Source organism: Callospermophilus lateralis, chromosome 19, assembly GCF_048772815.1.
Source record: "Callospermophilus lateralis isolate mCalLat2 chromosome 19, mCalLat2.hap1, whole genome shotgun sequence".
In the NCBI taxonomy this organism is placed as follows: Eukaryota; Metazoa; Chordata; class Mammalia; order Rodentia; family Sciuridae; genus Callospermophilus; species Callospermophilus lateralis.
Window position 1 is genome coordinate 2,435,265 of NC_135323.1, and position 69,677 is coordinate 2,504,941.

Below are 69,677 nucleotides of genomic sequence, written 5' to 3' on the forward strand. Positions count from 1 at the left end.
GGTCCTTCCCTTCCTCTCTGAGGTTCACCAGTGTCTTCAGTGCCATGATGGAAACTGCCTTACCAGCTCGGGGCAGGGGAGCTCATCTCCGCCCAGGCTCCGTGTTCCCTGGGACCTGTTCCTGCCTGCCCTGGGCCTCCCTCTCCACCTGTGCATGGTGGGTACATCTGTCTGTGCCCGCTCCCTTCTCCACGCTCCCTTGCTCCTCTTGGTCCCTCTCACCGCCCCTCCTGCTCCACCCTTGGCACTCCCTGCCTTGCCCCTGCTGTGCCCTGTCACCAGGGTCCAGCACCGCCCTTCCTGCCTGCCCCGGGAGGCACATCTGCCTTTTCCCATCCAGCTGTGCCTGCCCACAGCTGCTTCTCCCAAGCAGCCGGGGCCAGTTCCTGCACTCCCGTGCCCCAGTCATCGGCTTATCCCCAGGCCAGGCGTTTGCAAGTCCAGGGTCACATTATCTTTCCAGCAAATCAGTCAGCAGCGGGTTATACCCATTGCACAGTTGAGATGACCAAGGCTTCAAGAGGAAACCCCATGGGGCCAGGGGCCTGGTTTGTCTGAAGCAGCTCGGCCTCTGGAGCACCACCTGGCCTAGAGCAGGGCCTCGCACTCACTGTGGAGTGAGCTGTTCTGTTACTTCATCTTGGTTATAGCTAGTGCTGGCTCCTCTTGACATGATGATAGAGGCACGGAATGTCGTTTGCTCCACTGCAGTCTCCAGTGCCGCCCTCTCTGCCTCCTCCCTTCCCTGTCCCACTCCTCTACTGATCTTTCCTCTTTTTATTTATAGTTTTTTTTTTCTCACTTCGTGCATTATAGATACACACAAAGGTGAAATTCGCCGTGGGGTAGTCGTATCTGTGTAGCAGAGTGTAATCAGATTCATTGTTAGGTGAATTATCAATATAAATTACCACTTAGAACAGTGTTTCCTCGCTGTGGGTCATTTTGCCTCCAGGGACATTTGGCAATGTCTGGAGACATTCTTGGTTGTCACAGTCAGGGAGACGGGTGCTACTGGTGTCTAATGGGTGGAGGCCAGAGATGCCACTGAACCTCCCGAGTGCACAGGATGCCCTACAACAGAACGTGGCCCAGTCCAGCCATCAGGACTGCCAGTGTAGAGAGCCCATGACTTAGAAGAAGAGAACCTGGACTCTAGGAAGAAGTGTGGGTCTTGGCGGAACGTGGAGTGCAAGGAGCACAGGGTGTCTCGCCCACCTCTGGGCGTGGGAAGGAAACCATGCACATACAGTGTCTCCAAATCCTACAAAGACCTTAGAAGGAAGAAGTGATTCCTCTTTTACATGTGGTCCTGGAGTTCAGAGAGGCTAAGGGAATTGCCCAACATCACACAGCTACCAAGAGGAGACTTGGGCTCAGAGCCAGGCCCACCTGACCGCCAGGCCCTGCACCTCCCCCGATCCAAGTGTGGTCCCTGGCGGCAACAGCATGTGTGGCCCCACACGGCACTTGAGTCGGAATTTATGTTTTGGCAAGACCCCAGGTGATTCGTGTTCACAGACCTTCCAGAGGCACCAGGGCCACAGCAGAGCCTCTGCCCTGTGCCTCTTTCCAAGATTCCTACTCAAAAACATCCCTGATTGACTGGCTGTCGTCGAGCAGCATTGCAGTTCACGAGGGGACATGTTAACAATGAGTCTTCAAAACAACCCCACCTGGGCTGGGATGTAGCTCAGTGGCAAAGCGTCTGCCTTGCATTCGCCAAGCCCTGGGTTCGACCCCCAGTTCCAAAAAAGACAAAAAAAAAAAAAACAACAACCAAAAACCCAAAACAACCCCACCTGACAGTCACTTCCCATTCTCCTTCCCCTTGGGCCCTGGTAACCGGTGACTGCCTTGAAACTGAGGCAGCATGGAGGTCCCCTGCAATCCCTGATTCCTGCCATCGCCCCGGGAGGACTTCAGACTTGTCACTCAGAGCCACAGACATGAGTTTACTAGAAGGGATGGGAAAGGGAAGAGGGGACACTGTCTGGGGGGAGAGTGGGCCCTGCCCTGCAGTTTTACTGGGAGTCCCAGGGAAGGTTCTAGACATAAAAGTGACTGCTTAGTGGAGCCCGGATCTGGAGCCCGGATCTGGAGCCCGGAGCAGGCAGCTGCACCACACTGTGGCTGTGCGCCCGCCACTGAATCCATGCTTCCACACGGCGATGCACATGCACATGAGCTTCCCAGTTAAACAGCACGATGCGCCAGGCCAGAACGACAGTGTGTGTGTGTCTGTCTGTCTGTCTTAAGGGAGGCATGAGTAAAGAGCTCAGCGATGGGGAAAGGGTGAGGAGAAGTAGAAAGGCCTGGTCAGAAGGGCTGATCCCATGAGAATTGCCCAGGACCTTAAAGCCACTGGGAGAAAGAGTCACTCCCAGGCTCACAGCCACTGCAGGAGAAAGAGGCCACCACGGTGTGTGACTTCTGGGGTAGCCCCTTAGCCAGAGAGTCATACTGACGCCTTCAGCGATGGGACAAAGTGGCATGATGTGCTCTTGGTGCAAAGCCCCAAGCAGGTCACAGTGTCCCCTGTGAAGAGCCCCAGGGAGCCCTCGGTGCTCCCGAGATCTCTTCCTCCCTCTCCTGGCCACATTCATGCCCGTCCCTTTAGTGCCAGCTTCTTTCACTGAGCACAGTGCATTCAAGTCTCTCCCACGTGGTGGGATGTGGGTTTTTTTTTTTTTTTTGTATCAGGGATTGAACCCAGGGATGCTTAACCATGGAGCCAGCCTGGCTTTGACCTTCGATCCTCCTGCCTCAGCCTCCGGAGCTGCTGGGATCACAGGTGTGCCTCCGCACCTGGCGTGCTCTCTGTTTTCTTTTCCTGGTGGACCTGCTGCCATCTGGAGCGCCCTGCACATTGTTTCCATTTGCTTATCATCTGTCTCTTGCACGAAGATGAAGCTGCGTGGGATGAGCGCCTTGGGGACCCACTGTGAGGCCTGGGCCGCTCTCTGCCCAGTGGAGGGCATGGTGGAGATGCCCGGCCAGCCGCTGGAGGTGCTGCTGCCCTGGTGCCTCGGGAAGAGGTGGCTTCAGAGGCTTTCACAGGCCGCCCGCTGAGAGGGGAGAAGAGGTTTCAACCATCTGCCGAGGTCTGGATCACAGTGTTCCCTCCTGAGATGAGCGGGAGGAGTCGCCCTGTGCTTTCTGTGACTGCGTCTGGAGAATAATAAATATTCCCAGCGGTCACAGTCCACTCTGCTTTCGGCCTTCCTGTTGACCCCAGGACCCTGGGGAGGCCACAGAAGCTGCTGGAAGAGTCTGAGTGCTCTGTGCCCCTCCAGCCTCTGCTCCACCCAGCACTTGTAGGACCCCCTCAGCCTGCTGGTAGTGGAGGGGGTGGACGCATCTCCTGTGGATACGGCCCAGCAGGAGTGCAGTACATCTGGGGGTGGGGGCTAACATTTGACCAGTGGCCCCTTTGGGTCTCCCATTTAATTCCTTCCTCCCTTCCTTAAATTTAAAAAAAAAATTTTTTTTTTGCAGTACTGCATTGAATGGTGCTCTACCATTGAGCCACATCCCTGGTCCCTTTTATATTTTTTGTTTTGAGACAGGGTCTCACTAAGTTGCTGAGGGTCTTGCTGAGTTGCTGAGGCTGGCTTTGAGCTTGTGATCCTCTTGCCTTGGCCTCCCAGCCCCTGGGATTACAGGTGCGGCCATCTCACCTGGCTTTCCCACCTGGTTTCAGTTCCTGTTTTATTTAGACTCTGTTTCCTTCCAGGTTGGACATGGTTACTGGTTTTGTTTTTGTTTCCCTAGCCACGCGAGGGGGCAGTGACACCAAGAGGAATGGATCATCTGCCTCTTGTTCTGCGTATTTTATTACTTTTTCCTCCCAATGACCCTATGAAAGGAGTGTTGTTGGTCCTCTTTTATGGACGAGGCACAGAGATGAAGTTATATGCCTAAGATTCTTGTCTTCCGTTCCCTTTCTTTTCTTTCTTAAAACATTTTAAAAAATCAATAATTTTTTATTTTCAGAGCAATTTTAGGTTCACAGTAAGGTAGAAAATGCAGAGATTCCTCGTGCACTCCCTGGCTCCCCAGCTTCCCCGCTACTGACATCCCAGGCCTACAGCCAACGAGCCATCTGGCACACGGCTGTCACTCAGGGTCCACAGTCTCCATGAGGGCTCTCTTGGTGCTGTGTCCAGAGCGTGGACTGGAGCACTGTGACAGGCACCCACCGTGAATGTCCCACAGAACATCGCGACTTCTCCCGAGACCTCCATGCTCCACCGGGTCCTGTCTGCCTTTCCCCAACCCTGGCCACCACCAACCCTTCTCCTGACTCCACGCTGGCCTCTCCCAGAAGGTCACACAGAGCAGTCACACACCCTTTTCAGGATGGCTTCTTTTCCCTGGTGACACACTGAGGTTTCTCGTGTGTCTTTTGGTGGCGTTACAGCTCACCCTTTCCAGCACTGAGTAGTATTCCATCGTCTGGATGCACCACAGTCTGCCCACTCCCCTCTGAAGGGGTTCTTCCTTGCTCTCAAGCCTCTGCAATTATGAGTAAATCTGCAGGTTTGTGTGGGGACATCGTTTCCAGTTCATTTGAGTAAATACCAGGGAGCACAATTGTTGGGCCCCAGGGTAAGAGCACAGTCAGTTTTATAAGAAGCCGCCCAACTGTCTGGCAAACTGTCTGCCGTTTTGCAACTCCCCCTCCCCCGCAACCCCGACCCCCCACTCCCACCCCAGCCATAAAGGAGCCCTTGCCACCTCTTCTCCTTGCCAGCTCCTGGTGCTTTCGGTGTTCGGGATGGGGGCCACTCTGATGGGCGTGTTCTTTAATTTGCATTTACCTAAAACATTCCCATCATGCAATGTAACATATCCATTGACTAGAACTGTGCAGAACAAATAGCTACAGAGCCAACCCCTACGTAATTGCCAACCAGTTCCAGCGGCCCCTGATCATTCCTACTCCCTCCTTCAGAAATAACCAGCACCCTTCTCTTTGTGGGCCTCAGTTGCGTTCTTGTCTTTATAACAGTGCTTCTAAGCATGAGCCCCCCAATCCAGTTCAGTGTTGCCTGTGTTGAACTTTAACATCCTGCCGTGTGTATCCTTTTCTGTTTGCATATTTTTTGCTCGATATTATGAAACTTGATATTATGTACCATGTCCAGCGAGTTTCATTGTTGTCATTGAAATATGACATTTCATGGCATGAACTTAAGAGGTGAATGTGATGCTTGGTTGATTCTATTTTAGCTACCCTGCCTGGCTCTTTCCAACATGTCAGCTTGAGGGGCCCACGAGGGGCAAGGACAGTACAGCTAATGTGTTCAGATAACTGCAACACCCCTTGGCGCCATGCAGTGACGCCTACAGGAGGTGACTTGTTTTTTTTTTTTTCTCTTTTTGTTACTGGGGATTGAACCCAGGGATGCTTCACCACTGAGCTGAGCCTTTTTAATATTTTATATTTTATTTAGAGATAGAGTCTCACTAAGTTTCTTAGGGCCACACTAAGTTGCTGAGGCTGGCTTTGAACTTGTGATCCTCCTGCCTCAGCCTCTGGAGCCGCTGGGGTAACAGGCGTGCACCACTGTGCCCAGCTAAGAAACTCTGTCCTGCCCCACCTGGGAGATGCCCTGGGGCGCAGCCTTTGAATGTCTCCGTTCCCCCCAGCAGATTCCTTGTCCTTATGAGGAATGAAGCTGGCTGCAGAGAGCTTCTGTGCTGCCTTCCCAGTGGCAACTTGAGATCTGTGTTGGTGTCGTTCTTGATGTCCAGTACCGTGGTGGCGTGATGCATGATGGCCGTGGATCCTGCTCATCGTGTGAAGGACAAGGAGGGCCGCGCTCATGGAGATCTTTCCTGTTTGCTTTGGAGGGTCCTCTGGGTGTCTAGCTGCACTGAGCAGGAACATGCTGTGGTCTGACGCGGCGGGCGGGGCGTACTCTGCAGGATGCAGAGAAGAACAGAGTCAGGAGATACACCAGGCTGCTTGAGGGGCCTTGGTATTGAGCAGAGGTGGGGCCGAATCTACCTGTGGGGCCTCAGGCAGCCGCTGGACATCAGCTTCCCTGTGGGGACGGGGAACCCAGGACAGGCTTTCTCAACGCCTCCCCCGTCAGCAACGGGACCCTGGGAGTGAGGGCTATTGCTGGAGGGTCACTCTCTTCCCTGTTTTTGTGATCTTTTGTTCTTTTTTCTCCCAGCAACTCGCATTTTTCTGCTTTCCAGAAGATGATGCACCTTCAGATCTCACAAATACACTTTGATTATGTGGCTCACCAGCGGCTCCTTTCATCTCGGGAACATTTTGCAAACCAGATCTGATTGACAGCGGAGCAGTTGAGGGCTTGTGGAAGTCCACGTCTCTCCAGGGTTGGCTTCCAGAGCTCTGTGTGGGGTGAGATGCTATCCCCACCCCAGACCCACCCAGCAGTGCCGCAGAGCCCTGGCGGTGACAACTGCCGTGCTCTTACATGTGTCATCTCAGTTCTCCCAGCAGCCTCCTGGAGGGGACGGCAAGATGGCTCCATTTTGCAGAGTCACTTGCCCAGGGAGGGATGCCAGGCAGCCTTGATCTCCAGATGCCCACCCCAAAGTCCCTTTTCCTCTTGCTGTTCCAGCCACACCAGGCTGTCAGGTGTCCTGCCAAGACCATGCCCTTCCTCAGGTGTTTGCTCTGGGAATGCCCATCCATTAATCCCCAATCTCCTTCCTTGGGACTGTCTTCCCCACTCCCTTGCAGGCTGAATTAGGGGAACTTGGTGCTCCCTCGGGCCGACGCTCACTTCTACCAACTCCATAAGGAACCTCCAGCTCCTCCCTCCTTGTTCACCAGCCCCGACTCAGCCCCTGGCCAGCCTCTGGCCAGCTTGGGTCCACAGTACAAGCTCAGTATACCTTGGCTGAAGGAGGGCCAGTCTTCAGTTTGACCTGCCATGATGGGCAAAGGTGCGACTTATGCAGTCGAAGGGCAGAAATAAAGAATGTCCACAGGCTTCTGCCCTTTTCAATGCTTTATTCACTCAAATCACCCAATACAATTCACTCTATAGGTTCTTAATCAAGAAAATGACAATCCTTAATGCTGGGCACCACAGTAGACGGAATCAATTCAGAGCAAACAATTCTAGGTTACTTCTAAGCACTGCAAACACACTTAATCATGACAGGCCCATGACAGACATTTCCTCTGCATGCTAGGCTCAGGTGCCCGATCTAAAGTCTCAGCCTTGGATTTTAAGTCCAGCAGATGCCCAGTCTCTCAGACCAAGGCGATCAGGTCAGGAACTGATGGAGGCTTCTCCTGGGGTGGAGCTGACGGTCAGCTGAGAAAAGGGTCGACGGAGAAGTCGCCATTCTCACCAGGGTCAAGACGTGGCTGTGGAGCTGTGGAGAGTGGTGAGGATGATGCAGAGAGCAGGCAGATGGTGAGAAGACTGGGATGCCAGCCCAGGTCCTCACCAGGCTCTCCGGCATGTGGGCATGGCGTCGGCTGGCTGAATGCCTGTTCATCTGCTCCACCGTTTATGCTAGATTTTGGAGTTTCTGCCCACCCTTTCAGTCCCTATCAGCTGTTACCTGGGTTCTCAGTGACATCTTTCATTCTGGGGTCAGGACTTCTGGTCTGGTGGTTTCCGCCCTGATCTCTCACCTCTGACTTTATCAGGCAAAGGCAAGTGATAGCTACTTCACTCTGAGTTTTATCAGCTTGTGGAAGTGACTTGCTTTTACCAGGCTGTGCCTGATGACCACATTGGAGGGCTCTGTAGGTGCCTGGGGGGACTGCAGTTTTGTTTCAAGATGGAGTTACTTAGGCTAAGGCCTTTCTTAGGTTAGGGCCATCCTTAGGCTTCGGTATAACTTTGGAAATCATTGCTCTTCTGTGGGGAGGTTTCAGCCACGGGTGGAAAGGATCGCTTGGGCCAGAACATTTTCGATTTCTTTTTTCCCAGGCGGGAAAATGTGTTCCCAGCAGCGCTGAGCTCTGTGAAGAAAGGGAGGCCCGACAGCTCACGCGGGGCCTGGGGAAACTCAGGGTGGGAACAGGCGGAAGGGACGGCGGGCCCCAGAGGATCACCAGCCCCGAGGCCCTGACTTGTCCTCGTGGATGCGGGGCTCACGTGGGGGCTGGATGAAGGAGGCTGGAGTGCGGGGGCTTGTTGGAGAGGAGGAACCCTGGGTGCTGCATGGTGGGGACCACAGACCTGGGCTTTGGAGACTTGGCACTGAGTCTCGACTCTTTCCCAGAGTTACCAGCTCTGTGACTTGGGTAAGTTATCGATGTCTCAGCCTCAGTTTCCTTCATCTATAAAATGGGGATAGCAGTGCCCATCTGCTAGGGTTGTTTTAGGGACCAAATGAGACAGTCCAGCTGGGTACCTGCATGGGCTGGTTGTCTGATAAACACCTTTTCCTCTTTTACGGTCCTCGACCACAGTTATGGGAAAGTTCCTGCAGAGTAGGTTCTGGCAAACCACACCCTCAAGCCAGATGAAGTTCATGGATGAATGCAACAGGTCTTATTGGGGTGCAGCCAGCCCACCCAGTTACCATTGCCCTGGCGCTGCTGTGCCACAGGGGTGCCGTGGCCTGGGAGGCCTCAACTGTCACTACCTGTCCCTTGAAAGAAGAGTTGGCCGCCCCCTTGTATGTGGAGGACACATATCCTCTCAGGTCTCTCTGCACTTCATTGATACCTGCAGAGAAGGGGACCCCGACTTCAGTGCTCAGGGCTCCTGGCTGGTGCCGCCAGCGCAGTTTGCTTTGCAAACACTTCTGCAGGTGAGACACTCGTGCCCAGCTCTCTTGAAACACGGATCCTCTACATCTTCCAGCTTCTGTGTTTGTTTCCATGTTTGATAGAGATTGAGCACTGAGGGATTTATTTATCCACTGACACACCGTTGAAGGTGTGCTGTGTACTTTGTGTGTACTCTGAACAAGGCTTTAAATTCTTAGGATTCTAACGCATTTACAGTTAATAGTCACATGTGACCAGTGGCTGTCCTTTTGGACGGCAGAGCTCTATCACATATGCTTGAAAAAATCTGCCCCTAAATCCCTCCTTTGTGATTTTTGCCAAAATCAAGATGTCTAGTTAATACTTTTCTCTAAATGGACTCACTTTGTTAAAAAGTAAACGGGGCTGGGGAGGTGGCTCAAGCGGTAGCACGCTCACCTGACATGCACGGGGCGCTGGGTTCTATCCTCAGCACCACATAAAAATAAAAAAATAAAGATGTTGTGTGCACCGAAAACTAAAAAATAAATATTAAAAAAATTCTCTCTCTCTAAAAAAAAAAAAAAATCCCCCAAACTTCTCTGTGCTTCTCCTGAAAGGAAACACTGCTCTTTCTTGTCACAACGAGACAAGGGAGGGACACCTGTTTCTAGCCTGGAAGTGTGAGCCTGGGGCCTGCTCCCTCTTGGTTACTGTTAGGGTTTAGATGTGAGGTGTCCCCAAAAGCCAATGCATGAGACAATGCGAGAATGTCCAGAGGTAAAATAATTGGATTATGAGAACTGTCACCTGATCAGTGGATGAAGCCACTGATGTGGATTAACTGGGTGGTAACTGTAGGCAGACAGAGTGTGGCTGCAGGAGGTGGGTCACTGGGGTGAATCTTCCGGGTTTATATTTTGTCCCTGGTGAGCAGAGCTCTCTCTGCTTCCTGGTTGCCACGTACTGAGCTCCTTTCCTCCACTGTGATGTTCCACCATGCTGTTCGGCCATACTGTTCGGCCATGATTTTCAACCATGCTGTTCCGCCATGATGTTCGGCCATGCTGTTCCGCCATGATGTTCCGCCATGCTGTTCTGCCATGATGTTCGGCCATGATGTTCCTCCATGATGTTCGGCCATGCTGTTCAGCTATGATGTTCCTCCATGATGTTCGGCCATGATGTTCCTCCATGCTGTTCCTCCATGATGTTCTGCCATGATGTTCCTCCATGATGTTCAGCCATGATGTTCAGCTATGATGTTCCTCCATGATGTTCAGCCATGATGTTCCTCCATGATGTTCCTCCATGATGTTCAGCCATGATGTTCGGCCATGATGTTCGGCCATGATGTTCCTCCATGCTGTTCCTCCATGATGTTCGGCCATGATGTTCCTCCATGATGTTCAGCTATGATGTTCCGCCATGCTGTTCGGCCATGCTGTTCAGCTATGCTGTTCGGCCATGCTGTTTGGCCATGATGTTCGGCCATGCTGTTCCTCCATGATGTTCGGCCATGCTGTTCCTCCATGATGTTTGGCCTCACAGGCCTCACAATAGTCCTATAAGAGCCCAGGGCTATGGAGGCAGCCGAACCTGGACTAAACTCTAAAACTCTGAGCCAAAATGAGTGTCTCCTTGTCTATGTTGTTATCAGGTATTTTTGTCACAGTGACAAAACTGATTAAAACTGTCAAGTGGAGAAAAGGCATTTATTCTGAACTCCAATTAAGCCTTCTCCCTTGGGGCCATCAGACTGACCAAGGAGAAATGGAGAGGAATTGGTTGTCCTGTGGGGTCCGATGAGGTATCTGGGTGCAACTCTGGGCTTTGGGGAGGTAACATGGCTTCTCCTCCTGCACCAGTTTCCCTCCCTACAAGCTGGGAAGGGGGACAGCACTTTCTTCCCGGGGTTGATGGAGTCCAGGCAGCGAGCTGGTTCAGAACAGGCCTGTCACACACTCGGCCAGCCTCAGCCATCAGGATCATGCCTTCGTGATGGGAGGGCGGGGAGAGGTGGGCATTCCTCCCCCTCTCCTGGGCTCACTGTCCCACTGACAGTATCAGGGGCAGCACAGGAGCCGTGAGTGTGTGGCCCCGTGGGCATGTCAGCTCACGGGACCCTGACCTTTGCATCCAGCTGGCCACGCGCATCGAGACCGTTTTACTACCGTGTTCACTGTGTGTTGCTGGGTGGAAGATTGTTTTCCAAGCCCGCCGACAGCAGCCCTCTGTCCTGGTTCCTGAGCTGCCCTGGAGTTTGAAAAGGTTAGGGAGGAGGGGGAGGAGGTGTGTGTGATGGAGAAGATGTCTCTCCAGGGGGAGGGCCTCTCGACACGCACGCTAAGTACTGCCAAGGGGGCAACCAGGTGGGTTTTGTAGAAACCCTCCCTGGTAGATCAGAGAGGGACTGTCAGTTATGACAACAGTGCCCCTGGAAGGGTACCCTGTGGTCCAGAATGGTCAGTCGGAGAGCCCCACTTCCTGGTGACAGAATTTCAGAAATGGCCATGAGATGTGGCCAAACTGCCAATCAGATTCTTCTCTGGGATCAGTCTATGGATTTGGGGGGAGGGAAGCTTTTGTTCTCCCAGGCTTTGTAGGTCAAGAGGAAGCAAGTCTGGGATCCTTGTCTGAGAAACAGATGCAGCTGAGCTGAGACTGGTAAAGACGGTGCCTTGATGATAGCTTTCCTGCCCCTGGATACAGCCATGCCTGGAGGCAGCTGCCCCACTGAACTCCCTAGCTCTGTGAGTCCTTTTTGGCTTAAAACACTTTGGGTTAAGCTTCTGTGTCTTGAAGCTGAATGATTCCTACCTGTGAAGGACCTGTCATGCACCAACCTCGTACGAGACACTGGACCCAGAATTCAGTGAGTGATGTCTGGGGGGTGTTGGGCAGGTCACTTCCTGTCTTGGAAGTTGGGGGTGCTCTTAGAGGAACAGGACTGTTGTGGGGCCTTGGAGAGCAGAACAGACAGAGCTCCTGGAAGGAGCCTGTTCCCATTCAACGTCAGATACTTCTGCCCGAGTAGGGAACTCTGGGATGAAGGTCTTCATGCAGGAGTTTCAGGGCAATCGCCTCCATTTTCCTCAGCAGAAAAGCCTGATGCTGAATTGCAGAATCAAAGGCTGTTCACTTCTTAACGCCCTTGACACACAGGGCCCAAGGGCTCTCCAGAAACAAGCTGACCGTATGAGCTGTGTAACAGAGAGCCACAAAGAGTGGCTTGAAGAACATCCATGTTCTTGTCTCACGGTTAGGTCTCAGATCCACTTGAGCTACTTTTCGCATGTGGTATAAAGTAAGGATTGAGGTTTACTTTTAGTTTTGCCCATGATTCTCAATCGAGCAATGAGATTTTAGTCAAAGAGCGCAGGATGGAAACCGCACGCAGGTCTCAGCTCTGAGCGTCGGCCTTTCGTGAGCGCCTGCTGCGCGTGCGACTGAGTGCTTACCTGCATTGATTCATGTGCTTCTCACAAGGACTCACGGGGGCGGAACCAGACAAACGTCATCTCAACATGATGCGGTCGATAAGTTAGAACCGGCCTTGGCTGATATGTAATGACCCATGAGATATTTTAGAAATCATCTGAGTGCGTCGTCTGTACCCCGTCTGTTCTTGTTCCAGTCACATTTTCGTGGCTGAGACCAACAGACCTGATGATAAAACACGAGGAGGGGAAGTTTACTTTGGCCGATGGTGTCTGTCCATGGCTGGCCGACTCCAGAGCTCTGAGCCCGAGGCAGGACATCACGGTGGAGGCTGTGGTGGAGGAGAGCGGTGCAGGACATGGTCACCAAGAAGCCGGGGGAGCTGGCTGCCAGAAACAGCACGCAAACCCCAAGTCACAGCCCAGGGACCACTCCCCCAGCCACACCCTGCCTCCTGCATTTACCACCCAAGTAATCCATGTAGATGGACCAACCCCCGGATCAGGACACACCCCTCACTATCTAATGACTCTGGAAGATACCAGCTTCAGTTGCTTCTGGGTGGCCGCCTCAGGAGAGGAAGGGGCTTTTGATGGGAGGGCATCCTGTGCCTTTGAATTTTAAAACTTGTATTTACAATTTGTGTTAGTGTTACCTATATAAAGACTAGACAAAGTTAGCGAAAAATAAAGAGAACCCTAGTTGTCTGCCTCCAAAGTCTAGTTCCTTATCTACCACGTGGTCCTGTTTTCATTCATGTATATTCACGTCTCTGCCACGTCCGTGGCCCCCTCTTCCTTGCTGGGCGCTCTCCCCTGTCAGCCGGAGGTCCTAAGAACCCCCTGGGGTTGTGGTGAGGACTGAGGCCCTGCTTATGAAGCACTCCAGCAGGGTCCTGGGCCCAGAGAAAGCTGTCATTGCTCGTATGGTTATTCTATTCATGGAAAAAACATTACAAAGAAACGGACCCAGACAGACTAGTAGAGGTGTCTCTGGTTGTGGGATAATAGTTGACTTTTATTTATTCCCCCCCCAAGATTAAAAAAAAAAGGTAACGCACTCTGTGTGTGTGTGTGTGTGTGTGCACACGCGCGCGATCATGTGATTTATAATGATTGTTTGTGCTCCTTCCCAGCTCATGATTCGGAGTCTCTGCCCTCCAGACCTCTGGGGGTTCTGCTGGGGCTGGAGGAGATGGCACGGCGGGAAGACTGGGCTGTGTCTAGACACTTTATTACCCACGTCTGCTGCAGAACCGGGCACTCCTTCCCATTGGAAGCGCTTCTGAACAAAGCCCAGGCTCTGGCGATGGTGCTGAGTTGATGGAGGTGCCTCAGCTGTCCCCGGGAGCTCTTGGTGGGGGTCATGGATGAGCAGGAGGCTGCACCTGCATGGGGTAGGGCTGGGGAGTCTCCGTACCTCCCCTCAGCTCTGCTGCGAACCCACAACTGCTCTAAAACAAAGAAAAGTCATTAAAACACAAAACAAAACCCACTGCACTGCAGGGCCAGGTGCAAGAGTGGACGTGGTGGAGGAGGGTTCAGGGGGAGGACATCCACAGGCATCATGGTGCCCATCCTTCAGGTGGGAGACGATGCTCAGAGACACCTCAAGCCTTCGAGTGGGTGGGGGCCTGGGGGGCCGCCCAGTGGGAGAGCGCGCGCCTGGCATGCTCCAGGCCTGGGCTCTGCCCGCAGCACGGCACAACCCACCGGCCTCTCGGGAGAGCCGGGGCTGCTCACAGCTGGCTGGTGGCTGGGCCTCCCCGGAGCTGCTTTTGCCTTGGTGACTGGGGCCATGGGGAAGCTGGGCTGATCCGCTTTGGGGACATTGGTGTCCAGTTTCCTTCCCGACATCGTGCGTGTAGATGTTGCTCTGGAGAGTTGCTCTGGAGGACCAGGTCCTGAAGCTCCTCCCAGGACGCCCTATTGTCTTTCCCATTTGTTCCCCTCTGCCCCAACCTTCTTATCTGGCCTGTGCTTGATTTCTCTCTGTATTGTGCAGCAGAGTGGAGACCAGACTCCACTCTTAGGGATCCAATAAACAGGCTCAAATTCCTGCTCCTTGGTGACCCTGCACACATCCCTCCTCTTGGTTCCTCTATTCTCCTTTACCATAATAAAATTCCCGAGGCAGCCTGATTTTATAAAGTAGAGAGGTTGATGACCTCAGGGTTCTGGCGGGGTGGGGGGGGTCCAGGGATGGAGGCTGCCTTAGTTCAGCTCTGGTGAGGGCCCTCTTGGCTGTGTCACAACGTGGCGGGTGGCAATGGCGGGAGCGTATGTGGAAAAAGCAATTTCATCCTCACACAGGAAGCCAGAGAGCTGGATGGGGCCCGGCCACCTCCTGGGGAACAGACTCAGGGTCTCACGAGAACCTTAATTTCTTGGTAGGGCTTCCCCCCATGATTCCAGGACCTCCCTCTAGGCCCAGCCCCTTAAAAATCCCACCACCCCACCCTGGCCACACCAGGGAGCAAGCTGCCAGCCCACGGGCCGTGGTGGACCAGCACCAGCCACAGTGCCTCCGAGTCTCCTCACCCCTACGTGCGCATGGTCCAGAGTCTGAGGCTGGTCGGGTTCATGGAGGGTAAAATCGTGGCCTAAGAGAGACATCCACCTCTCAATCCCTGAACCCTCCAACCATCTTACATTACGAGGCCAACGGGACTTTGCGGGGGCGGTTAGACCACCGTCTCCCGATGGGGCCGTTCTCGGGTCTGGATGGGCTGTGCGGCTCAGTGGGATCAGAGGACCTAGAGAGTGAGAGTCAAGAGGGTCGGAGGCAACGGCTCTGCTGACGGAGGAGGAGCCCCACGTCTGGAGCCCAGAGCGGCCACAGCTGGGGGAGCGTCCTCCCTGGAGCCCCCGAGGAGCACAGCGCTGCCTGGCCCTGGCCACTGGCCTCTGCCCCCCAGAGCCGGGAGAGAACAAATCCGTGTTATTTCAAGCCAGTTATTTGTGATGACGGAGCACCGCCACCCTAGGAAGCGAATCCAGGGCTACCGTGAGCATGAAGGGCGGGCGAGGGTGTGAGGAGGGCCGCTGGGGGTCAGGGAGAGGGAGGGGGCCGCCCGGACCCCCGGCCTGGAAGGGCTTTTAAAGTCGGCACCAGCAGATGGTGGTTATGCCCACGGCTGGATGTGACCTGCTCTGTCACATGAACCTGGAGGCTTCCCTACTCTTCTTGCATCCTAAGAGCTGGGCATACAGTAGGTGCTCAGTGAACTGGTGCTCGCCAGGTAGAATGGGGAGGCTGTCCCTGTCCTCTGTGAGGGCGGGGTGCGTCCTGTTTCCCCTCCGGGTCCCACTTTCTCTGTAAGGTGACGGGCCAAGGCTGTGGCTTCTCCCAGCTCCACGGTTCCCGCCCCGGCCAAGCCTCCGTGGGCAGAAGACCCCTGCCTGCCTCCTGTGGTCGGTCGTTGTGCGTCCTGGCCAGGGAGGGGCATGCCAGGGGTCCCTGAGGCTGGCAGATCTAGGCGACATGGCCCCCGAGAGCTGGCCAGCTCTGGTCCTCCCACACTGTCCCTGTCATGTTCAGACTCTCTGCTGGTGAATTTCTAGCGTGGCCTTTCTGGTCCCCGCTCAGAGGGCTCTGGGGAGCTGGCTGGAGGCTGGCGCTGGGCCCCGACTGGTAATGCTGGCATTAGCAGTCGGCAGAGGAGCTGGCTCCTGGAGAACTGGGCGGGGCGGCTGGCGGCTGTGCGCGGCGCTGGGCAGGGAAGATGTCAGACCTCACTGTGGAGATTAATCCCCAGCCGCGGCGCCAGGTCTGGGTGTGAGCGCCTAGTGCTCCTCTCGTCCCCGCGTGGCCCTGAGGAGCGCCTGCTACCAGCTGGGCCTAGGTGGCCACGTGGACCTCGGCTCACACCTCACGCGGGTCCTTCCAGGCCATGTCCCTGAACGCCAAGGTCAGGTCACCCTCGTACGCCCTCCCGATGGAGGACCTGGGGCTCTGGCCGCCTCCGGCCTTGCCGAGGCCCAAGGCTAGAATAGGGTGCAGGTGTGGAGCGAACCGGCAGTCGGCGCGTGGGCCGACTCTGACCGTGGTGCGTCCCCGGGCAGGCGGGGGTGTTGATCCAGTGCAGTGGCTCCTGGCACACAGCAGGCTTAGCCAGGGTGCTGCTGTGAGGACTGCCATCGTCACCTCCACCACCATCTCACCACTGTCCCCACCACCCTCCTTCCCGAGACCTGGGTCCCCGTTCCCTCATTCAGGCCTGGGTCAGCCAGACAGGCTTTTAAAACTGTGCGCGTGCGTCTGACGACTGGATGCTTCTTAGTGCATGACAGAGCTGTGAGACTGATGGCGGTCTCACTTCAGAGCACTTGCCCCCACCCCGCCCTCCTGCCATTCACGGTTATTCCTCCCCTTCCCCAGGCAACCACAGACCTATTCTGCCTCCTGTCCTTTCTGGACCTTCCATGTACATGGGGTCCTGCAATATGTGACCTTTCCCACTCCCCCCACTTGGCACAAAGGTCTTGAAGGTCATCTATGTTGACATGAGTCAGCACTTCATTCTTTTTTCCTAGCTACGTAATATCCCGTCATACAGATGGATCACATTTTGTTTATCTGTTCGTGCGTTGATGGGAATTTTGGGTTTATGAACTTTTTGGATGTAAAACATCTGTTTTGCAGAAGAAGAAAACAACTTGCTTAGTGTTGCTTTGGCTACTAAGCAGTGAGGAGACATTTGAGGTGAGGTCTCTCTGATTCTTTCATTTTTCCTTCTATATCTCCTATATTAGGCAACTGGAAGCCATTACAATAACAGATATCAACCAGATATTGATCATCTCTTAGATGTTAGTCTTGCTTTAGGCTCTTGTTACCCGAAGGCCTGAAACCAATCCACATTCAAAGTGTGTCTCTGGGATCATCCAAACCTGTGTGTGAATCCTGGCTCCTCTACCTAACTGCTGTGTGATGCTGAGCCACTTACTCAACCTCCCTGAGCCCTGGTGTTCCCATGTGCATTGTGGCGGTAGCAAGCAGGCTTCTGTCAGGGTTGGTGTAAGAGAAAGGAACTGCACCCGCAGGTCGTAACGACTCAGCACAAGGCGACTTTACCCTTCTGTGGAAGAGGCTCACAGAAGGGCAGCCCCTGGGGGGTCTTTCAGCAGGATGGTGGCAAGCTGGTGCTGGGTCTCGGGTGTGCTGGCCGCAGTCCAAGCTCCCGCCCGTCTGCCGCGTGGCCCGAGAGCAGCTTCTCTCCAGGGCGCTGTATTCCAATTTGGGGAGGTCCTGAGTGGGTAGAGCCTCCAGCTTCCTCTCCTGGAGCCGCGCCAGGCACGTAATGGGAAGATGGGGCCGTGGGTTAGTGACCCCTTTTTACGGAGGCGGAGAGTGGCAGCCGGCTCCTTGGACCACTCTAAAGGACGGGGAGGCTCCTGCACTTACATGGTCACACAGGGCTCGGATCTTTGGCGTCCAAATGGCCAGCAGCACACTGCGACCTTGTGAAATTTAATCAACAGGCATGTCTCTCGGTGCGGGGATCTTAAGAGCTGAGCAGATACCCCAGCTACTCTCAAGTCCTCAGCTGGCCACTGATGGGTTTTGCCTCACAAGATAAGCTCTGTGCTTGCAAGAAGAGGTCTTCTTTGGGGCAGAACTCATTTACTAAATCAATGTGTATCACCCATCTACAGCCTGTTGGCTCTAACCTAAGAGCCAACGACATGCTGGGTAGGCTAACGCAATCCCTGTCTGACTCAATTCACAATGTGTTCAGTTGCAAATAACAGGCAACCTTAAGATGGGGGCTTGAATACATACAGGTTTATTTTATCTTCTAAGAAGAATTTTGGATGAGGATGAGTAACGAGGAGGAAGACGTGATGGTGTTGGAAGAGTCCAGCGACAGGCAGGAGAGTCCTCCCGGCAGTCCCCCACCCCATCCCGTCAGCGCCACTCCCGCAGTTAAAGAAAACCTTTCACTTCCCCTGGCTCCGCTCGCCACCACCCCAGCCCAAGCCTCTGACCATGATCACGGGCCTCTCGCTTCCCTCGATTCCCTCCATTCTGTGCTGCACAGTGAGCCCCAGAGGGATGGAGGTTTTTTAAAACGCGAGTAGGAGCATTTCAGTTCCCTGCTCAAATCCATTTAGTGGTTTGCGCTGAAATCCAAACTCCGTCCTGGAGTCCAGGTCTGTTCCTCTATGCACGCCCTAGCCTGGTTTCCCTCCTCTCAGAAGGTATGTCCTTCAGCCTCAGCATCCGTGTCACTTCCACAGAGCGGCCAGCTGAGCCTCCCTCTGTCGCTTCCCCTGGGTGCTTAGACAGCTCCAAGTTTGCTCAGGGATTCTCTCCCCGGCCCAAGCAGAGCTCAGCAACTTGTGGACCTTCTAATGATGGTTCCTTAAGAATGTGTCATGCAGTATCTGGTCAGTGGTGCACACCTGTAATCCCAGCGATTGGGGAGGCTGGGGCAGGAGGATCCCAAGTTCAAAACCAGCCCCAGCCACTTAGTAAGATCCTGTCTCAGAACAAAAAATGAAAAGGGCTGGGGAAGAGTTCAGTGGCAGGGTGCCGAGGGCTCAGTTCCCAGTGGTGGGGAGGGGAAAATGTCACGATAGGCCAAGACTCTGACAGTCAAAAGGGCAGCCTTCAAGGGGCTTCACTGCAGCCCCTGAGGCTGGCCAATCCTGGCCCCTGGAATCCTCCTCTTTCACCCCTCTGTGCCACACAAGTATGAGAATGTTCTCTGTGAGCCTTGCCTTGGAAAAGGCTGGGCAGCTGCACCAGACACTTGTCAGGACAGGCCTTGCCGGGGTTGGGGGTTGTTCACGGCTATATTCTTAACATGAGCCCCAGGGTCAGGCGCTAGAAGGCTCAAGAAGTATTCCTTAAAGGAATGAAGGTTTCATGCTGGTGAAGAAGATGGTGGAATGATAAGGACATTGGGGTTGATAAGAAGAGAATGGCCATGGTGGTACTGAAGGAGATGGTGATGATGGGGGGATAGTGAGGGCTGGGACAGTGGTAGCTGGCATGGTGGAGGTGTCCTGTGGTGGTGACGTTTAGTGATGATGGTGGTGGTTGTGGTGGTGGTGGTGATGGTGGTGGTGATGGTTTAGTGATGGTGGAGGTGGTGGTGGTGATGGAGATGGTGGTGGTGATGGAGATGGTGGTGGTGATGGTTAGTGATGGTGGTAGTGGTTGTGGTGGTGGTGATGGAGATGGTGGTGGTGATGGTTAGTGATGATGGTGGTGGTGATGGAGATGGTGGTGGTGATGGTTAGTGATGATGGTGGTGGTGGTGATGGAGATGGTGATGGTGATGGTTTAGTGATGGTGGTAGTGGTTGTGGTGGTGGTGATGGAGATGGTGGTGGTGATGGTTAGTGATGATGGTGGTGGTGATGGAGATGGTGGTGGTGATGGTTAGTGATGATGGTGGTGGTGGTGATGGAGATGGTGATGGTGATGGTTTAGTGATGGTGGTAGTGGTTGTGGTGGTGGTGATGGAGATGGTGGTGGTGATGGAGATGGTGGTGGTGATGTTTAGTGATGGTGGTGGTGGTGGTGGTGGTGATGGAGATGGTGGTGGTGATGGAGATGGTGGTGGTGATGGAGATGGTGGTGATGATTTAATGATGGTGGTGGTGGTCGTGGTGGTGATGGAGATGGTGGTGGTGATGGAGATGGTAGTGGTGATGGAGATGGTGGTGGTGATGATTTAGTGATGGTGGTGGTGGCGATGGAGATGGTGGTGGTGATGGTTAGTGATGATGGTGGTGGTGATGGAGATGGTGGTGGTGATGGTTAGTGATGATGGTGGTGGTGGTGATGGAGATGGTGATGGTGATGGTTTAGTGATGGTGGTAGTGGTTGTGGTGGTGATGGAGATGGTGGTGGTGATGGTTAGTGATGATGGTGGTGGTGATGGAGATGGTGGTGGTGATGGTTAGTGATGATGGTGGTGGTGGTGATGGAGATGGTGATGGTGATGGTTTAGTGATGGTGGTAGTGGTTGTGGTGGTGGTGATGGAGATGGTGGTGGTGACGTTTAGTGATGGTGGTGGTGGTCGTGGTGGTGATGAAGATGGTGGTGGTGATGGAGATGGTGGTGGTGATGGAGATGGTGGTGATGATTTAGTGATGGTGGTGGTGGTCGTGGTGGTGATGGAGATGGTGGTGGTGATGGAGATGGTTGTGGTGATGGAGATGGTGGTGGTGATGGAGATGGTGGTGGTGATGATTTAGTGATGGTGGTGGTGACGTTTAGTGATGGTGGTGGTGATGGAGATGGTGATGGTGATGGTTTAGTGATGATGATGGAGATGGTGGTGGTGATGGAGATGGTGATGGTGATGGTTTAGTGATGGTGGTGGTGATGGAGATGGTGGTGGTGATGGTTTAGTGATGGTGGTGGTGGTCGTGGTGGTGATGGAGATGGTGGTGGTGATGGAGATGGTGATGGTGATGGTTAGTGATGGTGATGGAGATGGTGATGGTGATGGTTTAGTGATGATGGTGGTGGTTGTGGTGGTGATGGAGATGGTGGTGGTGATGGTTTAGTGATGTGGTGGTGGTGGTGGTGGTGATGGAGATGGTGGTGGTGATGGAGATAGTGGTGGTGATGGAGATGGTGATGGTGATGGTTTAGTGATGATGGTGGTGGTGGTGATGGAGATGGTGGTGGTGATGGAGATGGTGGTGGTGATGGTTTAGTGATGGTGGTGGTGGTCGTGGTGGTGATGGAGATGGTGGTGGTGATGGTTAGTGGTGGTGGTGGTGGTGGTGGTGGTGGTGATGGAGATGGTGGTGGTGGTTTAGTGATGTGGTGGTGGTCGTGGTGGTGATGGAGATGGTGGTGGTGATGGAGATGGTGGTGGTGATGGAGATGGTGATGGTGATGGAGATGGTGGTGGTGATGGAGATGGTGGTGGTGATGGAGATGGTGATGGTGATGGAGATGGTGGTGGTGATGGAGATGGTGATGGTGATGGAGATGGTGGTGGTGATGGAGATGGTGATGGTGATGGTTAGTGATGGTGATGGAGATGGTGGTGGTGGTGGTGGTGATGGAGATGGTGGTGGTGGCTATGATAATGAAGAGACTTTGGCGGCAGAGACGACAGATTTGGAGAGTCAGCGCTACCCTGTTGCTTCTTTGAACTTTCATAACACGAACCTGCCTTTCCCTTGGTAGCAGCCGGAGAGACGGCTCCGGGTGGGTTTTGGAAGCAGGGTACTTGGAGCTGGAGGGGGCGCCCTTGCAGAGCGTCTGCAACCCCTGGCGGGACCCTGGGGCCCGCGCACCCCTTCCCGCTCCCTCCCACGATCCCCGTGGTGCCTGCGGGGCGCCGCCCACGTCCAGGCTGCGTGGCCTCCGCTCGTCCTCAGGCCGAGGCAGCGCTCCGAGCCGGCGGGCGGGCGGGGAACTCCCTGGAGAACAGGGTCGGAAGCGGGGAGCGAGGCGGCGGGGACGCGAGGCCGGGCCCGGGCGGGCGGAGTGGGGCGCTGGGGGCTGGCGGAGCCGAGGGCGCCGAGGCCGGCGGGTGTGGCGGGGGGGGACGAGCCCGCGGAGCAGGGTCCAGGGGTCTGAGCCCCGGCCAGGGGCCGTCTGGGGGCTGGGAGCGGGGTCCGAGGGCGGAGCAGGTGTGAGCCTGGGGACAGGTGGGGGTGCGAGGGCGGAGCCGGGTCCGGGTCGCGGTCGGGTCCGGCGGGGAGGGTGGGCTGGAGCCGGGAGCTCGCGGCGGGCGGCGGGCGGCGGCAGCGCAGAGGGGCCGCAGGGACGCGGTGGGGGTGGCGATGCGGGTGCGCCTGGGCGCGCTGGCCGGCTCGGCGGCGCTCACCGGGGCGCTCAGCTTCGTGCTGCTGGCGGCCGCCATGGGCACCGACTTCTGGTACATCATTGACACGGAGCGGCTGGAGAGAAGCGGGCCCGGCGCGCAGGACCCGCTGGGGACAGCCAACCGCAGCCAGCCCGCGTCTCTGAGCTCGCACTCGGGGCTCTGGCGGACTTGCCGGGGTAAGGCGCACCAGGGACCCGGGCGGAGGTCGCAAACGCCCCCTGCGAGGGCCCCTGCTCACTGGGATCTGCTGTTGAGCGCGAACCCCTCCTCCAGCCCCGACCCCGAAGGCAAGGTCTAGGGGGGCCGGGGAAGGGGGGCAAAGGGCCCGGGCTCGAAATTCTTGCTGGAGCTGCCCAGCCCTCCTCCTGCCCTCCCCGGGGAGCATCCAGGGCGACGGCAGGGACCAAGCCCTGGGCTGGTCAGCTTGGTCACTGATTCCTCTGTCCCATCCAGTGCAGAGCTCGTGCACCCCGCTGATGAACCCCTTCTGGCAGGAGAATGTGACAGTCAGCGACTCCAGCAAGCAACTTCTCAGTGAGTACAGCGGGGAGAGGAGGTGGGGGAGGAGCAGCCCCTGGCCAAGCTCAGCTCTGGAGCCTTTCTGCAAACAGTGGGACTCGCGCACTGCAGGGCTGGCAGCTGGGGTGGCTTGAGAAGGGAGTAGGTTAAGACCAGGAAGCTGGACTCTGCCGCTCTGTCTGCAATGTGTGGTTAGGGTTCAGTCCATCACTGACTGGTGGATTCTATGGATTCTATGTGCCTAGCCCCTTGCTGATGGAGGGTTAAGATTCAGTCCATGTGCTACAGGCGCTCAGAACTAGCTGGGAAGAGAGAGGTGGTGATGTAGTTTTCTTTTGGAATGGCGAGCAGCATGAAGGGCATGGGAAGCCCAAGCAGGCACCTACACCAGCCTGCGAGCTGAACGTGGACGCAGAGTTCTTATCCCAGAGCCGGGGCTGGCTGGCCGTGGTGGGGTGCTCAGCACATGATGAGGAGTCAGCAGCAGCCCTCCCCCGGGGGCCATCCTGTCTGCCTTTGGTGGCTGGCTCTCCAGTGCGAAGCCCATGCGTGGCGCTTAGTAGGGGGCAAGACTGGCAAAGAAGGAGGAGAGCGAGCTCCGCTCCATGAAGGAGGCTTGGGACCAGCAGGCGCTTCAGGACTTCCCCTCTGTCTCTCTCTGGTTCCTGCACCTGCCTATGATGTCATTAGCTCCACTTACATGTTCACAGTTCCAGTGAGGAATCGAGGCCAAGGGAGGCAGCCTAGGGGGATCTGATGAGGAAAGGAGGACAGGGATCCCCAGACCCTGAACGGTGCGGAGAGCCTCAGGTACAGCTACAGAGGCTCCAGGATGGGACTCAGAAAAAAGATGCCTGGCAGCGCCCCTCTTCAGCCACAGTGGCCTTGGGCCACTTCCTGGAGCATGCCACTCTTCCCTGTCACAAAACTTGGAATGCATTGTCCCCTGCACCCGGAGTCTCCCTGCTCCCGCCCTGCCAGCCTGGGTTGGCTAACTCCTACCCATAGCACAGGTGTGTGGCATTTTTCAGATAAAATCTGCCTCCCTCAGTAGACTGTGGACCCCTGAGGTCAAGGATCAAGTCTAGTTGTGCACTCTTGATACTTAACCCAGGACCTGGCAAAGTGTGGTCATGAGTTTGCTGAACACGCATAAGAACTATTTAACAACTGGCTCTCTGGGAAATAATAATTTTCTAAAAGCCCCTGGATTGCAGCATTTGCCAATTACTGTGGCGCAAATACTTCACCTGTGGTGAATTTCAGGCTGCAACACAGCAGTACCTGGCTAAAAAAGTTCCCAGAACTGGCTCTTGTGAGATCTGTGTGACCCCCAGCACCCCTCTGTGTAAGGCCCCTTGTGGGGGACACCTCCCCGATGCCTGGGCTGTGGAAGACGGAGGAGAGGTGGGGACACCATGCACTTCTCTTGCAATCCAGATGCATGGGGTGGAACTCTGGGTGTTCTTGGGGCACGGTTTCTAGCATCATCAAGAATTCCTGTATTTGAAGTAAGGGAGATGAGGGTTCATCCAGCTTGGACCCTCACAGGAGCCTCACTGGTCCTGAAATCTGTGTTAATAACCTCTCTGAACCTCATTTTCCATCTTGATCAAAATGAGCCATCAAAACCCTGAGGGGTGTGGTCAGCATTCCATAAAGAACGGAAATGCATGAAAAGATGAACGTCACCAGGACCTTGGGTGGTGCTGGGGTTGCACTGGTCACACGAAGGAGTGAGGGGACGGACACAGGCCAAGAGCTCAGTAGGTGTCAGTTCTCTCTTCTCAGCTGCAGTTACACCATGGAGCGCTGACCCTCTGGCAGGTGGGTGCTGTCATGTAGCCACCGTGTCCCGGGGAGGGTAGGTTGAATGGCTAGCTGTCCTTGGCACGGGGCTGGCTTCCTTTTCAAACTTGGAAATGCAACAAGCCTGCTCTCCAGGGTTCTGAGACACAGGCAGAAGTCACATGGAGAGGCTCCACGTCCATTCACCCCCAGATGTAGGTCTCATCATCTGGGCGTCACCACCAGCCAGCCATCTGGCCTTGAATGTCCCGACACCCCTGAGCCCCAGCTCCCTCACGGGCAAAATGAAGGAACTGTCCATCTCCCTCCTGAGGCTTCCGTGGGGATGCAGCTGGAGAGCAGCTCTAAAGACCTAGGGCAGTGCGCGGCCTCCACATGTGGCCATGAGCAGCGCTGCTGTTATTGCCGTTTCTCCTCCAAGAAGGAGGGCAAGCTGCCCCTTGAGACCGCAAGTTCATTGAAAATCACCCCCAGAGAGAGCTTTTCCCCCGGAATCTCTTCTTCCCTCAATGCATTTTGAGTTTGGTCCAAGTTCTTTCATTACGTAAAGGCTTTTCTCTCCCTCAAGGAGCTGCTGCGGAGGCCAGAGAGGCCAAGCGCTGATGAGCGTCACTGCTCTGAGTCACCTCCTGGGCAGATCCTGGTGGGGGGTGTGTGGGAACCAACCTTGATCTCTTTCCTCCAAGAAAACCCAAGCAGGCCGACAGAGCGCTGCTGGGCCAACCGCCCGGCCTCCCTGACTCTGTTGGACCTGGTGGTGCGGAAGCTGAGGAGGAACATCAGGGTCACCAACAGTGTGCCCCACGTGCTCAGCGAGTTCAGTCAGGTGGCAGAGCGGGGTTTCCAAGGGACAGTTCCCTGTCAGCAGAATCCCCCTTGCTCGGGGTTCTGGAGAGCTCTGGGGAGCCATGGGTTTGGCTCCTTGGCCAGGGACCAGAGGATCTGGGGTGGCTGGGAGGTCTTCCAGCTCAGCACCGTGTGTGGAGAAGAGCCAGGCTCCCCAGCCAGCTTGTGGTCGCAGGTGACGGAGACTCAAGTTCACTGGTTTAAAGAAGAGGAGCTAGGAGCCCAGGCAAGGGAAAGGCTGAGCCCACCACCATCCAACCCCTCTCCCCTTGTCTCTGTGGACTGGCTCTCTTCAGCCCCGGGGGGTCTCAGCAGCCCCGCAGGAAGAGATGGTCCAAGTCTCAGCAACTTGGCTCACTTCCAGCCAGCCTTTCATTGGACCAGGCTGGGTCACATGCCTGGTGCTGAGCCAATCACTGTAGCCAAGAGGATGGGGTGTGCTGATTGGCCAGGCTGAGGCAGTGCCCACCTGTAACCACAGGGATGGACCAGCCTATAGCTGATGAGGGATGGGGCCTGGGGTCCCCTGCCCTCCACTCAGCCAGCCGTGTGACTTCTTATGGGTCAGCTGTGTCCATAAACAGGCTTTTCTGGGAAGAAATGAGATCACACATGCAAAGCGCCCCAGGACGCACACCGTAAGAACTCAATTATTGCCTCTTTCTGCTTGGAATCATGTTACCTCTCTGAACCTCAAGGTTTTCATCTGTAAAATGGAGCTAGTGACCACAGACCCACCAGACTCATTTATTTACTGAGTTATTTAGCCCCCCCAGCACTGGGCTGGCTGTCTGAACAGAACATGGGACCCGTGGCTGTATGTCAAACACGGCTCTGAGTTCTCTCACGTGTCCATCAGCTCGTTTAATCTTCGCAACACGCAGTACCCTTATCATCCCCAACTTTGCTGGTGAGGAAACCGAGGCACAGATCAGTTAGATCAGTTGCCTAAGTTTGCAGAGCAACTGGCAGATCTGGGATTCGAACACTGCTTGCTTCTACCTTGTTAGAGCAATGCTACGCTGAGTTTCCTCTCGGTGTGCTCTGTGTACATTAAGATCGGAGGCCTTGGCAGCCCCAAAGAGGAGCTTCATGCCTGCTTTATTCTGGGTTCAGAGTCCTGCTACCTCACACTGCCTCCTTCACACTGGGAGCAGAGATGGGCGTTACAAAGATGGCTGGCAGGTGCCAAGCCCCGAGGCAGGACTGAGCAGGTGTGTCCCAGGAACCCCCGGGAGGCGGCATTCCTCGAGAGTATGGCCTTTCCAGGTCCCTCCTCAGCTGCACCCCCCCGAGAACCCATGAGGATGACCAGGCTGGCTGGATTGGACCAGAGGGGTCAAACGCTTGGTCAAGCACAGTGCGCCCGTGGCTGAAGCTGGACCAAGGTCAGCAGGCTGGCCAGGCTGGCCTCTGAGCAGGAAGTTAGGAATTACCAGTCTGGGTTTCTAGTCTTGCGGGTGCTGGGCTGATGCAGTAGCATGGAAAATTGAAATCCGCCCTCCCACGGTGCCGGGTGCAGCTCCAGAGTGGAAGCGGTGGGGGACAGAAACAGACAAGGGACCGGGGAGTTAAGAGGCTGTCTGGGCGGGGAGGGAATGCTGGGTGTGAGTTACACACAGCTGGGCTGCAGGCGGGAAGGGCAGGGGGGCGGGCGGAGGGAGGGGGGCGGGTCCCCAGGGCCAGAGGCCTGCGCTTCAGGCTGGCTGTCTGGAGTATCTGATGAAAACTAAGACCAAGAATTATTTTATATAATTCTACTTCTAGTGTTTTCCACGTGAGACTCCTGAGAAGTTACTGTGCCATATAAGAAACAATAAGATACAGCCTTGGTGCCCCTGGATGACGTGTGTGTGGTGTGTGTGTGTGTGTGTGTGTGTGTGTGTGTGTGTGTAATCATTTTAAGAAATATTATACAGCCAGTAAGACAAGGCTAACAGGGTAGAACCCCAAGATGTGGAATAAAGCAAGCAAGTTACAGAGATTGTAGGCATTTATTATCCCTCCCCGAGGAAGCCATGTTATATAACTTTTCTATGGTATTTAACAAAACTTTAAGATGCCCCTTTATTTTGTGTGCCATTAAGACAAAAAAATACTATCAATTATGACTGAGGCAAAGGAGGGCCAACTTTCCTGTTTTCAGCTAAGTTAAAGCACGACCGAGTGTGGGTGTAGAATTAGGAAAACATGCCGATGTATAGAAAATAGACAGAACACAGAAACAAGCCGGGGAGTCTGCACCCAGCCGTCCTCAGAGGCCGCTCTGTAAGGGGAGGGAGGGGCGGAGCTGGTGTTGGTCAACTGGGTCTCGTCTGAAGTTTCTCTAGGAAGGTTTCACATTGGGGTAAAAGCCCCCAAGAGGGCTGCCTGTGCCGGGCTTCTCGTCAGCGGGCCCAGGGAACCCCTGTGCCTCCCACCACCCCTCCAGCAGCAGGAGCTGAGGTCACGGTGCCTCCCACTCCTGGACGGTGGCAATCTGTGTCCTCTTCTGTGCCCACCCGTCCACCTCTCAGCCCAGTTCACGCCTCCTGCCCTTACCTCGGGTCTCAGCCGGGACGCTTCCCCTCTTTCCTCGCCCCCACCCCCAGCTTGGCTGAGTGCCCCTCTCTGCAAACCCGCTTTGCCGTGGATTTCAGAGGGCCCTTCACAGCAGGTGGGCAGGTGGCCTGGGTTCCTGGGGTCTCAGTCTGTGAATGGGAATTAAAGCTTGTACCTGGTGAGTCGGCAGGATGAGAGGAAAGGAAGGAACCTCGCTTGTCCTTGGTGCAGTGCCCACCGTGGCTCCGCCAGGCCAGAGTCCAGGGTCCAGTCGACAGGTGAGGAAACCGGGCTTTGCAGAGATGGTGCTGTGCTCAGCGGGAGGCGGAGTCAGGATCTGAATGCGGGACTTTGCCGACTCCTGCTCTTTCCATGTCACGGTGCATCACAGAGGCCATGAAGGCAGCGAGGGACAGCCCTGTCCTCAAGACAGACTCAGGGGCAACTATTTACCAACATGTAAAAAGCCACGCCCCTCCCGGCACCATAGGACCCTGTGTTTCTGAACCTCCCTGGAGTCCCCAAGTCACGGTGACACGTGGAGGCAAAGTTGGTGGCGGGGTGGCCTTTGGCGGCTGGTTCTGGAGCCTTTCTTCTGCCAGGGCTTGGATGGCTCTGGTTCTGCCTGGAGCTGAGCTTCCTCCCGACCGACCGCGACCTTCCACCATGACCATCTGCCTCACCTTGGGCCCAGCACTGGAGCCAGAGGACCAGGGACGGAATCTCTGAAACTGAGCCCAAGTAAACCTTACCCACCCCCCCCCCCCCCGAGTTGTTCTTCTAGGTGTTTTGGTCACAGTGGTGAAAGGCTGATGGGCACAACATGTTGGTCACAGGGAACCAACATGTCCCCTGGCAGAAGCATCTCGTTTCTCTGTTCTTCGCGGGTCGCTTGCCCCTGACTTACTGCAGCAGGCGTTTTTGAACTGAAAAGATGCCCTCACTTGGGCATCCACGTTGACCTTGGTGAGACGCCCTGTCGGCATTTCGTATCATCAATCCTGTATAATGACCACATTTGTCATCTCTTGAGCTCCTCCTTGTGCCGCTTATGAGGCTCCTGCTGTATGCCATACAAGACAGTGGGGCGGGACATGGTGCCACCTGCAACCAGATGTGCCCACGTCCTCAGCCCCAGAACTTTATTTGGAAGAAGCGCTCTGCAGACGCACTCGGGGATCTGGAGACGAGATCATCTTGGATGCCCTGGGCGGGCCCTAAATCCAATGACAAGGGTCCTTATACGGAGAGGAGAGAAGAGGAAGTGGAGACTCAGTGGTGTGGCCACGGGCCCAGGCAGGTCCAGAGTCCCTGAAGCCACAGGAAAGTGGAAGAGGCAAGGGAGGCGTTCCCTGGAGCCTTTGATGGGACTCGGTCCTGTGACACCTTGGTTTCAGAATTCGGGCCTCTGGGACTATGAGGGAGTAAGTTCCTGTTGCCTGTTAGCCGCCCAGTTTATAGTGGCAGCCTCATTATCATAGAATAAGCCCCTGCCAGGCCCCCTGTCCCCAAGGCCCCGTGGTGAGGAGGGGTGTCTGCTGGTCTCAGGTCCAGGACCCTTTCCCCCCAAGACCACCAACAGGGAATGGCATGAGGCTGGAGTCCAGGAGTCGGGATTCTTGCTTCCAAGTCCGCTGCTGTCCCTGTCCTGTCATCCCTGCCCGGCCCTCTGGCTCAGTTCTTGGACCTTTCCAGTTTGCAGACTGTGCACGTTGTGGGCCCCCAGGGCGTGCAGAAATGAACCACAAGGAAGACAGCTCTGGGTCTCTGGCCCTCGGTTCCTCCTGCCCTGCCTGACTCCATCGCGCCCTCCCCTCCTAGCGCCGGGGACAGCCTTTGGCCCTGTTGGTGCCCTCAGCCTCAGACCACAGGGACACATCTGTAGCTGGACAAGTGGCTCACTGCTCATTGCTACCAGGTCGACACGTACCACGAGGACTCTGGGCGCCTCAGTCTCAGGTTTTTAGAGGGACCAACAGGACCAGGGATTTGATGGGTGGTTTTGGGAGGGTCCAAGGAAGCAGGGTTTGGTCTGACTGGGCAGTGTCAGAAGTGGGGACAAACAGCCTGTCTGTAGGGAGGGAGACGGAGCAGGACCAGGCAGCCAGCCCCTGTGCTGGGGAGGGGCTTTGGCCTCTGAGAGGCTGGAGGCCTTGATTTGCCTGTGAGGTGGCCTTGCCTGGTTCCCTGGGTCACGCCCCATGACCTTGTCAGGTGGTGCACTCTTTGAGGTCACATCTAGGACGTGGCTGGCTATGGGCCCAGCCCTCCCAGGCCTGGGGCTCTTCTCTTCCCATCCTGGGAGGTCAGGACAAGCCTGTCCCCAAGCGGGAGGCAGGCCTGGGGCTCAGCCCGGGTTACAGAATCCCTGTCTTCCTAGGAGTTCAGAGGTTCCCATGCTTCCTGTGGTCCAGGGGGCCACCCCGCACCCGGGCTTGGCTGGAAGCGCTAAAAGCGCTGCGCGGGAGGGGCTCTTTGTCCCGGTTTCCATCCCTGGGAGCCTGGAGACAGGGTTGCAAACGTGGGTCATAACCTGCCTCGGCCGTGGCTGGAAGCTGCCGGAGCTTGGCGCTTGTAGGCAGCAGGTGTTGGGTGTTTGCTAAACACCGGGGTGGACACGGGCCTGACCCGCTGTCCTGGTTGGCCCTGACTGCTCCTGGTGTATGCTGCGGTCACGGTAGATGGCTTAGTGACTGCCGATGATTATCTGGCTCTCAGAGTGTTTGGTTTGGGTGATAAGCCCTGTGGGTGCTCTGTCTACACAGCCACAAGGGAGCAACTCTCTGTGACTTACGCGTTTCTGTGTGCTGAGCTCTGTGTGTCTGCTGAATTTAACAAGTCCTCGGCAGTGGGCCGGCAGGAGTTCTCATCTGACCCATGAGGCGCAGAGTGGTCTAGTCGTTCATCCACAGTCACACAGCTTGTATGCTCTATTAAGTGGTCTTTTGACTGATCACCCTCACTCCAACCCCACCATGATATCCCAGCACCATCCAAATATCCCAGTTCCCAGAAATCTATCCCTCTGCCACATCCACACTCTAAGTACATTCCGAGATGTGGTTGGAGACCCGTGCAGTTCGCAGTAGGACAAAACTTGGAATCAATATTCATGTTCCACGACTGCGATTCTGGAAAATAAAAAGAAAGACAAACCCAAACAAAATAAAGAATGTGACTTCACACATATGCACACAGAGCTCGACCAGATTTCTGCAGGAGAGTGTACAACCCTCCCCTGGGGAGCTGTTCCTACCCAGACATTTAATTGAATGTGTAGGTCAAGTTGGCTTGCGGGGTGTCTGGGGACTCCGGGGGGCCTGGAAACCTCATTAATTTCTACATGAGAAATGATCCCATCTCTCAGCTGCGGACGGGGGTGGAGCTGCGCAGGAGCCTGAGCTTGCGGGGCCAGGGTCCCACTCCAGCAGCTGCACTGAGCTGCGCTGGTTCTTCCTTGGACAGGAGGAAGGAGGGCAGCCACGCCGTCCAGGCTACTGTGACAGTACTGCCATCTCTGGTGGTCCCCGGAGGGAGTTTAGCCTGGTTTTCTCCGCCTGCCAAGGCTGGTGGCTCTTTGGGGACCTGAAGACAGAGCGGTGTGGTGGAGGCTGGACGGCTATCTTCACCATCTTTATTACTGTGGACGGGTCAGTGCGTTTTCTGTTGCCCAGGACAACCCTCCCTGTCCAGTAGGTTTTAATGAAGAAGCTTATTGTGGCTCACACATCCTGTAGGTCCAGGTCCAGGGCCGCCTCTGGCGATGGCGTCTTGCCAGCAGAACCCCGTGGCAGCCTGTGTCTGGCCAGCTGACCTTGCTGTCCTCTTGCTGTCGCAAGCTGGGGGGAGTCTATCTCGGGCTCCACCCTGACGGCTCCTCCAGTGGCCCCAGGCCCAGCTCCGACCCGCTGGCTGGATTACACCATGGGGGCCCTGGAGTCCCATAGCCACCGTTGTGAGGGGTCCCAGGCCACCTGTGTGACCATCTGCCTGTGGCAGGGCTCCTCCCTTGGCTGTGCGCTGAGCCCCTGCTGCTGACCCCTGGCTCAAGCCGCTGGGTATCTGGTCGTGAAGAGGGATGTCCAACCACCACTCCCCCAACCAAGGGCCACTCCACTTCCTGCCTTGTCCTTTGCCTTAGTGTCCTTGGGCCACCACAGAGTCCATGGCCTAGGACGAAGCTAGCTTGGGGCTCCTCCAGGCTCGCCTCCGCCCTCTTGTCCCTCCTCCCCCGCGCCTTCCGTCTTTCTTCAAGGAGACACTCCTGCGACGCAGGGACCTTCGAATCCAGGACAATCTCATCTCCCGCTCCTTAACTTTGAGCATCTGCAAAGACTTTTCAAGACCCTCCTGGGAGCTGGGCGGTGTCGGTTCCAACCAGCACCCAGGGCAGTCCGGCAAAAGTCCCTTAGGTGGACTCCGCCGTCCTCTGCCCCAAACGGTGACGACTCTGGCTCCCTGGGAGAGAAGGGCCAAGGCCCCTGCGGGATGGCCCCGCCCACGGCTCCGCCCCTCGCCCCCTGGTCCCACCCTGCGGCGCTCTGCGCCCGCTCCGCGCTCCGCCGCGTGCTGCCCTCAGCGGCCGCCGGGGGCGCTGTTGCCTGCCTCCTTTGCACGGGGCAGCCCTGTGGGTCACCGGCTCTCAGCTCTGGTGTGTGGTCCGCTCACCGCTGGACTCCAGGCGCCGGCGTGTGGCCGGAGGGCAGGATCTTGGTTTCCCCGCTCCTGAGTGGGCACCAGGGGATAAGTGAGGAGTCCTATAACAGCTCCTCCGAGTTCCCCGGGCGGATGGCGGGGCTCAGGGCGCACACCGCGCAGGACGGCGCACTGCCACCGAGTCACTGTCATCAGAAGAAAGGTGGTCATTTCCCCAGCTTCGGTGCGGCCGTGGTGGCTGCTCAGTAGCTGTGCGTGGGGGGGACGGGGCGTGTGAGTGACCTCTGCTGCCCGTGTCCCCTGTCTCTCCTAAAGCCATGCACGGGACGTTTGTGATTCTGCTGCCGCTCAGCCTGATCCTGATGGTTTTCGGGGGGATGACGGGGTTTCTGAGCTTCCTTCTCCAAGCCTCCCCCCTCCTGCTGCTCACTGGGACCCTCTTCCTCTTTGGAGGTAGGTGTCCACCCTGCGGGTGGCGGGTGCTGGGCAGGGACTCTCAGCAGCTTGTCAGTTGAAGGGATCAGGGGTTTCCAGCCAGGACCCAGGGCCCGACTCCAGGAAAGAAGCAGGGTGGGGACAGCTTCTGGGGACTGCTCGAAGTTCCAACAGAGCCCTGTGGTGCCTTTGCCTGGCCCTGCCAGCTCCGCGCTTTCAGGCTGTGGCCTGGGAAGGGGCCTGGCTCCAGCCATCCTGGAGAGCCACGTGGATGGATTAGAAAGAGGCGCCACTGGCTCAGAAGGACAAATGCCACATGACCTTGCTCAGACCTGGTCTCAACAAGCCAAGGTCATAGAGAGGGGGCTATGGGTGGGGCCAAAGAGGTGTCAGTCAAAGTTGGGAGGAATGAGTTCCAGACCTGCTGTGTGTCCTGGTGACTGCCATTAATAACAGTCCGTTGTGTACTTGAAACTTGCCAAGAGGGCAGATTTTGAAAGTTCTCACCACAAGAAAGGGTCAAGTGCGGGAGGTGCCATGGGTGGCCGACAACTTGGCCAGCCCATGCCAGCGTGCCTCAATCACAAGTGTCCACAGTGATGCTCACGATTTCTATGAGCCTAAAAAGACTAAGAGAACTAAACAAAGGGAAAACCAGTCACGGCCAGGTTGAGTCTGTTTGTTTGGCAGAAGGAAGGGCTTAGAAACTGGGTCAGGCCACCGCAAGCCACCCTGTGGCTCCCTGTGCCCTGTGCTTGGAGAGCTTCCTTATTAAAAGAGGAAGAGAGAGCTGAGGCCACTTGGGACCCAAGGAGGGAGACAGTCTGCGGGTGGACAGTAGTGCCAGGCGCTGACCTCCAGCCCCCGCTCTTTTATTGATGTTGACATTGATATTAGTACTAATACTTCACTCAATGGTGATTCTCAAAACCATCACCACCCGCAGACCTCTCTGTGACGGTAAATTCTCCGATCCACACTGTGCTGTGCGGCCAGGGCGCTGGGAGACAGGCTTGTGTGGCCAGTGCCAAGGAGGGACTGGGCAGTTGATGAAGAACTTAGATGTGAGAGCCACACCGGGCCAGGCTGCTGTGTGGACTACACTGCCCTAGTCTCATCTGTGGAGATGCCGCCCGCCGCCCGGCACCCTTCTAGGTCTGGGGAAATGAGATGGGACTCACAGCCCACAGGGGGACAGGCACTGTGGGTGACAACACGCAGGAGAGCAAGACACAACTGTGACCTGGATGTGGGGGCAGGAGCAGGAGTAGACATGTGAGCTGGGACAGGGAGGAAGGTAGGGGCAGGCAGAGGGAGAGCCCAGCCGGCTCTGGAGTGGGAGGGAGGGAGTGAGACAGAGCGCTGGGGAGGCCCACAGCGGGGTGGGGTCGGGGGGAGGAGGAGGGGAGGACAGAGGGGAGAGGGTGGGGAGGGTGGGGAGGGGGAGGAGGAGCAGCAGGGGAAGGAGCAGAGAGGAGGAGCAGGAGGAGGAGGAGGGGTAGAAGGAGTAGAAGGAACAGGAGGAGGAGCAGAGAGGAGGGGGCAGGAGAAAGAGGAGCAGGAGAAAGAGGAGCAAGAACAGTGGGAGCAGGAATTGCAAGAGCAGGAGAAAGAGGAGGAGGAGGAGGAGGAGCAGGAGGAGGAGCAGAAGGAGCAGGAGGAGGAGCAGCAGGAGCAGGAGGAGGAGCAGGAGGAAGGGGAGGAGGAGGAGGAAGGGGAGGAGGAGGAGCAGGAGGAGGACAAGCAGGAGTTGGAGGGGAGGAGCAGGAGCAGGAGGAGGAGCGGGAGGAGGGGCAGGAGGAGGAAGGGGAGGAGCAGGAGGAGGAGCAGGAGGAGGAGCAGGAGGAAGGGGAGGAGGAGGGGCAGGAGGAGGAGCAGGAGGAGGAGCAGGAGGAGGAGCAGGAGGAGGAGCAGGAGGAGGAGCAGAAGGAGCAGGAGGAGGAGCAGCAGGAGCAGGAGGAGGAGCAGGAGGAAGGGGAGGAGGAGGAGGAAGGGGAGGAGGAGGAGCAGGAGGAGGACAAGCAGGAGTTGGAGGGGAGGAGCAGGAGCAGGAGGAGGAGCGGGAGGAGGGGCAGGAGGAGGAAGGGGAGGAGCAGGAGGAGGAGCAGGAGGAGGAGCAGGAGGAGGAGCAGGAGGAGGAGCAGGAGCGGGAGGAGGGCTGGAAGCGCTGGGAGCTCTGACCTGCTCTCCTTGCCCCTGCAGCCATGGTGACGCTCACTGGCATCAGTGTCTACATCGCCTACTCGGCCGCTGCCTTCCGCGAGGCGCTGTGTCTGCTGGGGGAGCGGGCGCTCCTGGACCAGGTGGACATCCGCTTCGGCTGGTCGCTGGCCCTGGGCTGGATCAGCTTCGTCTCGGAGCTGTTCACTGGGGTGGCCTTCATGGTGGCCGCGCGTGTGCTCAGCCTGCGGCGGAGGCAGGACCAGGCCATCTGAGCGGGACATCCTGTCCTGGCTGTGGCGGGAGGGAGGCTTGGCTCCGGGCCTCGCAGACCCACCTCCTCTCCCTCAAAGGCTGTCCGTGGAGGCCAGGGGCGGCCCTGCCCTCTGGGGCCTGAGCTGCAGTCCGTGCAGCCCAGAGTGCTCTGTGCCAGGTGTCCGTGGGTCTGCCTGCAAGAGGCTGAGGAACTGCTGGACCCATGTCACTTGAAATAAATGACAGTCCTCTGCACAGGGAACTTCACGGCTCTGTTCCCATGACATGTGCGTCTGGGTGCCTCCTCTGGCGTCATGGTCTCCTCCTTGTTATGAAATGTTCAGAATGACCAGAGAGGTCAGGTAACTTGTGCAAAGCTGCACAGTTAGCCAGCAGCACCCTCCTCTCTCAAGGCCAGCTCCCAGGCCCCAGTGCAGCTTCTGGACAGGCCCAGGGTCAGCTGCCTTGCGCCCACTGGGCATGGAGTTGCCCTGGCTCACACACTGGCATGGGAAGGTGCCGCGGGAGGCCTGCAAGGAGCGGGCACAGCCCTGGGTTCTCCGCCCTGAGGTGCAGACGCTCCAGCTGGGCCTTGCTCCTCAACAGAAAAGGCCACCCAGTGAGCCGGTCCTCAGGACCTCATCCCAGAGGAAGACCCTGGGCCGGCGAACAGGGCCCCGTGTCACCCGGGAGTGACGGGAGCACTCCTAGGACAGCAGTGGGAAGAGCCACCCACAGCCCTGACTTCAGCTGTGCAGCACCCAGGGACCCCTAGGGCCTCCTGTGACAACCTCACCAGCCCTGTGACGTCACCATCCTCCCTGACGCTGTCCTCCTCGTGACACCGTCCTCCTCACTGTGACACTATCAAACCTTCACTGTGACAGCACCATCCCAGGACAGCCTCACGATGACACCACCACCCTCACCTGACATGTCCTCCTCGTGACACCATCATCCTCACCATGACTGTCATATCGTCATCATGAAGACCACCCTGTGACATCCTTCTCACTATGACGTCATCACCCATGACATCCTCCTCTCACGACACTATCGTCATCCTCACTGTGAAGTCGCCGTCCTTGCCTGAGGTCACCCTCCCTAAACCCCATCATCCCGTGACTCCTCCTCCCCGCTACGACGTCATAATCCCGTGACTCCTCCTCATCACTATGACATCATCACCCATGACTCCGTCTCCTCACGATGAGGTCATCACCCCGTGACTCCGTCTCCTCACGACGAGGCCATCATCCACACCTTCACCCTCACGGTAACACCACTGTCTTCACTGGGACATCCGCTTCTCCCCAGGTGACACCATCATCTTCGCATCCGCAGGTGACGCCCGGTGGTGGGTGGGTGCTGGTAGGTGCCGGCTGGACACTGGGCAGCGCTGCGGGCCAGTCACCCCTTGATGGGAGGCCAGCCTTGCCCTCCGAGCTGCAGGAGGGCGAGGCCTGTGAGTGCGCAGCCCGCGACTGGGGGTAAGCGTCGGGGCACAGATTTGGGCCGCAGGTGCCAGGCTTCACCGGCTGCAGGTGCAGGAGGAGGGGAGGAGGAGGAAGGGGAGGAGAGGAGCAGGTGCCGGGCCGCAGGTGCCAGGATGTAGGTGCAGGAGGAGGGGAGGAGGAGGAAGGGAGGAGCAGGAGCAGGTTCTGGGCCGCAGGTGCCAGGATGTAGGTGCAGGAGGAGGGGAGGAGGAGGAAGGGAGGAGCAGGAGCAGGTTCTGGGCCACAGGTGCCAGGATGTAGGTGCAGGAGGAGAGGAGGAGGAGGAAGGGAGGAGCAGGAGCAGGTTCTGGGCCGCAGGTGCCAGGATGTAGGTGCAGGAGGAGGGGAGGAGGAGGAAGGGAGGAGCAGGAGCAGGTTCTGGGCCGCAGGTGCCAGGATGTAGGTGCAGGAGGAGGGGAGGAGGAGGAAGGGAGGAGCAGGAGCAGGTGCCGGGCCGCAGGTGCCAGGATGTAGGTGCAGGAGGAGGGGAGGAGGAGGAAGGGAGGAGCAGGAGCAGGTGCCGGGCCGCAGGTGCCAGGTTGTAGGTGCCAGGCCGCAGGTGCTGGGCCGCAGGTGCAGGGCCACAGGTGCCAGGCTGCAGGTGCCAGGCCGCAGATGCCAGGCCGCAGGTGCCGGGCTTCACGTGCAGGGCCGCAGGTGCCGGGCTTCACGTGCAGGGCCGCAGGTGGCGGGCTTCAGGTACTGGGCCACAGGTGGCGGGCCGCCCAGAGTTTCTGTAGGGGACAGCGGCCTTGCTGCTGAAAGGGCGGTCTTTGCTGCCATCTGCTGGCCACACTGTGGCGCTGCGTCAGAGGCCGGACTCCTGCAGGGTTCCTCACCGCGGCGGGGTCCTCACGGTTCTCCCCACCGGGACACCTGGCCCTGCCTCCCGGGGCAGGGGTGTTCACCTGTGGGGGCCGTCACAGTGAGTGACCACATTTCCTTCCTGGGATCGGTACAGGCTCTGTCGGTCACTTTTGTAGAGAACTGGCCACCGTCATAGTGTCCCTAGGCGCTGCCCCATCCTCCAAGAAGCCAAAGGTGTCTTCAGGCGCAGGCACGCCTCCTGCAGCCCCTGGGTGCAGCTCGCTCACCTGTTCCTTGGTGATGTCACCCTCGCCCTGTTTGGGACAGGATGTTCCCTGGAAACGCCTTTGACCGTGCCCCTGGGTGTGGCCTACCCAGGTCAGTCAGCTGCTGAGGGTGGACATGGGGAAGCTGGACTCAGCCCCCTGAAACCTGACCCCTGGCCTCATGTGAGTGGCTTCTCCTCAATAAAAGGGTCAGCCTCTGCGGGCTCTCTTCCTGCGGACCCTTAAGGTCAGGGGAGCCCTGACAGGACCCCAAGGAAAAGGCGCCTCTGTCTCTGGGTCACTTCACACAGCCCAGTTCCCTGGAGTGACCTGAGTGTTTCTGTCACCTGGAACGCGGCACTCCCCTGGTGCCTGGAGGGTAGAGCACATCCCAACACTGCTCAGCACCATGTCCTCCCACGCGACGGCCATGCTGAGGCCCAGAAAACCCTGCGGCCCGGGGAGCTGCCGTCTTCATTCACTCACGAAACCAGTGTGAGCCAGACACCTGTGTGGAGCCGTCCTCAGGCCTGGAGACTCCTTAGCAGGGAGCCCGCCGTACCAGCTTACACAGATCAGAGGGGAGCTACTGCCCCAGGGGTCCACTGGGAAGGGAGGAGCAAAGAGCAGAAGAGGTAGATGCAAAGGCCCTGTGGTGGGTATGGCTTCTGTGTTTGAGGTAGATAAAGGAGAGAGAGGGAGAAAGGAGGAGGGGAAGCTGGGAGGAGAGGAGAGGAGGGGAGGTGCCCCCCAGGACACAGGGCAAGAGGGGCTGCTCTGAGTGGGGTTGGGGTTCTTCTCTGTTCACTCCCCTCGTTTCCAGGGGAATCATTCTGTGTGTCATGGCAGTGTCCCAGGCTTTTAGCAGCTGGGTCTGGGTGTGCGGATTTTGAATGGTGACTCTTGCAGCCAGTGTAACCTGAGATCAGGAAGAACCCAGCCAGGGGCACCAGGACCTCTCAGGCCCCAGGGATCGGAGGCTCCGGGCCTGGGTACTGGTGTTTCTGGAACCTGCTTTTTGCCCTGCAGGGGGTGAGAGCCCTTGCTTAAGATCTGTTGTGAGAAGGATGGACGGCAGGGGCCAGAGTGGACGAGGACATCCAGCAGGGGGAGCTGGACGGTCCAGTGAGGGTCAAGGAGCTCAGCCGGGGGAGGTGTGCGGGTTCAGGGTGTGGGGCTCAGCAGGGAGCCTTCTATTCATAAAAGGTAAACGGGAAGGAAAGAGGGCCTGCCAGGTCGCGGGGGGCACACATGTCCACAGGGCTGGCCACGTCCCCCACCCGAGAGAGGTGGGCCAGCAATGAAGGTTCTGGAAGTCTCTGGTTCCTCACTGGCCACTTTGTTCACTGGCTCAGTCACTCACTTGCCACCTGCCTGCCCGTCCATCCAGCACCCACACCCCCTCTTCTGTCCACTATTTTCACAGGGATGCACACACTCACTCATGTGTCCTTTCATGGGTTCACTTTTGCACATTCACCCATTCATTCATGCCCTCACCACTCACCCGTCCCTCCGTCTTCCATTTGCTCATTCACAGGGTTTTCCCATCCATCCACCCATCTATCCATCCATCCATCCTTCCTTTCTTCCATCCGTCCATCCTTCCATCCACCCATCTATCCATCCATCCATCCTTCCACCCATCTATCCATCCATCCATCTTCCACCCATCTATCCATCCATCCATCCTTCCACCCATCTATCCATCCATCCATCCATCCATCCATCCATCCTTCCATCCTTCCATCAATCTATCCATCCATCTGTCCATCATCTGTCTATCCATCCATCCATCCATCTTTCTATCCATCCACCCATCTATCCATCCATCGATCTTCCTTTCTTCCTTCCATCCATCCATCCATCCATCCACCCATCTACCCATCCTTCCATCATCCATGCATCCATCCATCCATCCATCCTTCCACTAATCCATCCATCCATCCATCCATCTTTCCACTAATCCATCCATCCTTCCATCCATCCATCCATCTATTCACCCATCCATCCATTCTTCCATCCATCTATCATCCACCTATCATCTGCCCATCCATCCACCCATCTATCCATCCTCCATCTGTCCATCATCTGTCCATCCATCCACCCATCTGTCCATCCTCCATCTGTCCATCCTCCATGTACCCACTGATCCATCCGTCCGTTCCCTCATCCTTCCGTCCACTCATCCACACTCACTGCTCACCCACGGGTTCCTCCATCATCCCTCACTCACTCATGGGCTTCCACAGCAACTTATTCAATGCTTGGGGTGCCCCAGGGGTTTAGCAGTGAGTCCTGGGAGCTGACGTCCTGGGGGGTGCGTGTGACTGGTGGGCAATGATCCTGGCTGGGACGGGTCCTGGAAGAAGTTTCCTGGATCAGACGTGAGGGGCAGGGCCGTGGGGTCCCGTCCAGTCCTCTGCTTGACAGGGGAGGCCACCGACTCTTCTCCCTAATTTTCCCCGACTCTAGTCCAGGCTTTCCCTGCTGTGGGCCAGGGCAGGGCTGTCTCCTGGAGTTGACGGGGCCTGCATCCCGGGGCCGACTAGGTCGCCTTCTCTAGAGGGGCACCTACAGGAGCGCTGCCCAGAGAGGGCGCCCAGGAGGTTCAGAGCAGGCCCTGCTGCCTGCCAGGCTGGCCAGGAGCCGGGGCCCCCAGAGGCCTCGCTGGGGGACACCCTGCAACAGGGCTGAGCCCGGTTCCAGCCTCCCCCCCCACCCCCCGCCAGGCAGGCTGCTCTCCCACGGGTGCAGAGGGAGCCGTCCAGTCTCTGCTTCCCCTGGGTGAATTCCCACAGGACACCCAGCTGGGACGTGAGGTGGGAGGCAGACTGGCAGTCCCGCCTGGCTCCACGACAGCCTGTGCCTTTCAGATATTTACCAGTGAGGTTCCCCCGGAGCGTGTGGAGGATGGGACAGGCCAGGTGGGGGGAGAGATGGACACACACTCACACACACACACACAGGCGTGCAAGGGAGACACAGACCCAGGGCAGCAGAGTCAGGCGACAGGTGTGTTCTAGGGAACGTCTCTGTGACAGCTCCTTGTGTGAGCAGCAGCGGGCACGGCACACGCCCAGGTGGCTCGGCCCACACCTGCTGTGTGCTGTGTGCTGTGCACAGGGATCCTGTCGCTCCTCGATGAGCCACGCAGCACCGGACCGTGTCCAGCACGGGAGTAAACAGCGCAGTTAGGAGCCACCCTGAGGCTGGAGCGGGGGACGGGCACACTGTGTCCTAGTGAGCTTTTGACAAGTAGAAGGTGTGCAAGCTGCAGTACTGATAAGAGTAGGGGCCCTGCAGCTGGTCCCCGGGACTTGGCCCCTGAGCCTTGGGGAGCAGCTCACTGCCCACCCTGGGGAGAGCCGGCCAGGCTGCGCCCTCCCCACCCAGCTGGGCGGCCACGAAGGAGGCGGAGGGCAGGGTGCAGGCTCTTGGTGGATGTATTTCTCCACGTGGAGGGGAGGGTGCGGGTCACCTGCCACGTCCACGTTCTCCCCACCCTCCGCCCTGGAGAACAGACCACCGGGCAGCAGGCGCGGGCTCCCCAGGAGGAGCTGGGGAGTGTGAGGGAGCAGGTGCCTGATGCTCCCGAGCACTGTGTCTGTGACTCCAGCCCACCTGTGACCCCAGGCGAGTCCCCGCCCCCTCTGGCTCAGGCTCCTCTTCTGTCAGTGGCCGGGGCCCTCTGCTCTGTCTCCCTCCTCGTCTCGGCCATCCGACTCCATCCCTCTAGTGCTTTCTCTGCCCTGAGTCCTCTGGGACATGGTGGTGACAAGACGGGCAGGGTGTCACTGGTCCCAGTGAACAAGCAGTTGTGGACGTTGAAAGTCCTGCCTGGGGAGGATCCTGCTGTTCTCTGGGGTCAACGGGAGGAGGACCAGGGCTGGGGCCGGCAGGGACAGGCCGGGGGCCTAGGGAGAGGCAGGCTGGGGGGTGGGGGCGCCCTGGGGTCAGGCAGCAGAGCCAGGACTCCATCTGCTTCCCTGAGCCGACAGGGAATGTTCCTTCTGCTGTCTGCCCTCAGTTTCTCACCTATCAAAGGGACATGTGTGTCACAGGGGCTGGGCAGCTGACCAGGGCGGTGAGCAGTGACCCCTGGTGACTTCAGAGGTCCCGGGCTGTTGCTGCGCCTGCCTCCTGGCGTCTCCTGGAGGTGTCTCCTGTGTCCTCTGTCACAAGCCACTGTTCTCTGTTCTGGTCTCAGGGAACCAGTTCAGGGCGGGCCCCGGTGACATGCATGCCCTTCTCAACCTGGCAGAACCCCTCAGTTTCCCGAGCACAGTCCGTGTCCTCTGCTGACGCCCCACTGTCCTGCAAGGAGGGGCGTCCACTGCCATTCCCTGCTGGGTGAGCCTTCAGGAGCTCAGCGAGGACATGGTGCTTTGAAGACCACTGGCCGCCAGTGGCAGAACCGAGACTCCAGCCTAGTTGTCAGGTTGCCCAGTGAAGCCACCACACGTGTCCCCTGCTGCCCATCCTGGGACCTAGAGAGCCTCACCCTGTCCATGCCAGGCAGGGTGGGCCTGCTGGTGTCGCTCCGCCCACAGTGCAGTCCCCACCTTCCCTGGGGCGGGTTCTTCCACAGTGGGGGTCGGGGAGCACATCTGGCTTATCTGGCCACCTGCCAGAGGCCCTAGGAGTGGTTCCCAGTTTTTCAGCAATGGCTCATGAACTTGAATGGAAAGGCTCAGCAGCACACCCCCAGTGAACATGCCTTTAAATTTGATTTAAGGGTATTTATTTATCATCGGTTTGTGGTTCTGGGGGTGCAGCCCAGGGCCTCGAGGGTGCAAGCATGATCAAGTGATCACTGGGCTGCATCCCAGCCCTGGGGGCGTCCCGCTCTGAAATATCAGTGTGTGGTCATTCTCTGAAAGTCCTTGAGAAGAGGAATCTGTGTCATGCTTCAGGATGGGGATGAATGACGAGCAGCGTCCCATGAAGCTTTGGCATGTGTCTCTGAAGGACACAGGGAGCCCCGTCCTCGGCTTTGCTTTGGCCACCCGAAAGTTGAGTTTGGGGCCCTCGGTTGGCTTATGAAGATCTCTACTTTTGTCCAACTGAACCCTGACGTTTCCATTTTTTTCCTTGAAGATTATTTTCAGCAGAACACTGTGAGGAATTCCTTCCCTGGAGGGGACACTCTGCGGTCACATCTGGGCTCCGGGGCGGGGTGCAGCCTCGGAGCGCGCATGCGTGAGGCCGTGTTCCAGGCCCAGCATCGCAGAAAAGGGGAGAGCAGGGAATGGAGGAGGCGGGGGATCAGCTGCCTCCACTAGACCCCGAGCTCCAAGGTCCAGCTCCGCCCCTGGTCGCCAAGGGAAAGTCCAGGTGCGGACAGCCGTACCTCATGCCGTTCGATGTGTGCAGGTGGGGACCACCCGGGACCCTCTCCCTGTGCTCCCAGCTGGGGTCTCTCCCGCAGCCAGTAGCGTGTGGATGAGGTCGTCGCTGGGTATGAGCCCGCGGTCCCCGAGAGCCGGAGCCCGAAGACGGACCACACTGCAGACTCCTCAGAACAGGAAAGGCTCTGGGAACGAGGTCTGGTACCACGTGCTGCTGGGCCCCCGAAGGGCACCGCTCAAGCCACCACCCGAAGACTCAGGCACACAGCTGGAGGAGGAGGGCGGTCATGGCCTGTCCTCTGCTGGGACCAGGCTGAGCGCACACAGGCATGCACGTGCCCGCCACAGCCGTTTCTGTCCCCACCGCCTGTCGCACACCTGCTTACCGGGGGAAAGGGAATATCTCAGAATAAAAGGCCCAACTTTCAATCGAGCCCACGTGGACTTTCCTGTTTTTCTCTCTTCACTCCGATTCCACGTTGAGATGGTGCATTTCTTAGTGTAGGCTGTCATGGGCCTTTTAGATTTTTAAGTTAGGAGATGTTTTATTTCTTTCAACACTGCTTCCCCCACCGACTATGCAGATTTAAATATTTTACATCATCGTACCATCAATTGCACTAACAGCAATCCATAAATCTTGTGTATCCTTCATAGATAGACACAAGCATGACGTATGTACACACACACACACACACACACACATTGCACACACACGGCGCACACACATATACACTCGTGGAATGAATTTCAGTGAATGTTTTTATGGCATCTAAGATTTCATCTCTGCTCAGAAAAAGGTGAAGAAGACCTGGGGTGTCCCCGTGGTTTTGGTCCCCAAGGGTCATAGCTCATAAACAGGTGCACAGTGCAGCCTGCGCTAGTAAAATTCACAGGTGGAGGAGTGGAGATTGGGGAAAAATAGTTTGAAGGACTCTTCAGGTGCTGATAAAGAGCAGGAGGCCGTGAAGCCTGGCTGCGGATCCGCCCAGGTCAACAGGGTTGGCATCTGGGAGTCTGCAACCTTGACCTGGGAGATACAAGTGCCTCGACTCCAGACGCAGGCGTTGGGCTTCGGATGGGTCGGGCACGCTGCCGAGCCCTCTGCGTCCATCTGACAACGGGGGGCTGGGGCGAGGGGCCCTCTGTGACCAAGCACTGGGGTCACTCTTCTCCAGGACAGTTCCCTGCGGGACAGGCAACAGGAAGGGAAGCTCTCCAGGGCTGGCGGGAGAGCACTTGGCAGGGATGGCGCTCCAGGGGACGGGTCTGGGTACAGTTGGTGTTTCTCTCCCAGGTTCAGGAATTCCGGGCTTTTCTGCCCCCCGAGGCTGCCAGGGTGGTGTCTCCAAGGCACCCACCAGGATGCGGCCCAGCTCAGCGATCCCTGATGGCCCCTTGCCCACGGCTCTGCATGGCTGTGAGGCTGGCGGCCGTCGATGGAGTTCCAGGGAGGAGACTGCGAAGGCAGACCCACAGCGCTCTTCACCGGGGCTGGCAGACGTCCTCGCGGGTCTTGTGGGTGTCACCTACACACAAAGCTCAGAGGCTCAGAGGCGTGGCTTTCCCCTTCTCTCCAGCTGTGGACATAAGCTGTGGTCCCCAAGGGTCATAGCAGGGGGCCAAAGCGACCAGAGCCTGCTGCAGCGGGGGCCAGCCAGCTGGGAAGCTTCGTGGTGGATGAAGGGGAAGATGCCAATGTCAGTGGGCAGTGGTCAGTGGGATAGGGAAGTGAGGTGTCCACGTGATGGGCCACGGGTGTGAACTGGCTTCCTCTGATAGGGAGGTGCCTAGCTCAAAGCAGAGGCAAAAAGTTAGGGCAGCCTCAGTTACTAGTGGAGTCCCGGCCAGCAGCACGGCCAGCTGACCTCCTGCAGGGGCTTCCACACACTCCCTGGCTCCCAGGCTGCTTGTGGGAGTTAAGGGTTGGTTTTCGGGGCTGGGTGATTGTGGACCGGAGTCCCGTCTTTAGGTAGAACGGTGGCCATCGTCTGTTCGGGTTCTGTGTAAGCAGGTAAGATGGAGTGACCACCTGAGGTTGCGACTCTGCAATTGTGGACGTTTACCTGGACCCAAAGGTGGTGACCGTACTGCAGGTTGTATGCATTTCTTTACTCAGTGGTTTGAAACAAGGTCACCGTCCCTGCAGCGTGCATGCCACCGTCTCAGACACCACGCAGCTCCCACGGGCGCTCAGAGGGGTTGTGTGCAATTCCAGACCTTTTTGCTCTTAATGTGGTTATTTTGCCAATTTAGGGTCTTTTTTTTAGGAAACCAAAATTTCTGAGAGTTCTAAAACTCTACCTTACTTGAAAATTCCAAGTTGGGCAAGGAACTCACGAATCATCAACAAAGCGCTAGTCAGACGGGAGAAGGAGGATAAGGTAGACAGACGGTGCTTTCCACCCCGTGGTCCCTAGACCTGCGTCCGCGTCTCTTCTTATCTGTGGGAGATGCAGATTGTCAGGCTGTAGCTAGGAAGGTCCACTAAGTCAGGACGCCGGGCGTGGCGCCCACGAGTCCGGGTTCAGCCAACTCTGATGCACGCGGGAGTTCTGGGAGCCTCACGTGGACGGATGGGCCTCCATGTAACTTCAACAGTGGCCCGTGGGAAAAGAACCTGGAGGACTGAGAAGAGGAGGTGGGAGGGGACCAGCGGGTGCAGTGGAGAGAGGGCTCTGCCAGGGACAGGGAGGCCCACAGACGCAGAGAGCGCATCGGAAGACACATGTCGGAGGGGAAAGAAGACTCGGGAGCAGAACAACTGCTGAGCAGACCCGGTCTGCTCAGACGCGGTCATTCCTGTCTCTGAGGACAGCGGACGTTTTGCTGAGGCAGCTGTTTTTTTCAAATGTCCACCAAATGGTCGAGTTGAACAGAGTACAAATCAGCGTCCAGGCACCGCTGGGCTGGACGCACCCAGCTTTGGCTGTGATGTGTTCTTGTCAGTTTGCCTGGAGTCCTGCTGTGAGGCTCCTGGGCATTGGAAAGAGGTCCCCAGGGCCAAGGGTCGAACCTGCCCCGAGTCCCAGGATGTGGTCTTCCTGTCCCTCCAGGTTGCTTCATCCACAAGCCGCTCTCCACGGGGATCCTCTGCAGCGTCAGGTCGTCCGTGACCTTGGAGTTCAGCGCTGGTGAACTCCTAATGTCGTCAGGACCCCGCCAAACATCCCTCCTTGGGAAACTCCCCAGCTTCTTTGGGAATTCTAACCTTTTTTTTCCTTCTACTTCAGAGGCGCCCGGGACACGCCTTTGTCAGGACAGCTACCCACACGGTGCTGTGACCACTCATCGGTCCTGGTGGACGGTCTGCTCCCTGGGTGAGGGGACCATGTCTCTTTTCTCCCTCTGTACGGACAGGACCTCATGCCTGGCTCCTGCCTGTTGTTTATCTGAAAAGTCTCGTGTGAAGCCAGCGCTAGGGGGTATTCATTTTCCGTATCTTTTCCTACTCACCTATGGGAAGTGGTTTGCAATAGTGATGAGGGGTAAGATGAGAGAGTAGGGCCAGGACCTTGGGAATAGAAAACAATAACCACAAACTTATAAGGAGGGGAAAAGAAAAAACGTCTCAGTAAAACACCTGGGCTAATATCATTGTGAAGATTCTGTATGACGTTAAACTTGAGCTTCCTGGCAGTCTAGACAAAAGGGAAATACTGCATTCTAGCGGGGAAGAGGGGTAGGACTCATACAGTGCAGGCTGACACATGCGGTGTTAGCAGCAAGATGGAAGGCTCTGGAGCCCAGGTAGGACCGACCTCCACTGTGTTGGAGGAGGGAAGGCTTTGGGAGGAGGTGACATCTGATTTTATTTTCTTGTTTTAAATTATTATTATTATTATTAGGTGGTACTGGAAATTGACCTCAATGAGACTCGACCACTGAGCCCCATCCCCACCCCCTTTTTTTTTTTTTGTATTTTATTTAGAGACGGGGTCTCACTGAGTTGCTTAGCACTTTACCATTGCTGAGGCTGACTTTGAGCTCTCCATCCTCCTGCCTCAGCCTCCTGAGCCGCTGAGTTGAGTTTTAAAGACGGAGTTTGGTTGGCCAGATGGGGGCTGGGAGGTGGGGCGGGGGAACCTGGCGTGCGCAGGGTTGGAGAAGTGCAAGCACCATGCACTGGAGAAGTGGCAGGTGATCCAGGCAGACGGGGACACAGGGCGGCGGCGGGGTGGGGAGCAGGCAAAGTCTCAAAGTTTGCAAGCAAGAGCCTGGCCCCGCAGGATCACCAGACGCCAACGGGCCTTGGTGCTGGGTTCCCTGGGGCAGGCAGCGGGAGATAGGGCAGACTTCCGAGTGGATAAGTGACGTCATCCTCCTCCTGTCTCAAAATGCAGGAAGGCTCCTTGCAGGCCTCTCCTTGTCCCCCACCAGGGCCACCTCTGCCCTGCGGGGAATCCGCACCAGCCCTAAGTTTCTCTGCTGCACGGCCGAGTCCTTTGGAAACACTGGAGCCTGAACTGACATCAATTATGCTGAAAGGGGGAAAATTAATTAAAAGTTTTCGGAGGGCTCTGCCTGTGCGCTCCCCGGTTTTCCTGTTATTGGCGACACTGCCTTTTCTCTGGCTGGAAGTTAGTGCAGCTAACATTTTCATGTTGCTTGTGGGGTAATTATGTCAAATCTATGAGAGATGAGAGCGGCCGTCGTATAACTCTGTGATTAATCTCCATACGTCCCGGCATTTCAATCTGCCTCAGAAGACTGGGTTTCCTGCACTCTGGTGCAGGGGAGGGTTCTGGGAGGCGCTGGGAGGACTGAGGAGTCGAGACGGAGGTGATTCTGGCTGGGAATATCCCAGGCCCCCAGAGGGCCCACCAACCCCAGGCTCCAGTCCCCACAATCTCTCTAAGGCTTGAAGGTGCATCTGGGGTGCAAAGCGCAGTCCTATGCTCTTCTTTTCCTCTTGTACCCCAAACACACGGAATCAGTGTTCGACTCCGGCTGAGGACGTCACCAATGCGTCTTTCTGTACTGAACAATTCTGGACCTTTGCACTAGCGAATAGGGAGCCCAGCCAATCCTTTGCAAGCCCCAAGTCAAATACGGACCTTTTCCAAGATGGCGTTGGAGGAGACGTGGGGCTAAAATCCACCTTGACAAGGACGTGGCACAGCAGTCGGGGACCACAGTTCACGACCCATTATGTATTTTATAAAGAGCTGCAAGAGAGGGGTTGGAAGCCTCCCGACACGGGGAAGGGATGAACGAGTAAGGAGCGGAACGTGTTGGTCACCCTCATTTGGTATGATGACCAAGTTAGACTGTTGCCAAGTCGTACCCATGTTGGATCACCACCCTGTGCCCCAGAAATACGTGTGATTATTAAGAGTACATTGAAAAGTGAATCTAAGCAATGACCTTGAATGACCAAAGGAGACCATAGAATCTCCTCCTTGGATTTCTTTACAAATGTGAAATAAATATGGATCGTTTCTTTCCATCCAAGGCAAGATGGCCAAAAAAGGAAAGTCCCAGTAGAGTCTCGACACAGGCTGGGGACGGCCCCTGCAGAGGGAACAGAGTCCACAGGTAGGGCCCTGGGCGGAGGAAAAGGGAGGTGCTGTCCAGCCTCACCTCCTCCCGGGGCAGAGGACTGCCAGCCTGCACCACCCTCCACGCGGGTCCAGGTGACGCCTCCTGCCTGCACCTGTCACATCCTGCAGGGTCCCAGCCGTCCCAGGTGCTTCCTTCTGGCCGCCTTGCTGGCCTGGCCGGAGCTGCCCGCTCTGGAAGAGATCCCTGGGGCAGGGTCCGTGCTGGGCCTTGGGCCGCGTCTCTTCTGCCGTCTCCATCGTGGCCACCCCCGTTGGCCTCCCAAGCTGGGCTCTGGGGTCCTGCAGAATCCCAGAATCTTCCCCATTCCCCAGAAGAGCCATTCTGCCAGGTGGCCCCCTCCAGAGTCAGGCGGGGGACGCCGTGGCCCCCGTCAGGTCCCCTTGCTCTCTGATGTGTCGATGGCAGGAGTGAGATTCTCATTAAAACGGGCTGCTGTTTCTCATTCGTTTGTCACGTTTTTAATTTATGTTTCAAAGCATTAATACCTCCGACGCAATCAATTATCTTCTGAAAAGTCGAACACACGTAAATGTGGGGCTGGCAGAACGCTTCCTGTGGCAGCAGGGGGAGGGCTGGTTCCAGAACCTGGTCGTGGCTGTCTCGGGCTTCCTGGGGGTCCTTGCTCATCGGGGCTTTCCTTTTCTTCACCCGAGGTGCCATCTGGTTCGGCCCGGGGTGGCTCTGTCTTAAGTCTGTGGTCTTGTTAATAACGCCCCCTTCATTGTGTTGTTGGTTTATTTTCTTTTCTATTTGGCGCTGGGGACTGAACCCAGGGGCACTTTACCACGGAGCCACATCCCCAGCCTTTTTTATTCTTCATTTTGAGACAGGACCTCTCTAAATTGCAGAGGCTGGCCTTGAACTTGCAATCCTCCAGCCTCAGCCTCCCGAGGCACTGGGGTCGCAGGTGCGGGCCACGACGTCTGGCTACACTGCTGCTGCATCTGCTGTGAACTGTGTGGTGCTCTGGGCGGGACCCTGGGGCCTCGGAGGAGGCACAACTGGTTCAAGGCACGGTGAAGGCATCACCTTTCTGAAGCCAGAGTCTTCCTTTGTAAGACGGGCGTAGCACCAGCACCAAGGTCATGGTCTCCCCGTGACTTTGGCTGAGATGATATAACGGCCTGGTGCATAGCAGGTGACCGGTACACGGTGGGGCCGTTGCCACATGTAGGAGCCGCCCCTCCAGGGTCACCCCCTCTCCGACACACTCCCCTCCCCGGTTCCTACTCTAGGGGAAGTGGCTCCTGGGTCTCCCGTCTTCCAGGTCCTGGAGATCTAGATCCCGTCAGCGGGAGGATTTGGAATGAAGGGGCACAGGCGTCCTCGAACATCTGCCACCACCAAGGAGGGCAGCTTTGTTCATGTGTGTGACACGCTCCCTCAGATACCCCTGTTGTGACAGAACACCAAGCTGAAAAGTGGGGAGGCAGCTGGGGAGAGCTCGGTGCTCCACATGACGTCACGGTGCCCCACATGACGTCACGGTGCCCCACACGACCTCACGAGGCCCCACACGACGTCACGAGGCCCAACACGATGTCATGAGGGCCCACGTGACGTCACGACGCCGCACACGACCTCACGGTGCCCCACACGACCTCACGGTGCCCCACACGACCTCACGGTGCCCCACACGACCTCACAAGGCCCCACACGACCTCACGGTGCCCCACGTGACGTCACGGTGCCCCACACGACGTCACGAGGCCCCACGCGACCTCACGGTGCCCCACGCGACCTCACGAGGCCCCACGCGACCTCACGGTGCCCCACGCGACGTCACGGTGCCCCACGCGACGTCACGGTGCCCCACACGACGTCACGAGGCCCCACACGACGTCACGAGGCCCAACACGACGTCACGAGGCCCAACACGATGTCATGAGGGCCCATGTGACGTCACGACGCCCCACACGACCTCACGGTGCCCCACGCGACCTCACGGTGCCCCACGCGACCTCACAAGGCCCCACGCGACCTCACGGTGCCCCACGCGACGTCACGGTGCCCCACGTGACGTCACGGTGCCCCACGTGACGTCACGGTGTCCCACGTGACGTCACGAGGCCCCACACGACGTCACGAGGCCCCACGCGACCTCACGGTGCCCCACGCGACCTCACGAGGCCCCACGCGACGTCACGGTGCCCCACACGACGTCACGGTGCCCCACACGACGTCACGAGGCCCCACACGACGTCACGGTGCCCCACACGACGTCACGGTGCCCCACACGATGTCACGAGGGCCCATGTGACGTCACGACGCCCCACACGACCTCACGAGGCCCCACGCGAGGTGGCGGTTTGCTCATTCGCTCAGACGTCCGCTGAGGGACGGGTGCTCAGGGGTGTCTGCCTTCCCAGGTACCAGGTCCGGGGCTGGGAGCTGGAGGCGGCCATGAACCATTTTAAAGAGACGGACACGCACTGATAGGTGCATGATCAAACTCCCTGCCGTATTAAAACCGCTGCCTGCCCCCAGGGAAGTCCGCGAAGCACCAGCGCACACCCCGACTTGGTCTGGGTCAGTCTGGTCGTGTGGCCCAGCGTCCCGGGCACCCCCGACTCCTTGGGTTCCCTCCAGAGCAAAGGTGTTTGCACGCACCCCCTCCACGCCTCTCTTTCCCCTCCCTCTCCCGCCCTCTCCTTCTTCACCAACAGGGTCCAAGTGAGCAGCCTCTGATTCTGATTGTCACACCCGACAACCTCCCTGGGAGGCGGTTCTGTAGCCGAACACAAAAGCTTTCTCTCATTTGTTTAGAGCTGGTTCTTGACGGTGGTCCTGTGTCCACGTGGTCACTCACCCTCAGTGGGTACCAGGGGACCTTCTAGGAGACGCTTGGTCCTGGGAAGCACTTCCCGCTGTGGACTGAGGGAGAAGGAAGCCAGATGGCAGTGGTGTGCCCTAGGATGCTCCCGCGTCCCTGGGAAGTGGGATCGATCCACATCGGGGTCCCTGTGTGAACTGGGAAGAATGTTCCTGAAACATTGGTGTCGGCTACACCAGGTTGATTGTGATGCTGATCTTATATTTTTAGTTAAGGAAAAAGGAGACTGCCGCAATCACGAGCCACTCACAGCTTTGTAGACTCAAACAGCAATTCTTTATTCCCAATCTCACACCGGCCGTCCACAAACACGTTCTGGGGAAATCCACGTTCTCTGCCCAAATCCACACCACTGGGCTTCTGTCTCCCAAAAAACACTGTCTGAATCCCTAAGAACTCAAGAGGAACTCAGGCAGCAGGATACGCCCTATTCCGGGAATGATCTTCCTAAACCGGGAACGCCCTAAATACAGATCCGCCCTGGTCCTTGAGCAAGGTCACCTTCCACTAAGCAACATGGGGGTACGCTGGCAAGGAAATTGTCATACCTACTTGGCTAATGGCTCCCAGCAGGAGACATTGTTTCTGTTTTGAAACCAACACTTGTGCCCTGGCACCTGCTTGGCCCTGGACTCCGGTGGCAGGTGGTCAGCCAGGCAGGAAGCGGGGCCACCCTCAGACCAGCTCTGTCTGCACCCTGCCCATGTCCTAGCTCAGGGGCTGGCACCGTGGTAGCAGGTGGAAGAAAAGGAGTCTGGACACAGGGGAGCAAGAGGGGCTCTGTGGGGCCTGGGAATCTGCTCCCGTGTCCGTCCGAGCTCAGGGAGACCCACCACCTCTGCTATCTCAACAGGCACAGAGCTGGGCTCCCCGCTGGCCCTGGCTCCCAAGGCCTTGGCCAGAGCAACCTTCTCTTTTTGAGAGACAATGACGGTCAGTCCTTCAAAGGTCCAGGAGCAGATGACCGGGTGGGGGGAGTTGGCGACGTATGCACTGTGTATGAAGCTTTCAGAGCAGGCCGTCCCTGGGGGAGAAAAACCCCCAGTGGGCTCTTGGAGGGGAGGGGAGGGCTGAGGACCCAGCTCTGTCCCTTCTTTTGTTTATTATGAGAACCAAGAAGACAAGGGACTTGCCTGCAGCACCAGGGCTATCCCCAGCTCTGGAACTTTCTCCCACATTGTGTCCCACCGGCTCCAGGAAGCCGGGAAAAGCTGGCAGGGGTCTAGGGTGAGCGTCTTCCTCACCTTCACCTTCGCTCGACTGGCTGAGGCTTATGCAGGTGTGGTCCCCCGCTGAAGGATCTGATGCAGAGCCACATCTGTCACTGAACTCGGAAGACCAGCGCCCACCCTTTGCAGATCCTTCCCCTTGACAAACCGTATCTTTCATTTACTTCCCGTGATCTTCTTGCATTATTTCAATATTATTAATACTTGGCAAATATATTAAAAAAGTAATAAACTGGCAATTATGATTGTGCTATGGACCCCAAACTGCAATTATTCATTACGTTTCAATTATTAACTTCACTTCAAATGTCTTTCGGCAAAGATTGCAAAAAAGAGAGACAGAAAAAAACCCCAATGAAGCTCCGTACGCTGGTTCCTGGAGATGCATGTTTCACTCCGACTTGACATTTTCCTGATGTATGGGCTCTCTCAGTGCCGCAGGAATCAGAATAACGGCGGAAAGTCTCCTCCCTACTTAACAAACAATGGTCACCCACACATTATATCCACCTGGTGCTGCTTTACCCAGTGCCTTGGTATGCAGGTTGCATTCTATTTTAAACTGATGTTCAGGAAGTGTGCAGACGTCAGACGCTCCCCATTTTATTAACGGGGACATGGAGGCCCAGGGATTAGGCAGAGGACACCCCCAGGTGGGGGGACTCCCGCTGCCCCCTTCCCCTCCAGCCCCGGCTCCCAGGTGAATCCGGACCTATGGATGAAGTCGATCCCGGAGGACGATGGAGATGATGACCCTGGAGGTGGTGACCATGGCTGCAGTTGGGCTTGCCCCTGAGTGCGGGGCACATGTCCCCAAGAGCCCAGTGGGGAGGTCACAGCCACGATTCCACCTTTCAGAAACCTTTAGATCTGCCCACGTCCCACGGCCAACATCCAGGGGCATCGTGGGACAGCAGCAGTGGTCACAGCCACGGGGGTGGGCAGAGTCAGGTGGATCCAGCGGTGACCGTGGGCCAAGCTCAACCGTAGGTTCTATGAACAGGCATCCTGAGGAGCGAGGACCTGCCCCCCGCCAGAATCGGTCCCCCCCACCCCCCCTCAACGCTCCTGCCCCCAACAGCCTCCCGAGCACCAGGCCCCCATCCCATCGCCTCCCGTGGTGCAAGGGGAGACCGGGCTTGGGAAGACCCTCTTCCACCCGCGAAGCCATGCCCACCCTGCACCCTTCCCCACTCCAGTTCCCCCGAGGGAGGGAGGGGAGTGGCAGGAAGATGGCGTTTCCTTAAAGTAAGCAGATTGCGTTAGATTTCCACGTGGTCATTAGGGGCCGGCTTGCCTCTGGTGCTTAAGGGGTCCCCCAGTCCCCCGCAAGAGTTCCGTTTGCACAGATTAACTGTCTGCAATTTTGTCCGGCAAGTCCTCGTCTCAGTCATCGGCACCGTGAGGCTTTGTCCCCATCTGGGCAGAGCTGCATGATGTAGCACTTTGGCCTTTAAAATATGCACAATAAATATCTTAGATTTGCTGATGAATGACTTGCTCTTGTGACAAGGCTCTGGGTTTGCAGGGACGGGGGAGGAGGAGGGTGAGTAAACCTCAAAACCAAGTCCTTCCCAGCTTCACAAAGAGGCGCCAGGTGCCAGGCAGGTGTGCGTGGGGGCTTTTCTGGTGGCCCCTCGGTGGGTTGCTTTCTGAGATGCCCGAGTGAACGCTTCCTCATGGGGGGTGCCTTCTGGGCTAACTCCCTTCCCAGGAGTGCACAGTGGGTACTTTGCACCTTATCCAACAATCGGCTTTTCCATGAAGCACCCAGTAGGGTCTTTAGAACTACAGACGACACCAGGCCACGGCCTGCTCAAAGCAGCCCACTGCTTCCTGTCTCTCTCGGAAGGAATGAAGTCCTAACTCCTGACAATGTGCCTATGAGGACCCACGTGATGCACCCCACTGTTCTGCTGACCCCCTCACCCCTTACTGCCCCTCAACCCGTGAAGCCATCCACATGGCCGCTGCTCCTCTTCCAGGAGCGCCCAGCATATCCTGCCCCAGGACGTTTGCACTTTCTCCTCCCACGGGGTCTCTCCATGGCTGGCTCCTCTTTGTCGTCTAGGTCTTCACTGAAACGTTTCACTTGATGTCAGACAAGACATTCTCCAACACCTGCGTGGGCTCCCCCGGCTCTCTCCACCCTGTGCCCCCAGCTCTCTCCACCCCTGTCCCCCCAGCTCTCTCCACCCCTGCCCCCCAGCTCTCTCCACCCTGTCCCCCCAGCTCTCTCCACCCCTGCCCCCCAACTCTCTCCACCGCTGTCCCCCAGCTTTCTCCACCCTGTCCCCCCAGCTCTCTCCACCCCTGGGTCCCCCCATCTCTCCACCCCTGTCCCCCCAGCTCTCTCCACCCCTGTCCCCCAGCTCTCTCCACCCCTGGGTCCCCCCATCTCTTCACCCCTGGGTCCCCCCATCTCTCCACCCCTGTCCCCCCAGCTCTCTCCACCCCTGTCCCCCAGCTCTCTCCACCCCTGGGTCCCCCCATCTCTCCACCCCTGTCCCCCCAGCTCTCTCCACCCCTGTCCCCCAGCTCTCTCCACCCCTGGGTCCCCCAGCTCTCTCCACCCCTGGGTCCCCCCATCTCTCCACCCTGTCCCCCCAGCTCTCTCCACCCCTGTGCCCCCAGCTCTCTCCACCCCTGTCCCCCAGCTCTCTCCACCCTGTCCCCCCAGCTCTCTCCACCCCTGGGTCCCCCCATCTCTCCACCCTGTCCCCCCAGCTCTCTCCACCCCTGTCCCCCAGCTCTCTCCACCCTGTGCCTTGTTTTTATCAGTTCTAATTGGTATTTGCGCCTGTTTGTTGAGTGATCTGTGTGTGCCTTGTTGTTTGCCGCCCCTCTCTGGCCTGGGCACCCTGGCTCTCGTCCCTGCTGGTGGGCTGTGGCTGGGCATGCTGTCCACACCCAGTGAGGCCTGGTTGGGGGTGAAGGAGGGCAGGCGGGGTGCTGGGGACACAGCCCTGGCAGAGGCACATCCTAGCAAGGGGCGGCTCTTGACCAGATCCGAGGACCGAGTGCTGAGGCTGAGGCACCCAGACAAGAGCCCAGGGTCGATTCTGGGCATGATACGAGGGTCGGGTCCTGGAGTCCAGGGCTTGCAGTGTTGGGAGAGCTTCTAAGATCCCAGCGTCCAGACTCCCTGGACTTGGCCAGGTCCACCCTGTGGCTTGAAGACAGGCAGAAGTAAAAGCCAGGACTCCCGACACTGGGAGCCGTGCTCATTCATAGGCAGCGTCCCGATGCTCAGAACCGGGCTCTGGTTTGACCAGCGGCAGTGTCGTCCACACGTGCTGACCAGACCTGCCCGGCCACAGGGGCGTTTTGGAGTGGAGCTGCGGCAGTGCCAGGAGGATCTTTGCTGAAGGGCACCTGGGCCAGGCGAGCACCCTCTGGACCTCCCTACACAGTCCACCTCTGTTCTTTCTTTCAGCACATTCTGGGGGCTACTTTGTACTAGGAAACAAAAGTAGCTAGAGTTGCTAGAACCCAGCTTGGTGTTTGCCCAGAAAATGTCCCCATGTCTAGTCCAGAGTCTTCCCTGTTCATAAAACATCGGATTGACAATATTCCCGAGGGTTCTATGGATCCTTCACTGGAGCATTCCGTGGACTATTTCATTGCTATTCCAGATGATTACACTGAGTGCTCCAGGGACTATTCAACTGTGTGTCCCATACACTATTCAATTTGAACATTCTTTTGGTTATTTCACTGAGTTTCCCACAACTTCTCACTATGTCTCTGGAAATTGCACATCTTTCTTCAGCAGGATTTTTTTTTTGGGGGGTTCTCAGATGGGGTTCCCGAGATTGGAAAGTTTTAATAAACTTTTATATGGGTTTGAGAGCCTTTCCTAGCTCTGCAGGATCCTTCGGTACCCAGCGTGGCCTCCCCGGGATGGTTCCCCGTGCAGTTCCAAACAAGACCATAAAAAGCAGAACTTGATTTCCCAGCTGAAACACTTTTTTCCCAGGGTCCTAAGGAGGGAGTTGGAGTGGGGTAAGTTATGTGTTGTGGTTTTAGGCATTAATGAATATGAGAAACTAAATTATTGAATTTTGCAATGCAAATTATATTTTGAACACAAATTCTTCATTTCTGAATGCTAAGGACTCATAAAGAATGTCAATGGTTTATGAATTAGGCCATTAGCATGCAATTTGTGATGCACACAGCACACCAGCGCCGGGTGATAAGTAACTATGGAAAGAGCAGTGTGGTTGTCTACATTTTCAAAATATTTTGCTTGCTGCATTAGAAAGTTTTCAGAAGACTCTGATGGGCGCCTTTCCTCCCCTTCCCTCCCTCCCTCCGTCCCTCCCTCTCATTTCCCTTCCGCTGAGAACCAGCTGTTATTCCAACCTTCCCCCTCGTTGCTGGAAGGGTCCTAAGAACAGATCTAGATGGACCCCACTAATGTAGACGGAGGGAGAGAGATTAGGGCCACCCAGGCGGATGCGCCTGGGTCCCAGATCCACAGTTTTGAATCCTGCCTGGTGCAGCTCAGTGTGGCCGACTCGGCAGCGGACGCTCCCACTTGTCAGCCGCTCTTCACTTCTTCCAGGGACAGGAGCCAGTCCCACTGATGAGCTAGCTTCAAGTGACCATACTCTGACTCAAGGCTGACAGTCCCCGGAGGCACTTGGGGGTCCTGATCAGAGTCATTCTGCCATAGCAGCACTCAGGGACACCCAGGAAGTGCCAGCCTTGAGTAGGAAGGGAGCAGGCAGGCAAGAGCAGCCTTCTTCCAAGTCCAGATGGCTGGAGAATCCGTGGTCACGGGGGCTCCTCACCATGGCCAGCTGCAGTCACTGCCAGGCAGCAAGCTCAGCGGGCTCCTGCTCAGTTCTCGTGAGCCAGGGAGACCCGGGGTGTGTCCAGGAGGCCCGCAGCAGCCGTCTCCGCCACGATGATGGACCAGAGGCAGAAGAAGCCACACCTCCCCTAGAGCATGGTCCACCGTGAGGGGTCTCCTGTGCACTGGACGGGACGTGCTCAGTGGGAGGTGGCCGTGGGCGAGGAGCTCTCCTTGGGGAAGGGATACTTAGAAGCCAACTTGGCACCCTGTGCTCTGGGCAGAGTGGGTTCATGCATGTTTAAATGATTTGGTAAACCACGGTGAAGCCCGGCGATCACTTAAGTGGCAGGTCACCCTCATTAGCAGAGCCAGGGGCCAGCCAGTCCTTGCTCTGCTGTCGGAGGCGCCCTGCGTTCCTCCTGATGAAAGCACCCCTCCCCCAGGCCTGCCGCCACAGCTGCTCCCTGCGGTGCCCGAGGTGCCGGTGGGTGACAGGGGGCTTGGGAGGGCTCGCTGTGTTGGAGAGCGGGTCAGAGGGGCCGGGGTTGATGCCTGTTAACAGAACAGCATGGGGCGGGAGCTCTGCACAGGGACCAGCAGGATGGAGACGGATGTGTCTACTTCCTTCATCAGAATTTACGAATTCCTTTAAAAGAGGAAGTGCGCGCGCGCGTGTGTGCATGTGTGTGAGTGTGTGTGTTTGCATGCGTGCATGCGTGCTTTTGGGGTACACTAATTCATGTCAGAAACTCTCAGGAAACTACAGACCCAGCCTAGGTGACGGGGAGGGACATGATTTGTGGCAAATAGATGGCGCCGTGGTGCTTCCCCGAGGTGTACCCTTCTCCACGTATCCCCGCCCCTTAGTGGGAGGTGACAGGGTCCTGTGGTAGGTTTGGAATCTGATCCTGTTTATTAGCTGTTGACAGCTGTGGAAGTTTGGCCAAGCGGCTTGACCTCTCTGGTAAAGTGGGTGCAAAACGGTATCTCCCCTGATCAGGTGCAGGTGGAGGGCTCGGCGCAGGGAGGCTGAAGCACCCCGAATTCCATGCTTAAAAAAATCTTACTGAGGAGGCATCTTGTTTGGGCTTTAGTATGTTATCTCATGACCATGGCGGGGTGTCTGTTTCATGTCCCCATCACACATGGGGGACCCAGGCTCCAGTAAGTACAGAATCTCAAACCCACAGGCACCACCAGGCGGAGCCAGGACGTGAACTTGGTGGGTGGCTCTGGGTTCAGTGCCACCTTTGGTGGCAAGCACTAGGGGCCAAGGACCCGTCTCCTCAGTATGTGACTGGGTCTGGAGTTCAAAGCGTTGGTGGTCGGAGACTGCACATGGGGTGGTAGGAGACCCCGACTCAGCTCCATGCCCCTGCCTCGCATGGGATGGATGGCAGGGTTTAGGGTGTTTGGGGTGCAGGTGGAGGGAGTGCGGGTGTTGGAGGGATAGGGGGCTTCAGGCCCCCACGTGAGGTTGGAGTGCCTGGGGTGATGCGGGGCCCGAGGTCCCAGGGCTTCTGGGTCTGGTCTGACTCAAGCTTCCTTTTACGAGGGGCACCCACCTTCTCAATCCTGGTCACGCCGTTCTTTCAAAGCCTAGGATTCTCAAGTGGGGGCTCTGGGAGCAAATGATCCTGGTGCTGTTTTCCTGCAACTTTCTTTTTTTGGGGGCGGGCGGTTACCCAGAATTGACCTCAGGGGCACTCGACCACTGAGTCCCATCCCAGCCCTATTTTGGATTTTATTTAGAGACAGGGTCTCACTGAGGTGCTTAGCACCTTGCTTTTGCTGAGGCTGGCTTTAAACTCACGACCCTCCTGCCTCAGCCTCCCAAGCTCCAGTGATAGATGTAAGACTGAAAAACGCCGCACCACACGACACAGATTACCAGAGTTTTCTGCTTTATTACAAAAGGCTGTGTGTTTATATAGGTCTAAGGAGAGGTCGCAGGGCTGAGGTAGATAACAGGTCGCCGGTTTATTGGCAAGCTCTTCCATATGTCAGTTCCGGAGCCCAAGAAGTTAATTCTAATTGGGGTAAAGCTTCCCACTGGCAGGGTTTGAACATTGGTGCCGGCGGGAACGTTTCGCACCAGTGAAAGAAACAAAGAAGGTAAAGAGGGTCGTTAGACGCCATGTTGGTTTTTTTTCTGGGGTGCTGCGCTGTTATATGTTTTCCCAACATTCCTCCCTTTTTGTTTTCTTAGGAAGTGGGGCGTTGTTGGTCAGATCTGGCTGCTTCCGGCTGAGCGGGGGCGGTGTAGGGCCTAGAAGGGGAAGTGGAGGAATGTTGGGGGGCGGCAGGTCTGGTGATATCATGGCAGCCAGAAATAAAACCCAGTGGCTATAGACAGCTACTTCTGTAGAGGTGAAGTCTACGAAAGTTCCCTGAAACCACAAGTCGTCGATGGCATCGAACCAGTCCTGGATGGAGGAGATTGTTGGTATCAGCCATTGGTACTGTAACAGAGACTCTAGGAAATATTGGAAGCGTTGCCTTGACATGGCGTCACCAGCACCTGAAGAAGATCAGAGCGAACAAAAACAGGATGAAGATAAAAATTAAAGCAAATGTCAGTTTTTGGCAGAAGTTCCATGTCGGGGGACTGACAGAGAAAAGGCCAAGGGCCATGAGGAGGCTTAAAAGGACATAAAGGCTCAAGAATCCAGGATGGCAGATTAAGAGGTTCTCCGGGCTCGTTGTCTCCCGCTGTCCGATGTCCATTGCATTCCATCGCGCCTGGTAGTGAGCTTCAGCACTGAGTGAGCTGTTCTCTTGAAGATGTTGGGGGTTCATTGGTCAGAGGCTGGTAGTACCTAAGCAGAGGCTGGTTGAAAGTTTGGTTAGAGATCTTCCGTAATTGGCCTGTAGGAAGTGAAGCAGACAGGGCAGGAACAGACACATCAGGGAAAGGAGACATATGGGCCCTAAAAGAGGCAACAGCCACGATTGGAAGTGGGCTAAAAAGAAGGTGGCAAACGGGTTTTGGTTTGGTGGAATTTTCAAAGAGGTAGCCAAGTCGGTGAGCTTGACTACATTAGTTTCCACAAGGCCTGATTCGTTGATGTAGTAACAGCATTCTTCCCTTAAGAAAAGACAGGTTCCACCTTTTTCAGCTGTAAGTCTATAGCTCATCAATTTTGAAGAGTAACTTGAGCCAAGGATGTGACCTGCCTTTGTAAAGATGCTAGAGATTCTGCCATAGAAGTGAGCGCTTGTTCAAGTTTAGAACTTAAGTCCTGTACAGCCCATGAGGAGTGTCCTAGAGCTCCACCAGAAATTCCTGCTCCCGCCGCCAGTAAGAGATCCACCAGTATTGGAAGGAAAGCAGCCCGCTTATTCTGCACTGGGGGAGATAAGAGGGCCTGCACTTCAGCTGGGGTATAGAGAGTTAATTGTGGGACAAGCGTCACCAGTATACATGGGGTAGAGGTGTTGGTGAATAAGATAGTGAGGAGAGAACCATTACACCAGAAGAATGAACCAGGTGGTGTATACAGGGTGAAGTTAAAGGTGATGTTAGAGTGGCAGAACTTTGACTGGGAGACACCCAAGCCCAGGAGGCAGCGCCAGGGAATCACGGTATGGTTAGACTCCTCGGGCTCCCATAATGGAGCGTCGGGTAAAAGGGTTCCGAGAGAACAGCGGGCAGATGGAGTGGAGAAATTTGAGAGGTCAGAAGTCTAGAAGTTCAAGGGAACCGCTGCAAGCAGAGGTTGAGTCAGAGAGGCGCATAAGTCGCAATCAGTTGGTGTGATGGCGGGGAGGGTTAGATTTAAGAAGGTTACAGTTTCAGTGAGTAGCCGTAGCCATGAATACTGTGGTGGACTCCTGACATTAGGCTCACATGGATCCTGTATGGAGTCTAGCATCTGCTGTTCGGAATGCTTTATGTCAGTAGAGATTATAGCTACTGAGGGCTGGGAGGGTTGAAGCTCTCGGGAGATGGACATGGAGCCACAGGGGGTGGGAGAGGCTATGTCACAGTAGAAGGAAGCATTCACCCTAGAGGTCCAGCGTGGATGGTTAGGGTCAGTGATAGCCAATTGATAGCCCCCCGAGATCAGTCTGAAATTTCCAATGCAGGAATCGCCGATGCATGCACGTGGGTTATGAACGTTACATGACCAGTAGGGGCACCCCCCATAGGTTTTGGGCCACCATTTGCAGTAATCCTCTGTCTGATCATATAAGAAGCAAAGGTAAGGCCTAGTGGCTGTTTTTAAAAGTTCAGAATTCTGGTAGGAGAGGGGAAGGAAGATAGATACATTACATCCCGTAGGGGCGCAATCGACTGAAGAAACTAGGCGAGTGTAACAAGGACATATGTCTCTCTGACTTTGAATCTCCAAGTATCATGGTGGAGCAGGGCAGGTGGGACACAAGGGGGGCGGAGGAGTGACAGGAAAGTTTTAGTTGATTAAGAAAGGCATCCATAGAACAGCTCAAAGGGGCTAAGGCCTGAGGGGGCTCTAGGAGTTGCCCGAATTTGGGTGAGGGCCAGTGGCAAAGATGGGCCAGGACAGTCTGAGTTCAATAGCAAGGTTAGTGAGATGATCCTTGAGAATGCCATTAGCCTCTCAGCCTTACCCAAGGATTGGGGTCAGTGGGGGATGTGGGGCCTCCAAGTGCTGTTGAGGCCTTTGGACACTAGTTGAACAATCCGAGAAGTGAAGGCTGGACCGTTGTCTGACTGGATGGAGGCTGGAAGTTCAAACCTAGGAATGATCTGCTCAATGAGGATGGAGGCGACAGTGTCAGCAGTTTTCCTGGAGATAAGGAAGGCTTCTATCCAACTGTAAGAGAGTGCTATCCCCAAGTCACCAGCAGTTAGATCCTGTGTCAAGGCCTGACCAAAGAGGTAGGGACTGTCCCTGAAACCTTGGGCCTGTCCATGTCAGCTGTTGAAACCTAAAGAATGTAAGCTTGTCCCATGTGAAGGCAAAGACGTATTAAGGGTCAGGATGCAGAGGCACTGTAAAGAAGCCAGCTTTAAGGTCCAGGACAGTAAAGTGAATGGTCAAAGGGGGATATGAGAAAGAAAAGCATGAGGATTGGAAACCGAGTGGATGGGAATAACTACCTCATTAATTAGGCGGAGTTCCTGGACTAAGTGATAGGCTCCGGAGGGTTTGCACACCGGCAGTATGGGGGTGTTGCAGGGGGAGTCAGTAGGAATAAGGAGTCCCTGGGCCAGCAACTGGTCTATAATGGGTTTAAGTCCCTCCCTATGGCTTTTGGAGATAGGAAATTGGGAACACAAGGAAGTTTAGTTTGGTGTTTCAGCTGGGTATGGACTGGCTCATGGTGGGAGGCAATGACCAGCATGGAGATGTCTCAGGCCTAGGGATCGGGGCAATGGCACAGTAGGTACTGTCAGGTCGTTAGAGAGGGTAAGAGTTAAAGGCCAAAGGAGATGGGTGGTAGTATTCTTGGGGTGTAATTGGAGGGTGGCTCCTAATAATTGGAGAACATTTCTGCCTGGGAGAGGAACTGACAGGGTGGAATGGCCAGAATAGTGAGTGAATGGGTGTCCCTCCAGGACACAGGCCAGCTTTACGGTTCTGTTTGGGGAGAAGGGTTTGTTATCAATCCCCATAACTGAGACCTGGGAAGGAAACAGAGGCCTAGAATGGGCAGGCAAGACAGATTAGGTAGCCCCTGTGTCCACAAGGAAGGTTATGGACTTACCCACTGCCTGGAGCATTACCCTGGGCTCGGAGAGGGCTGAGGGGGTCTTTGAATCTGGGCTTCTTCAGTCTTCTGCAAACCTCAAAAGTTCAGGAGAGGGGACTGCCTGACTGGTCATACCCCCTGCGTAGAGGCACCAAGGAAGGACCAGCCAGAGGCAGTCAATCTTCCAATGTCCTGTCTGCTTACAGGTGGGGCATGGCCTGGAAGGAGGCTGTGGGTTTGGGCATTGGCGAGCCCAGTGACTTTCGCATCCATATTTGAGACAAGCTCTGGTGGAGAGGAATACTGGTTCCCCTCTGAAACTTGCTGGAGATGTAGGCCTCAGGGCTGCGGTCAAGGCCTGGGTTTGGGGTGTTACCTTCTTTTCTGCAATGGAGCCTGCTTTAAAAGCCATTTTCACCAGATCTCAGATAGGGGTCTGATAGTCCTCCTCAGCTCATTTGAGCTTTTTCTAATATCATGAGCTGATTGAGTAATGAAATGGGTTGCTCACACTGTAGCCCTGATGGGAGACTCAAGATCTAGCTTAGTGTATTTGGTTAGGGCCTCTGTAAGGCGGTTGAGAAATAAGGATGGATTTTCATCAGGGTTCTGGGTAATGTCCTTCAGTTTATCAAAGTTAACTACCTTATTAGAAACTGCTTGCATGCAGTCCCAGTTAGGTTCAGTTATGGGACGTGCACTCGGACTATCCAGCACCAGCTATTTCCCTGACAGAACAAAGGAACCTGAGTTATCTGATGAAAGGGATCAGTGAGACACTGACAGGAGAAGAGAGATGTGAGTAGGGGGAGGGGAGGGGCTTATCAGTAGAAGAGGTGAGCAGAGTTGGGGGAGGGGGAGAGGCTCGGAGAGATCCAGAGATCCCACCCATTGCAGCCAGGTGGGACCCATCCTGCCTGCCCGTTTTGCCTGCCGCACAGGGAAGGTGGAGCACCAGCGCACGTGTCTGGTGGCCAGACAGACTAGAAGCCCGCAGACAAGGTTACTGGCGGCGGCTGCAGCAGCTGCGGAGGCCGCGCCAGTAGCATCGGCAGGGAGGGGACGCGGACAGGAGGAAAAGGAGGGGGAGTGCGCAGGCAGGGCCTTGGGCGGCGGCTGCAACAGGGAGAGGGACGCAGACGAGGGAGAGCAGACGTGTAGAGCAGAGGGAAGGGCGCAGAGGGGAAGGTTGGGAACAGAGAGCAGAAGGCAGGACGGGGCGGGGCTGGGAACTCTTTCTACCCTTTCAGGCGCCAGCAATAGTTAAAAGGTCCTGGAGGAAATTTGGATCTAATGAGCCTTCTGGAGGCCAATGATTGTCATTATCTAGTGGATATGTGGGCCAATCTTGGGTACAGAATCTGATAAGGATTTTGGGCTTGAGATCCGGGGAGAGAGAAAGTAGCCAAATTCTTAAGGAGACACTTGAGTGGTGAGGCTTCAGGTATAGGCGAGGAGGCACCCATAGTTAGAGAGTGGAGGAAGGGACAGCAGAGGGAGAAAAAGAATTAACCCGGGCCATAGGAGCTTCCTCGAAGCTTAGAGCAGATGGAGGATCACGTGGGCATCCCCGAAGTGACCAGTCCACTGCGAGTAGGCACAGAGGTCACAGCTCGGTCGTCACCGATGAAGTGCAGTCTGTGTGACCCTGTAAGGGTCGAGGCCGTGGGTCACCTGGCACCAGGAAAATTTCCCACCTGAACGAGAAGTTTAAAGAAGGAAGGAAAGAGCAGAGCCCCAGGGAACGCAGCCTCTGGCCGGAAGTTCAGCTCTGGGCTGAACACAGCTCCAGCGGGGCACGCATCTCCACCGGGTGGGGGCGCGGCCAGAGCCAGAAGTTCAGCTTGGGGCTGAACACAGCTCCAGTGGGCGAGCTGCTCCCCTGGGTGGGGGCGCGTGCAGCTCCTGGCCGGGCGGGGGCGGGGTGTGCGGCTACCGTGGTGCGCAGCTCTGCGGAGGAGGAAGAGACCAGGGAGCCCCTCTCTGTAAACCTAGAAGCCTCACACCTCAAAGGGAAGCGGGTCGCCAGAGGGTCCACTTCGACCAGTGAAGGTCTTAGTGGGGTGTATTCCCTCCTCCCCACCAGGCGTCAGGAGCTTGCGGGAGGATCACGGTCGCGTCTCCTGCTGGGAGTCGGAAGGGAGTTGGTGAGCCGGGGAGGGGGAAACGTACCTAGGCCGGATCAGTGGTGAGTGCAGGCAACCCGCGCCCAAAAAGACAGACGAGGGCAAAATGTGTCGTTGGTGACAGCGGTGGCAGAGACGGGCTCGGTTTCTTGAGCACACCGTCTCCTGGGTTTCGGCACCACTGTAAGACTGGAAAACGCCGTACCACACGACACAGATTACCAGAGTTTTCTGCTTTATTAAAAAAGGCTGTGTGTTTATATAGGTCTAAGAAGATGTCGCAGGGCTGAGGTAGATAACAGGTCGCCCGTTTATTGGCAAGCTCTTCCATATGTCAGTTCCGGAGCCCAAATAGTTAATTCTAATTGGGGCTAAAGCTTCCCACTGGCAGGGTTTGAACGCTGGAGCCGTTGGGAACGTTTCGCGCCAGTGAAAGAAACAAAGAAGGTAAAGAGGGTCGTTAGACGCCATGTTGGTTTTTTTTCTGGGGTGCTGCGCCGTTATATGTTTTCCCAACAATAGACAGCAGCCAAACCGCATCCTCCAAATGACGCCCAGTAGGGCATCCACCTTCCTCAGCTGCAGCCAGGTGCACAGGGTTGGCACCCTCAGGGTGGCTGGGTGGGCGGGGCTGGGGTGGAGGGGACGGTCCCACAGCTGGGCTGCTGTTGGGGCCTGTGTGTCCCAGCTAATGTGGGGAGGTGTTGGTCCCCACCCCTTGGCTTTTCTGCTGCACCCCAGCAAAGATGATCTTGAGCACGTCTTGTCGCTTTGAGAAAAATGAACCCGGGAAAACCAGGAAAGCAGATCCAGAGGAGGGGCTGGGACGGCCACGCCACGTACCGTGATCCCGGCCCCTTGGACACTTGGCCTGAAGGAGGATCCTTAAGAGGAGCAGAAGAAAGGGGGCAAGGATAGGGAAAGAGGTGGACAGATCTCCCCGCAACTCTAATCCTGGTCTGTTCTGAACAGATGACCCATGGTGCCCAGGCAGAAGCCCCAGGGGGCTCCTTTGGGCAGACCAACTCTCATCTTGATTGTGATACCAAGTGGATATTGGATCCATCGGAGCAGTCGAACTGTCTTGTTCCTGTCCGTGGCAACACGGAAAGCTCAACCCCCACGTCAACTTGTTTGATGGCGACATCAGCAGTAACCGAGCAAAGTGTCATTAGCGGACAAGACAATTTCATCAAACTGAATCTCACAAATAATATATCGCTGTTTGTCATCAGGACGCTGAATACACCAGGGGCTGCTCCCAAAGCTCCCATAATCAATTTCTGCTAATTTACCAATCCTGCAGCTCTGCGAGGGTGCCGGTAATTTCATATTTTACACATCCGCAGAGGTTACGGTAATTGATTCAGTGCTGGGAAGTGTTGTAATGACTTTGAATGAACTTGAAAGGTTTTGCATTTGTTTTCAGAGGCCGTTGAGAGAGTGATCCAACTCTGCCACACGGGCGCCACTTGTAAAGGCTGGACACCGGAATGACCGAGGAGCTTCCTTCGGAGACAGCCACCTTCTCGATCCGGCCTCCCTGAGGGCAAGGCCATCAGCACCCGAGCGCCCGCCTTCCTTTTTATCTGTGTCTCAAGGTGGTGGAACTCATCCCTGAACATGGAAGAGATCCTCCCAGAAGAACTTGGCGTTTGGAATCCTGTTTTTAAAGTAAACACCCCAAAATAAACTGGCAAGGTTGGAAAGTTGTAGGAACGATCTCCTTGACTTTGGCACTTGTGGAAGAGAGTGTCCGACTTTGCTGTGCTCCTGAGCATCCTGCCCCACCCTTGTAAGGTGACCAGGCAGGAGTGGGGAAGGACTGCAGGGAGGGGACCTTGTGCAGTGGTACCAGAGCATGGCTGTTCTACCACAGGGGCTTTCTACGGGTCTGAACCTGTGCGGAGCGTTTTGCACCCTGAGAGTGTTTGATCCGAACGACTCCCGTGACGCTCCCCCCCACCCCCCTCCCCGGCTTCACAGGTCAAGCCATCTGGGCGGCAAAGTTCATAAGTCCCTCAGCTTCCTGGTCTGCCCGGTGCAAGCCTGCGCCCGCTTTCAAGCTGACAAAGACTGAACGCAGCTCTGCTGTGGGGTGTCTTTCAATGACGGTGGCTGATTTCCTGAGTCCCGTGGAGTCGTGTGGGCCACTCTGAGGCTGTTTTAGTCACCCCTAAACTGTTCTATGAACCTCACCTCACTCACCTGCAGCTCCAGGTCCAATTTGTCACTGAGATCCCAGCTCAGACCGCGTTTCTTTGTGGCCTCACTTTGGTCTGGGAGGGTTGTTGGTGGCTGTCACTTTGTCTCTGTCTTCTGACTTTTGCCACTTCCAGGTAAACACCTTCTTGCCTCTTTCCTGGTCCCAGAATGAGATTAGCTTCACACTGAAAATTGGGCCGATTCCCTGCAGGTTTCTGCCAGCTGCGTGCTTGATTGAGCACGGGGGTGTCTGCCCCGTCCGGTGGGTGTCTGGGACGCTCCAGTGGCCGGTGAGCCGAGGGGGGAGCCGTGAGCCCACACACCCACCCCTGCTCAGAGCCAGCAGGCTGGGTCGGGAGGGCACCAGGAGCTCTGTGAGTGGGAGAGGCACAGTGGAGAGGAGTCTCTCCCCCGGCTCAGCAGGAGCGGGGCCCCTGGAAGCATCCAGGAGCTCGGGTCCTCAGTGAGGAGCGAGGGAGATGGAGCCTGGTCAGAGCTCCCTGGAGCACAGTTGGGCCACCTGAAAACCCTCTGATCTTTGCCTAGGAGGCGTCTCTTAGAGGACTCCCAGGAACGGGTGGCAGGGTGAACTTACAAGGAGGAAGTGAGCCATTGGGAAGGAGGAGGCACGAGTTTGGTGGGAGACAGAGGGAGGCCTGGACAGGGTGGGGGTGGTACCCAGGGACGATGGAGGAGGAGGGGAGGGCTGCTGAGAGGAGAGAGACCACCAGCAAGACCCGCTCTGGCTGTGGTGTGAAGGCATCTCTCCTGTGCCCACTGAGGAGCCCCAGGCCACCGTGCAGCTGGTGGAGAGGGGGTGCCCAGGGCTTATTGACCAGCCTGCTCTAGCTGAGCCTTTCCTCGTACTCTTCTGTGCTATCCTCATGCAAGGCCTTCCAGGACAGCTGTGGGTGGGCTCCTGGCCTAATCTGCTGTGGCCAGGAGTCAGCCAGGACTTTCTGATCCCCCCACGCCCACCCCTGCCAACTCGCTCTGCACAGGGCACGTGTCTGTGCAAGCCCTCTCTGCTGGACCTTCGGGCTTTTAAAGCCACTATTTCTCAAGCTCTCGCTAAGCCTCACTCCCGGCTGAAGGCTCCGTACCCAGAATTCCACCAACACTCACAGCCGTGCAGCCGGGAAGCATTGCTCCTACCACCGTCTCTCCAGATGAGAGTGTTCATCCTCAGAGGGGTAAGAGCACTTGTCTGAGGTCACACCAAGGTTCCACCCCAGCCCCGACTGGCAGCCAAGCTGCACTCTCTCACCTCCTGCTCTCCCGAGGCAGGTGGGGGGGGGACAGCCATCACAGGACCTGGCTAGGAAACAGAATTCACGAGGGACGGGAAGGGCGGTTTGACTGACAGCCCAGAAAGCGCTCTCTCCTGGGTTTTCACTGCTAATCCAGAGGAGGTGTCTTCACTTTCAACCTTCGGAAAAAATGTGACAAGGACCAGGACAGTAAGTGGATGACTCTTCCATCCCCACAGCAAGGGTCCAGGGTTAGGCCAGCAGCTCTAACCTGAAGTTGGCATTCAGGAGTGAGGTCCTCGGAAAAGTGGATTTTAGTCCTTGAAAGGTAGGGCCGTGTTGATGGGAAAGGGCTATCCTCACCCTGAGTCTTCTCCTCCCGCTCCAGGACTCAGCCCAAATCCACCAGACGAGCCGAGCTGTGTTTGGCCGCCATTTTGTGGCTGTTGGCGTTGGTGAACTGTGTGATCTTGTTTGGCCTCGATTCCTTTTCCAGTGTGAAATGTGAGAAGAGGTGAGATAGTTCCTCCGTCTCTGGGTCATCAGGGACCTTGAGCAAGCACCAGGAGGAAGGAGAGCTCAGGTAGACAGACGCGTCACACAGTCCAGGGGTTCGGAGCCAGTTCTGCCCTGACTCACGGGCAACCTTGGGGCAGCGTCAGGGTCTATCTGAGCCTCGTTTCCTCATGTTTACATGTGGCTGTGCATGCCTGCCTAGTGACGAGGGCGTGATAGAGTCACAGAAAAGGTGCAGCATGGCACCTCGTGGGTGGTCAGCGTCCAACAAACACTAACTAGGATGTTGTGGAAGCAGGGACCTTGTTAATGATCTATCAGGGGCTTCGCAGGAGCCGGGAGGTGGTCAGAAGGCGGAGATGAAGGGTGGGGCTGG

General features: G+C 56.5%; 1 protein-coding gene across 2 annotated transcripts; it reads left to right on the forward strand.

Moving 5' to 3' along the window:
* Positions 1–21,909: 21,909 nt before the first annotated feature.
* Positions 21,910–35,194, forward strand: Tmem114 (transmembrane protein 114). Of its 2 annotated transcripts, XM_076840818.1 has the most exons (4): positions 21,910–22,129; positions 22,407–22,487; positions 32,640–32,777; positions 34,962–35,194. In XM_076840818.1, exons 1-4 carry the CDS (start codon positions 21,910–21,912, stop codon positions 35,192–35,194), a joined length of 672 nt encoding a protein of 223 aa, XP_076696933.1. The 2 variants fall into 2 exon arrangements, with proteins under 2 accessions (XP_076696933.1, XP_076696934.1); XM_076840819.1 differs by lacking the exon at positions 32,640–32,777.
* Positions 35,195–69,677: the final 34,483 nt, after the last annotated feature.

Excerpts from the sequence above, each read along its gene's own strand:
- Tmem114 (XM_076840818.1), top strand. The coding sequence starts at position 21,910 with ATGCGGGTGCGCCTGGGCGCGCTGGCCGGCTCGGCGGCGCTCACCGGG. Across the intron at positions 22,130-22,406 it reads GCTCTGGCGGACTTGCCGGG|TGCAGAGCTCGTGCACCCCG; the intron begins GTAAGGCGCACC and ends TGTCCCATCCAG. Across the intron at positions 22,488-32,639 it reads CTCCAGCAAGCAACTTCTCA|CCATGCACGGGACGTTTGTG; the intron begins GTGAGTACAGCG and ends TCTCTCCTAAAG.